Source organism: Benincasa hispida, chromosome 10 (genome assembly GCF_027475165.1).
Source record: "Benincasa hispida cultivar pf3 chromosome 10, pf3_genome.v1.1, whole genome shotgun sequence".
Taxonomy (NCBI): domain Eukaryota; kingdom Viridiplantae; phylum Streptophyta; class Magnoliopsida; order Cucurbitales; family Cucurbitaceae; genus Benincasa; species Benincasa hispida.
This window is the reverse complement of record NC_143487.1, coordinates 3930077-4002165: the sequence shown is the minus strand read 5'-3', so window position 1 is coordinate 4002165 and position 72089 is coordinate 3930077. Positions and strand designations below refer to the sequence as shown.

The 72089-nt window shown below is 37.8% G+C and overlaps 1 protein-coding gene and 1 non-coding gene across 2 annotated transcripts; one reads left to right on the top strand and one right to left on the bottom strand.

Moving 5' to 3' along the window:
- The first annotated feature begins 63699 nt into the window (after positions 1 to 63699).
- On the top strand, positions 63700 to 64113 carry LOC150033048 (uncharacterized). The gene has a single exon (XM_090305908.1). It carries the CDS (start codon positions 63700 to 63702, stop codon positions 64111 to 64113), a length of 414 nt encoding a protein of 137 aa, XP_090162034.1.
- Positions 64114 to 64140: 27 nt separating this feature from the next.
- On the bottom strand, positions 64141 to 64247 carry LOC120089627 (small nucleolar RNA R71). The gene has a single exon (XR_005485300.1). It is a non-coding gene; the product is annotated as a small nucleolar RNA R71 (small nucleolar RNA).
- Positions 64248 to 72089: the final 7842 nt, after the last annotated feature.

Sequence of the window (72089 nt, the reverse complement as noted above, 5' to 3'; positions counted from 1 at the left end):
AGGAATAGGCGATCCTTGCATTGATAGGCGACCAAAAAAAGAAAAAAACTCATCAGGGACGCATTTTTTTAAGTATCCTTTTTCTATCTTTATTTAACGAACTTACTCTACCTTTTTTCCGTACGAACACCACTAATTAAAAAAAAAGATCATTATCAACTCTGTCTTTTATATTTTTTACCCTCTCGATTTTTTAGCAACGATCGTGGTAAACGATTGCGGTGGAGCTATGCGATAACCGAAAAACGCGACCAGTTTGTTCCGCCATCACAATCGAAGAAATCAACTCGCCGCAAAGAAGGAAACGATCATAGATGATGCGAGCAACAAAGAAAATTTAGGGGTTGTATCTTTCTTTGACTTTGTTTATTCGAAATTTTGCATTACCGCATCTCATTGATGATTTTATCATCGCATCCTCTTTAGTTAGCGCAATCATTAATTGATTGATTACTTTAGTTAGTCATCACATTTTTTTCCGTACCAATTATGATTTCAATGATGAAATGCATGCCTTTATTTCTCATCGCATGTACTAGAATCAACTTAATTTCAGAGTAGTCAATTCATGAAATATTTCTAGAAGTTAGTGGTCCACCAGTTTTCTTTCAAAATGATTTTTACGAAACTTCCTAAGAACATTGCATGAATTATTTCAGTCTATCAGCAATGAAGACATTGCTGCGTTTAAATTTGAGGGTGCCAATATTTATTTCCTTAGACATTTCATCTAAATATATATATATATATATATATATATATATATCATAACGTTGAGATCAGATCCCACTCTTAGTTGGATGTCCACATGACACCCGTGGGGGCAAGCCAAAACGAAGGTAGGAATCGTGATGAACGCATAAATCAAGTGATTGCAACTCCGCTGCCAAATGGGCATGAGTCTAGACTGAGAAAGAGCGCTCTACTCAAATTGGATGCTCGCTTGACACCCGTATATATATATATATCACAACATTGAGATCGGATCCCACTCGTAGTTAGATGTCCGCATGACACCCGTGGGGGCAAGCCAAAACGAAGGTAGGAATCGTGATCAACGCATAAATCAAGTGATCGCAACTTCGCTGCCAAATGGGCATGAGTCTAGACTGAGAAAGAGCGCCCTGCTCGTAGTTGGATGCTCACATGACACCCGTGGGGGCAAGCCAAAACGAAGGCAAGACACTTGGATCAGCGCAAGGTCACAACAAGAATATCTAAACTGTGCAAGGATAAAAATCATTTGGAAACACCCTGGTTGGAAAAAAGTTTTGAAATATATCATGCAATGTCCTGGAAACAAGTAAAGTCTTTTTGAAGGTTAAACTTGCAGTCCCTAAGTTTTAGAAATATTTTAAGAAGAGACCAGGATAGAAATCAAGAAGATTTTGGTTCATAAAATTTGAATAAGGCACCTCAAGAAATCTAGGTAAGGAAAAGGCGACTGACTCTTTTAAAAAAATCTTTAGTTTATGCTTAAGGACAAGCATTGTCTTAAATTTTAGGGTGTGATAACGGGCAGAAATGCACGTTATTACAGCATAAATAAGTAAAACAATGAGGGAATGCGATGGTAAAAATATACAAAAGCATGTCCAAAAGCGTTAAACTAAGAATATTGCGATCACATGCGCCCATCGTATAAAAGCAACTAATTTACTTATTTTGTGCAAGAAAAATGCATTGGCACAAAGAAAATTGCGATCCAAATAATTCAGCGTCCGCACGCATTGAAAGATTGCGACCGTAAAGCCATGCGATCGTATGCGCTCGCGAGAATTTGTTCAAGTAGGTGGCCACATAAAGACAACACATTAAGGTGAAAGCATAATAAATCATGATGGGATAGAAAGCTGATAATGGTCGAATTCGAATTTAGTTGACAAGTCATTAACGACACACTGTAGCAAGTACATTCAACTTTTTGGTGACCATTAATCAACGCATCAGATAGAAGATTTATTGACCTCCCATCATTACAATCATTAAAGAGAAAAGCTTCTTCACCTTGAGCTCTATAAATACCGAAGGCCACCATCGGTAAAGAAGTTCGACACAATTCGCCATACACATAGAAGATAGATCCTATACAAATTAGATAGCCATTAGTTTGTAGTATTCATATACTTAGAAGGCGGAGGCGAGTGAAGAGAAGAAGATGCCGAGAGATCATTCCTGGTTAGCTCGAAAGACTACCGGGAAGCACTATAAAAGGAGAGAGGGCTGACACTTACAAAAGCAAGGATATTCTTTTGGACAGAGTAGAGTAAAAAGACTGTGTAAAAGCCTCGGGAAGCAAGACATTGCTACCAGGCTTCTTATCCCTACTTTCCATTGTTGTTTTGTATTCTGACTTTATTTATAAAGTGGAATTCTTATCTCAACACTGTTCAATCTCTTCACATTTCGCATGAGTAGCTAAATTTTCAAATGGGTTGAGAAGTACTTAGCTAGCATGACCTAAGATCTTCACTTTATGCGATCATCTTGCCTTATGTATGCGTCAGTCACCCTTTAGAGATACTTAGAGAGTATTCTAAAGAAAGAACCTAGACTTGAGAGAATCAGGTTAGAATCTAGGCTTGAGAGAATCAGATTAGCATTGCATAAGCAAGAGATAGAAACTTACATAAGTTCTGTTTGCTATTATGCATCGCATGCACCCTAGAATTAGGATATAATAGTATACGGTCACCTTGTGTATGTATGCATCATTCATCATTGCATAGACAAGAATAGAGGCTTAGACATAAGTCCTATCGACATTATCGTATACATCGCATGCGTCGTAGAAATAGGAACTATGGCATTTGCACTGAGAAATGACATGCTGTTGTGTGTGTGTAGCATGATCGCATAACGTGAATGCAATCTTAGGAAGTGTTAGCTATGTTGGGATTGATGTCCTAATTCTCCCTGAGTCTCGTTGTTTTGTAAAGATACACAATGTTCATTGAATAAAATAAGTGTTATTTAATTCTGGCATTTACTCATATCCAATAAACAAAGCTTCTTGGTTATCTTATGTGAACTTAAGCATGTATATGTGATATACAAGTGGATCATGTCTTAAGTGATAACCTAAATAGGTCTGTAGTATAAGGATTAAGGTGGGATACCTGATCCTAGCGACACTACAGATACGACCCGCTTTGTAGATACTACAGATGGTAGATCCTGACTATTCATATGGAGACGTAGAGTGGGGGTGTCCTATACAAAGAGTTTGTATAAGACCTGGACCACGAGATGACTAGATTCTATATATAACACCGTTGATACTAGAGAATTACATCTCACCTAAACGACCATAGGTGACACGACTTCAATCCTGAGTGTTTTGAGAACTCCTACCTTTGAGGGCGGTCCTTTGATTAGTATAGGTAAGAGTAGCTAGATTGCCAACTCAACATGCTTATCTTTTTGGGGATTTATCTGATCCGAGAGCTAAGAACTCAATTCACAATATGGAATTCACTCCTTTCTAGAAGCATGGATAAGTAGAGAGATTGCTCTCTTAAGGGCTGATTCCGGGGCTTAAACATAGTGGCCACAACTTCTCTTTGGAAGAGAAGAATCAATCATAGTAGAACTATGACTTATGTTCATTAGAGGGATCAGTGGTACTTAAGGAGACAGATGTAACTACAGGGGCATAATGGTTATTGACCAAGCTGTACTTACGAGTAATCTGTGAAGGGTTGTCGCACTGCTGATTGGTTAAGATGGACATATAATATATCTATAGTGAGGAGAGTTCAGCTGTCGGTCTTTAGTGAAGTGCCTGACAGTTAACGAATGGTGGATCCCGTGATTAAAGAGTTTAGTAAGTTATTCACGTACTGTTGGAGTTTCAGATCTACAGGTCCATGAGGTCCCTTGATAGCTTAGATTCTGTTGAAGATTAGTTCTTGCGTTGATTTGAAATGTTCAAATTGACAAGAGGTATTTTGATTATATATGATATAATCGGTTTGATGTATAAGATACATCTAGTGGAGGATTGATGTAAATGAGATTTACATTAAGTACCATGGAATAGGAAAAGAACTATGGTTTATATGTTTCATGAGATAAAATATTAAGACTATAGGTTATAAATATAGTATGATAAGTTGGTTATCATTTATATTTATAATAATATTAATTATTAGATAATTAATATTTTTTCTTTTAAATAACCAAAGTAGTGGGTGGTTATGGATCATGGTAACCGTGAGTTTAAAAGGAAAGTAGTTTCCTATTTTGAAAAAGAAGTTTTACAAAATGTTTAAAAAGGAATTTGAGATTTCTCTCCGCGAAAAGAAACTCATGAGGTTGTCAAGTAAATACAGATTTACTAAACGATGACTGGGCGAGCTAAACGATCGTGCAAGTGCGAGCTAAATGATCGTGCAGTGTTTACTAAATGATCGCATAGCTTTGCTAGGCGATCGCTAGTCCAAGGTAAACGATCGTGCAGAGTCTATACGTGACAGACCGAGCTAAACGATCGCATAGCTTTTGCTAGACGATCGCATAGTTTTATCTAAACGATTGGGCATCGACCTATACGATAAGTCTTCGCCTTCTCCCACTTTCCCGTCGTGTACACGATCGTTGTTTCCTCCGTTCATCTACCTCATACCAATTCCGACCAGAGCCCACCCTCTGGATTCTCACACTGAGAATACCTAGGTCACCTTGTTGGTGGTGTTAGACTCAACTCGACACCATCGAGGTTTTTTGGAGGCCGTTCGTGGTGCTGTGGAGGCCGTTCGCTGTTATGGAGGAGTTCATGTTGTGGAGGAGATCATGATCAAGGAGATCGTTGAGGACGAATGCGAAGTGTTTGTGCGGTGTTCGTTGCTGTGTTGCGGTCGTGTAGATCGGGCGTTTGAGGTCGCTGCTATTCGAGCGTTCATGCGCATCGAAGTGTGGAGACGTTTCTGCCGATGTGCGTAGAGTTTTACTCTCTGTTCCTTTGTATTTTACATGTTGTAATTTCTGTGAAGTGCATAACTGTTAGTTTGAAGTCAACTATAAATGATTTGTTGATTCATGATTGTAATTTGGAATAGTCTTGTTCTGCTACTCATAGAAATCATCGTTTCTGATTTCCTTCAAGCTAAATCTCTTCTCAACCCGTTCACCGTATACTCATTGTATTCTTGATTTCATCAACTCTTTACTCAATTCCGTCACATAGGATTTATACTTAAACAACAGACCAACCAACTTATTTGCTTTTGCCACCGCAAAGGAATCAATTTTACTGTCGCATAGTAACTCAGTAGTCCCTGTGTTCGACCTTAAACTTACGAGGAAACCTTATAAGATTTATACTTGGGTTTTACTAGGAAAACTTGCATGTGCAACGCATAAATCATCATCGCAATTTCACACCATTATTTCATCACATTCACAATGCATCATTTTACTTCCTCTCAACACCCTCTCAACTGGTGCATTTTCTCTAACTCTCCTCTTAGCTCCCTCATTACTCTCCTTTGTTGTTTCTCTCCCACGCTCACCCATCTCTTTGTATTACTTCCATTGTTATCTCTTTCATCTTTCTCTTCTTCATCCGTCTGGTTTGTCCTTTTTGTCTCCTCTGTTTCTCTTCTTGCTCGATCGTATGAGTCTTTTCTTGTTGAATCACTCTTTGCTCTTCTCGGTAAATTTTTCTAGGGTTGTTTTCATGGTTTTTTTTCTAAGATCTACTACGTATGTGTTTGGTTATTTTTTGAGACTGTCCTTTAAGTAAGAGTTTTTTTTTTCTAAGATCTACTACGTATGTGGTTAGTTATTCAAGAGTGGGAGAAAGGCTCATCTATCGTTTAGACAAAATATTTGATCGTTTAGGTGAAGTATACGATCGTATAGGAAAAGGTAAGCGATCGTCTAAACGATTGTATAGGAAAAGCTAAACGATCATACGATCATTTAGAAAAACTCGGGCGCTAAGCGATCGCTTAGTAAAAGGTAAGCAATTGTTTAGTAAATAGCGCACGCGGGTGTAAGCGTTAAGTGATCATTCAACAATATCGTATAGGCTCTGATTTTTACTAAGCGATGACATACTTTCAACACTATGTCTGCATATCCTATGCTTAACACACCTTGAGCTATTTAAGCGTCTCAAAGCGATTCTTCATCTTACTCATCCATTATAAAAATAGAAGAGACGACGACCAATTATCCTTTAATTATCCAATTAATAGACAATAAATATAATCACATTATATTCATAACCTAAGGATTAATATATATATTAACCATAGTATTTTTCCTCCACTAGATATAAATCATATTTACATTTAATTTCCTCCAAATTAATGTATCTCATACATAAAATTAATTATATCATATATAATTGAACTCCCTCTTGTCAATTTAAACATTTCAAACTGACCTAAAAACTGATTCTCAACTTTTATCCAAGCTACCAAGGGGACCTTATGGACATGTGGTTCGAAGCTCCAACGGTACATGAATAATTGACTAAACTCTTTAGCCATGATATCCACCATCCGTTAACTGTCAGGCATTCCACTAAAGACCAACAACTGAACTCTTCTTACCATAGATATATTTTCATGTCCATTGGATATAACCAATCATCAGTACAATGACCCTTCATAGATGCTCGTAAGTATAGTTGGGCCAATTTACTGTTTTGTCTCTGTAGTTACATCTTACTTCTTAAGTACCACTGATCCCTCTAATTAATAATACAACATAGTCCTAATATGTGTGAACACCTCTCGGGCCATGAGAAGGTGTGTGGCACCACATTGTTCAAGTCCGTGGATCAGCCCTTAAGGGAGCAATCTATTGACTTACCCTTGCTTCGGGGAAGGAGTGAACTCCATCTTATGTAGCTGAGTTCCTAACTCCCAAATCAAACAAATCTCCAAAGTGGTAGGTTTGAGTCAGGGCTCTGGCCACTCGCACCCGTGTAAATCAAAGGACCACCCTTAATGGCAGGAGTTCCCAACTCACTTAGGATTGAGGTCATGTTACCTATGGTCATCCTAGTGAAGTGAAGTCTCTGTCATGAGCGGAGTTATATGATGAGATGTTAACACTTCATGATCAAGTCTTATAAAAACTCTTTGTATAGGACGTCCTCGTTCCATGTCCCCTACACAAATCACGAATGATCAGGATCAGATCATTTGTGACAAGTCACAACACTTGTAACTATTCCACAAAACGGGTCGCGTCCGTAGTATTACTAGGATAAGGTTTCCCTTCTATATCCATATACTACAGACCATTTTGGTTGTCACTTAAGACATGATCCACTTGTATGTCACTACATACATGCTTAAGTTACATAAAGACAACCAGAAATTTAAGTTTATTGGTTTGTGGTAAAGCAAATAAAACATCTAAATGTGCAAAGTCAGGAAGTGAAGTAAATATCATATATTATACAACACAAGCGTTCGTACAAAATGTGTTTACAAACTACAGGACACGAGACTTTAGGGCATCAACCCTAACACTATTTGCCCACGATTTTTCTGAGGTGGGTTTATCTACATGTGCAGTGTTTGGTCCAGTTGGATATATCTACATGTTAGATTTGTAAGGTTTTCTTTCAATGATTTTTGGGTTTCAATTTTTTCGAGTATGTTAGATTTGTAGGGTTTTTCCATTGGACTTTTGGGTTTTGGTTTCTGTGAATATGTTAGATCTGTAGGTTTTTTTCATTAGATTTTTTGGGATTTGATCTCTGAGTATGTTAGCTTTGTAGGGTTTTTGTCATTGGATACTTGGGTTTCAATTTCCTGAGTATGTTAGATTTGTAGGGTTTTTTTTTTATAGGATTTTTTGGGTTTCAATTTTCTTATCGAGGTTCCTTGTTACTTTTATGTTAATTTTTTTCCTTTTTACTATGTCTTCACAACCTTCATTGGTTCGGTTCAACCCACTGCTTTTCTTCCCTTTTTACAGATCTTCTCTTGCCGCTTCAATAATAAATTTGTCCCTTCTCGTTTTTCTTTTTTTGGTCTTCCTCAAGTTTGGTCTGCAATTAAATTTCTAGTATGGACTACTGACTGTTATTGAAGCTTGGTAAGGGGGTTTAATCTTCCTTACAAAAAATTTGTCTTCTATCATTTTTTTTTTCCAAAGGCTGATGATGATTATTTTGTTTTTTCAATATGTCATTTATGTTCCAAAATTCGTATTAAAATACCTGAGTTTGATTTTGAATTCATGTCTTCTTATTTTACTTCAGTTAATTCATTCTCCATTCTTGTTTCTATTTCGTACATTGATCTGTATTATTAAAAATTATTCATCTAAATCATCTTGTTTTTGTTTTAGTTTATTGACTATTTGTATTTGTTTTGATTTAAATTATTTTCAATTAATTGATCTCTTTTTTTTTCTTTTCCATATATTGAAATTAATGTTAAATTTGTTTATTGGGGTTGAATTTTCTGTTTTGTTTTGATTAATTTCCTTTTTTTTAGTATTGAAATTGAAATCTATTTTTTTCCTATTTTCCATATGCTAATTTTGCTGGTTGGAGTTGGAGTTGGATTTCTTCAACTGAAAGAGCAAAATTATATCCTTGAAGCTTTTCTTTTTGTTGCAATTTCATGTGATATATTATATTTTAGGACAAAATACATTTTTGGTCCTTGAGATTTAAAGTGGGATATCTATTTGGTCACTAAGGTTTCAAAATGGGCAATTTTAGTCACGGGAATTTGAATAAAGATTCTAAATGGTCCTTGAACCTATTTTACCATTAGTTCATTTAACGGAATGTTGGATTGTTAAATGATGATGTGGATTTATTTACATTTTTTAAAGAAAATTGTTAGGTTAAGTTTAAAATATTCAAAAAGTAAAAAAAAAAAATATTTATATTTTTGGGAGAATCCAAACCGACAAATTATTTGTTTCGTCAATCATGGTTTGTGTTAGATTTGATGCTCTAAATCTCATAGGTTTCATAGTTTGTAAATATTGTATACGAATTATTTATTTAATAAAACAATTTTATTTTATTCGACATTTAGTTTGCATTAACTCAATCCAATAAACTAAGATCCAAGATTATGTAATGTAACTTAAACATGTATACAATTGACATACAAGTTGATCATGTTTAAGTAATAACTGAACTGGTGTGTTGTATATGGATAAGATTGAGTACTTTATCTTGGTGATACTACGAAAACGACCCACTTTGTAATTCTTACAATAGTTGTAAAGTGTTACAAATGATTTGATCCTGATCGTTCATGTGGAAACATGTGAGTGAGAGTATCCTATATAAAGAGTTTGTATAAGACCAGACCATGAAATGATTGGTCTCTCTTTATGGCGTCGTTATATGAAGAGATTAACATTTCACTAAGATGATCATAGGTAACTTGACCTTAATCCTAGGTGAGTTGTGAACTCCTGTCTTTATGAGTGATCTTTTGATCCGTATGGGTGAGAGTGACCAGATTCGTCGACTCAATAGGCTTACTATTTTGAGCATTTGTCCGAGTAGGAAGCTGGGAACATAACTACACAAGATGAAATTCACTCATTCCCATCTCGAGGGAAAGTAGATGAATTGCTCCCTTAAGAGGTGTATAGTTTATAGTTGGACTATAACTAGTTGTTCATTAGATGGATCAGTAGTACTTAAGGAGTTAGATGTAACTATAGGGTAAAATGGTAATTTGACACAGTTATAGTTATGAACAATTTGTGAAAGATCAAGTTACTGATGATTGGTTATATCCGTGGACACAGAAATATATCTACAGTGCGAAGAGTTCAACTGTTGATCTTTAGTGGAGTGAATATTAGAGCTTCTAATATGTAGATTCATAAGGTCCTATTGCTAGCTCACTAAGGATAATACAAAGAATAATTATTTTTGGAGTAATTTGAATTGTTCAAATTATTTAAGGAAATTAAAGGTCTTAGTTCTATTAATATGATTAATATAAAGTTTAATATATATTGATACATTATAGTATACGGTTAATTATAAATATGATTTGTAATTAGAACAATATAATATGTGAGAGATAAATATTTGAATAAGATTCAAATATTATTTATATGGATGAGATTTATATAAATACGATAAGTTAAAATTTAATGTGAATAAGATTCATATTAAAATTATAGGTTATGAGAAATATGTGCATTTTAATGGGATTAAAATGCATATTATATAATTGATTAATTAAGTGGTAGTTAATTAACCATATATTTATATTATATAATATTAACTCATCATTCCAAGAGAGTTATTTGGTTTTACGTGCGTGGGAGTTAAAGTAACTCTTTCCCTCATCCGCTCCACTTTAAGCTATACAATAGGGGAGTTGAAATTGAAAGGGGAAAAAAAAAAAACACAGAACCAAGAAATCTCTCTAAAAAATTTCTTCTCCAAAAAATTCTTTGCCATTGTACTCTTCCTTTTATTTTTTTTCCCAAAAAAACACTAAAGGAGCCCACACATCCTATTATTTGCCAGAGAATAGCAAGGCCACTGTGTAGTAGTGTCCTGAGTGTTTGGTTTGGGTATTTGTAAAATTGGAAGAGTTCCTGTGTTCGTGATTCTTGGAGAAGAAATTCGTGAAGAAGAGAAGTGATCTTTAAGGGTGAGTTCTTCTCTTCCCTCTTCCTCGGTAGAAATGCATGTTTATAGGATTTAAAATGTTTATCCTGCAATACGTAATTATATATGCTTTTCTTTGTTATTTTGTGTTTTTGAAATTGATTGTCAAATGCACAACTTTCACACTTTCGCAAGGAATTCGATTCCTTCAATTTACAACCTCTTTCGATCTATGGGTTTAGTTGTGGTGTGGCAAACTTTTATAAGGTGGGCTTAACTTGATGCAAACACATTCATAAAAATGCAGCAACATTTAAAAAAAAATTGTCAAAAGGGTTTTTTCTTTTCTTTCTATTAATTGCATTATCATATTACAGTAAAAACTGGTAAAAAAATTTTTTTTTTTTTTTTTTTTTTTTTTTTTGAAAATATGAAACTCAACTACATCTACAAAAAAAAATAATTTGTCGAAGGGTTTTTTTTTCTTTCTATTAATTGCATTATCATATTACATAAAAACTGGTAAAAAAGAAGTTTAAAAGAAAAATATGAAACTAACCATGGAAGATAAAATTTTAGCAAATAATTTAGAGAAAAGAAGTGGATAAAAACTTGTTATGGTGTGGGTCTAGTCATTGCCAAAATTTGTTGTTTCAAGCTTGACCATCACTAGAAGAAAGACAAAAAAAAAATTAAAATAAAATAAAAAATAAAAAAATAAAATACATATGAGCGTATGTTGAGATTTTTTCAAACTGATATGATAGAAGGAAACGAACATTCTATCGGTCTAGATTCTCAAAAATTAAAGATTTATTTTTTTATTTTTTAAATAATTTAAATTTACTCGAACAATTTTATAATTTAGGTAAAAATAGACATGAAAGTAAGTCCATCTCATCGTTTAACAATCTTATTAGCAATCTGTTAGGTCAACTAATGGTAAAATAGGTCTAGTGACTATTTAAAATCATTATTCAAACTTCAGGGATTAAAATTGACTATTTTGAAACTTCAGTAGCCAAATAGATACTTACTTCAAACCCTAGGAACCAAAAGTCTATTTTGCCCTATATTTTATTTAATGCAATACTCATTGAAAAATGTTTAATAATATGCTCAAACACCCATTTAATATTGACTTGACCTGCGTGTTTTACTTAATACTAATTTTACTCTCTCTGTTTTCTGTTTAATGCACTCGCTATTTAAACTTGATGAGGTTAGGTGCACTTAAGTGTGCCCAGCTCCCCCAATCAACCACCTCTTAGTATCTCTTCTATTTATACTTATCTTTCTCCTCCATACTCTCTTGAGAAATCCCCACTGCCTCCTTTGATACATTTTATTGTTGAGTCTTTGCGCCCATCTTCTCTTCTATTTTTTTTTCTCACTTCTGACTTAAATCATTTGGATACTTTGCCTTTTATAAGATTTTTGTTTCTCCTTTCTTACTTCAATATTTTTACATTCATACAAATGTGGTTACGAATCGAATGATTATGCTAAAAGAGGTACACTTTCCTTCCATTCTTTTATAATAAATAAGATATTTCATTAACGTGGTTTATTATTTTTGTTAGATAATATCTCCAATTTGTTTCCATGTATTCTTAGTGTTTTGACCTCTAGTCACTCCAAACCTAATCAAAAGGTAAGTTGCAGTATGTTTAATTGTTATTTCATTTGCATTTACCTTCATCCTAATCTAAATATACTTTGTTTTCTTTCATGTAGGACCCAAACTAATTATGCATTTCCACATTTCATTCCCAATTAGTTTGAGGTTCGTTAATTTACGTTTGGAGTAATTTTTTTTAGAATCCAATATGCCTATAAATTTTGGTGAACTATTTGTAAGGAATTAAGATTGTTGGTCATTGCTATTTAAATATATTTATTTTCACATGTACTTTGACATTATTATTTGCTTGTAGATAGTTGTTATTTTATATATTATTCCATGCGAGCGTAATATATTTTTAATATGAAATTACAAGTTTTATTTTTTTTACTACAAGTTGAGAATCTTATATTTATATTTTTCTATGAAGTTATTTTTTATAGCTTGAAATGTACAAAAATGTAAACTAATTGAAATGTATGATTAACTCATAAAAAAAGTTTGACATTTCACCTTCGAGTGTCTTTAAAGTACAAAAGTTTTAAACACTTTCATTTGAAATGTAAAATATTTTTTCGTTAAATTTAATATGAAAAATGTAAAAACTTATTATTTTGTTAAAATTTTATACAAAATGTAAATTTTAACCTTGGGAAAAAATCAATTTAAAAAAAAAGGCTAATCCATATTCTACAAATTGGCCAAAAAAGTCCATATAATAGTTAGTTTTCTGGTTTTCATAAGATTTTGGTTTTTTTAAGATTAATATTTAAGTTGGATTTTGAATGAAATAATCGTGATCATGGTTGAATGACATGTGTGTGTGTGTGTCATGGTTACATTTTCGAGACACCAATTTCTGATCTCTCTTTAGATCTAAGTCCATGAGCTATTTGTCAACCTAATCATATATTAACTGAAATGATAAGCCTAATGAACCATTAATTATCAAAAAATATTTAAGTGTCACATAGCTACACTTATAATTTGGCGACTAGAATATCTAATCGTCCAATTATTATTTTTTTACTATGTAATAAAGGGTTGCATGAGGATTGGTATAGCTTTAATCGTTGCTCTTTGTTAACCATGAGAATCCCTAAACCTAACCCCACCAAAACCCTAAACTATAACCATTAGAACCTTTAAAAAACCCTTAATCCTACATCATAACACTTATCATTGGTATTGACTACCCATATTATGAAATTATAGGTAGATGAAAAAACCCAAATTCTATGTGGTATTCATTGGTCGTAAGCTAATGATCTATCTATCCTGGCACGAATGTCTTAGACAAGTTAGTAAGTACAAGGGAGCAGTACACAAGTCATATGAAACATTTGATGAAGCAGAGCATGTGTATAGGTCTTATGTACAATGCACGTTGGACTAGTTATGGTTATGCCTAATGGACCACTTAATAATCAGCTTGTAGGACCATGTAGTAGAACTATTCCAATTACGAGAGGCTTCAATTTTTGGATGATTATAATGCATATATGGCTCGAGATAGTAGGACATGAGTGATGTACTCAATTATCGAGATTTGTCATTTTGTAAATAAAGCATAATTTATTAGCATTGCTTAATGCTAAGTACAATTCATCCTTTAAGGTCTACTTACTTCTTCCTTTACCTTAGTAAGAGGAGACTGTTGAGAAGTTGTTTATGATCATAAAAATTATTACAGAGCCCCAAAGATAATTATTCACAACATTGACCATGTTGCTTAACAATGATCGAAGGATAGAACAACAACCAACATACATTAGACACTACATTCGACAGTTGACTTTCTCGTTCCTCATTTATGAGAGTGACTTGACATGTCGTAAAAGTATTCGAATGGATAGAAGAATGTTTATGATTTTTTGTAATATGCTCATGTCATACCCCCTCCCGAGTTTACTTCTTTCACCTAGAAAAAGGTATGAAGATAACAAATACCACCTTTTTGTGATATTTATAGTTCATCTTGACTTGTTTTGCTCACAACTTATAAATTAAGTAAACGGTTGAATTCAAATCAAGATTATTTTATTAATAACAACTCAATGTTTATGCAACTTATGTTTATACAAATCTTGGATACAACTTAAACAACTTCTACTCATAGTTTATAGAAACTCATAAATAGTAAACTTAAATCTTAAAGTATGGCAGACCTTGACCTCAAGCGGCACTCTGGAACTCTTTCTTTTTCGCTACCTAGTGGAGGGGAGGAGGAGAGGAACAAAACATTTGGAAAGCATGAGCTGTAAAGTCCAGTGATGGCGATTTTAATAGGAACATAGGTTTTCGAAATAAATCATTTTAGGTGTAAATCAATACCAGAATATCGAAATATTCAATTAAATTCCCAAAACACGAGCATCAACCAATAAAACATATGGTACGACATGATAAAAAATAAATCCCAAGTAAGATCCACGTAAAACATAACTAGGTTTTGAAAATCAGACTAAACCCTGTACCCAATACATCCTAACTATGTGCACACATCGACATAGAATTTCACCATAGGCTCAAACATTGGGTCGCAGTCCCTTTGACCATCCTATACGAGACTTCCTTCTGCCGGCTCAGATACTAGATCTAGAGATCTTCTGATTATCCAATGGGATATTCCATCATAGACTCAGAATCTAGACCCATAAATCTTCTGATCATTCCATGCGGTCTATTAGGGTACAACAATTGGCCTTTAGTGGTTTGAAACCCGATCCCTCAAATCACAATAAAGTATGATTTCCTAAAATCAAACAAAAGGTTTAAACATTTCTGCTTTCCACGTAAAATATGTTGAAATAGTGTTTACAATCTGATAGAAAACATGCTTTTGTACAAGCCACAGATAAATTATACTTATCTAAATTCAGGGCCTACAACTAGAATAAAACATGTAAAAAAAAATCATGCTAAGCATTCAAAATCATACATATAATTCCATATATGTCTTAACCAAAATATTTGAAAATAAACCACTCATAGTTCACTGACAGGGATTCATCTTTCTCTAAGCCTCCTTAGCTTCCTAGTTTTCTCTTATATCCTGAACTTGAAATTGTCCTATTTTAGCTTAGAATCCTATGTTTAGAGCTAAAATAACCTTAGAATACCTTTTTGACCCTAAATTTAGCTTACCAACTCCAATAGATGTAAAATTAGGTCTTTGGCTAACCTAATACAACAGTGGATGTAGAGATGAACCTTTGCAGGCCTATTGGGCGTATAATTTGTATCTTGTATTGCACTCCAACTCGCTTTAGGACAAGTGGAAGATTGTTGAATTTAATATCCTGAATCTTGTTCATCTTGTAATTTGTAATTTAGTAAATACAAAATATTTATTTAATAAAATAAGCAGTATTTTATTTGACCTTTAGATAGCATTAACTCAATTGAATAAACTAAGATCCAAGGTCGTTTAATGAAACTTGAACAGTATGTGGTAGACATACGAGTGAACCGTGTTCAAGCAATGGTCTAAAAGGTCTGCAATATATGGTTAAGGTTAGGTGCCTTATCCTGTTGATACTGCGGGTACGACATGCTTTGTAATTATTACATGAGTTGTAAGTATTACAGACAATATGATCCATATTGTTCATGTGAATATACATGAGTAAGATCGGACCACGAAATGATTAGTTTCTCGGTATAACACTGTTGCTCGAAGAAATTAACTTCTCGCTAGGATGACCATAGGTAACTTGACCTTAATTCTGAGTGAGTTGTGAACTCCTGTCAATGAGGGCAAGCCTTTGATTTGTATAGGTGAGAGTGACCTTTATCGCCGACTCAATATGCCTAACATTTTAGGGTTTTGTTTGAGTAGGGAGCTGGGAACACAATTACACAAAATGGAATTCACTCACTCCCGTAAAAAGAAAAAGTAAATAAATTGCTCCCTTAATAGCTGATTCCAGGTCTTGAACAATGAGGCTCACCTTCTCGTTGGCTCAAGAGGGTTAGGTTATAGTTGGACTATAAGTTGTTTGTTCATTAGAGGAATCAGTAACATTTAATAAGTTATATGTAACTATAGGGGTAAAATGGTAATTTTGACCTAACAATATTTACGCGTAATTTGTGAAAAGACAACTTACTGTTTATTGGTTATATTCAATAGACACATAAATATATCTACTGTGCGAAGAGTACAATTGTTGGTCTTTAGTGGAGTGACTAGAAGTTAATGAATGTTGATTAATCCAATGAAAGAGTTTAGTTATTGGTTAATCTCGAATCATTGAAGCTTCTAATCTGTAGGTTCAATAGGTCCCTTTTTTAGCTCACTAAGGATAGAAACAAGGATTAATTATTTTTTAGAATAATATGAATTATTCAAATTATTTATGAAAACTTGAGTAATTAATTATATTAATATGATTAATATAATGTATATTGTATATTGATGTATTATGATATGTAGTTAATTGTAAATATGATTTATAATTAAAATTATATAATATTTGAGAGAGAAATAATTGAATGTGATTCAAATATTTTAAATAGATTTCATACTATAGATTAATATTTAATATGAATCTGATCCATATTAAAAACTATAGGTTAAAAGAGGAGGTTGTATTATAATGTGATTATAAATGCATATAATATGGTTAATAATGATTATTTAACCATATTATAAACATTATGTTAATATTAATTAAAATAAAATAACTCCTCATCAAAGGAGTTATTTCAGAAGCCATGGGAATGAGGAAGTTATTGTAACTCCCTCCTCTTTCCCCTCATATTCCTCTTATTCTCTATGTGGAAAGATAGCAAACGAATGCAAGAAGAAAAATAAATCTCTCTACAATTTGGCTCTCTCTCTCACTCTCTCTCACAAACTTCCCTTTGGCAAAATTCACTAAAGCCCACACTTCAATCCTTATGTCCTGAGAATAACAAGGACTCCAATTGATGGTGTTTGTATTGGAAGAAGATCTCTTGGGATTTTCATAGTGAATTTGTAAGTGACCTTAGAGGGAAAAACTTGGAGCTTCTTGGTTCTACAAAGGCATTATTTCCTTCATCTCTGATTTTTCTAGCATGAAATATCTTAATGCTTAGCCTAATTTAGGTATCTGTAAAATCAATTTTGATTTTTTCCAATCCCAATTCAAAGACAGAACGATTATTCACTTCCACATTGGGATTCAATACCTTCAATTGCTATCGATGCCAATGGTATTGTCTTTGTTTTAGTTTTAGGAAATCAATTTTGATTATGGCGGGTGAATTTTTGTATTGCCTTCATGTGATGAATAATGTAATTCGTATGGGTTTTGGCTTAATGGATGTTTATGATATTTTGGATTTAGATTCTTTTGCTTGATTGATTCAATAAATTGTAAGGACCCATATGTTTTTGGACATTTTTTTAAAGCAATCGAGTCTATAATACAAGTCCGTGTCATTCATGGTTGATGTCGCTGTGAAGAACACCGGAGCACGGGGGTTTTTTGCTGCAGATTTTGTGTTTCTAGACTGTAGCATCGCGATATTGCCATGCGAGGTGGAGGTGTGAAATCCCCACAGCATCGCAGTGTTGTGCCCTAGCATCGCAACTCTAGATGTGAAGCAAAAGACACAAGTTTTCCACAGTGTCGTGACACTGCACCCTAGCTCACGACCTACATCCGTTCGAAGTTAGGTGCACGCATGTGCAGTTCCCTAGCTCGATGCTAGCAGCTGTTGTTTCCTCTTCTTTACATTGTATTTTTTATAATTAAATTAATATAATTTGATTATATTAGTGCCAAATATCGGTCTATTAATGTCTTTTAAATAGTTTAATGTGCATGTGATGTATAGTTAAATTATATGATTTACATGTTGCATATTGTATGACATATAGATTTAAAATCCCACCATAGGTTAAACATAATCATGTACCATAATTAAATATAAATGTGATATGTAAAAGTTTAGGTTATACCTAAAGTATGCACATGCATGATTTATATCTTATGGTATGCATGTTTATAAGATATAATTGTTATATAATTACTTTTAGTGTATGATTAAAAACATGCTTACTATATAGTTCATTAATAGTTTAATATAAATGTTATATTATGATTGTTAATGTAAAAGGAAATGCACACAACATGACATTACTTAAGTAATATAATTGTTATATTCTTTTAATGTCATTAGTATGTATGTTATAGGTCTTAAAATTCATTAATTTATAAGATTTATATGATTAATGAATTAGATATTAAAATTTATAATCCATAGTTTCATGCAAACATAGGTTACATTAATTTTAAATGGTTTAAAATTAATTTCACATGGACCTATGTTAGAATTTCTAATGAGATTAGAAATAGGTTGAATTTCTAATGAGATTAGAAATAGGTTAATATTTTATTTTTCTTTCTAGTAAGATTAATTCGACTAATAAAAGGTTAATTTTATAAAATAATTGTCTATAAAAGACCTTTGTCTAAGGACAGTTTTGTCTAGGCTGGGGCTTTTAAGCTGACGAAAACGGAACACCCCTATCTAGGAACTGATATGGAAGGTGAATTAGGCAAATATTTTATAAACATGCAATAAATAATTTAATTTATTAAAATATTTGATAAATAAAGTCATATATTGTCCCACTATTCAATATAAATGTTATATTGAGCAAATTAAATAAGATTTAGTTAAACTAATTAGCTGAATTTATCTAAGTTAATAAATCCTAGGTTCTAAAATACTTAATAGGAGGAAAAAGAGAGATATATGATATGTCAATTTTTTTCACCCACATTCTCCCTAAAATTTCACACTGTGAGATCCATGCTTGGCCTCATAGTGTCCTGGACGTACCCTCCCTAAAGAAGGTATTTGCATGGATCAATATCAAGGTGAATGGAAATAGTGTTTATAGTAAGTGGGAGAAGGACGTGTGTCAATACATCCTATGGTCTCCTTCATTAGTTTGTAATGTTTTTGCATGCTCGCCGTGGCACCCTGGGAAGGTCCTCCTTAGGAAAGTGTTTGCATGGAAAGGGATAGAGAAAAATCTAGAAATGGATAAGATCGCTGTAGTCAGTTGCATCAATTATGTTTCTTCCCTAAGGCAGACTAATTGGGGCGGGGCTATAGGATTGAAAATGAAGGGTTACACTTACAAGAAAACATTAAGGAGTTAATGATTTCTTGACAAATCAATGGGTAATTAGATGTTATAGGAATAAGAGTTATTTTAGTTTAATATTTGATTGAAAATGTCTTGATTCAATGAAGGAATAAATGTACATTATGAGGTGGCTTTTAATCTAAATCACTAGAGTATCGTTGCAAAATTAAATTGTTTCAGGGTACATTTAGAATTTTGCTAAATTGATTGAATTAAATGATTTTTTTGCTTGCATATTGATGACGGGTAAAAATGTACATTATTATAAACCTTTTATTTAGAATTATGAGGGCTGATAAGTAGAATATGCGATGATTATACTAAGAATTCATGAGAAAAGTGAACTTGTGTCGGTCAACATTGAAAATCTTGGCTAACCCACTATTATGCGTTATTTTGCGTCTGAATGTCTATTTTTGTAGCTAACGCAGGAATCAAATACATGCGGTGAATCTTGCCATTGTAGACGCGATCGCATATGTTCGACGCATGGATGTTGCAGTCATTAACTGTATGCATCCATCACATAGAGGTTGCGACTACAGAGTAATAACCATAATAGAGGGATGAACATAAGGGTGGTGGAATGCGATGATACTTCGGAAACCAAGCATGAACGCATACCTTGGGAGCATCAAAAGGTGATGTTGACATTTCACCTACCACGCAGTTAGTAGCAGAGATTCAGAGCAGGTCCATCACGCCGTTAGTAGCAGAAATTCAGAGAAGAACCATTAATGCTATCCGCGATCAAGCTCTATAAATAGAAGCCTTAGACCCAACTTCAATTGATCCGAGCTTCTGCCTTAGGACAGATCCTTGTGATCCAGACGAAAGCATGAGAAGATATTCTTGAGAGTTCTTCATTCCTCCTACCATTCCGAGTGACGACCGGAGCTTCACTGGCGATAGATCTCGAGAGAGACTACTCCACCGCCCATCCACGGTACCACCGACAGCCTTGACACACATCTGATGGAAGTAAGACATTGCCCATCTGGCCCTCCATATCTCTTCTATCTCTGTGTTGTTTTACACTGTGGCTTAAGAGATTAATACATATTGTGATCAATGCATTTCTCTATTTCCTTCGATTTCATTTTCATTTACTTCTTCTTATCATCCTTTACTTTCGCTGCAACGACTAAGTAAGATTGCTAGAGTATCGCATACTTAATCATGCGGCATAGACATATAAAGCATGTAGCAAACCACCGAGAGGTGTGCATTGCGTGGGTATTATGAGAAAATCCTATTTCTTAGTGTGAGGCTGTAGCAACGCTTGTCTATGAGCTGATCAGCGGTGACGAACTGCTTAAGAGGGTAAGTAGTGGAACACATTAAGCAAAATAAGCAGTGTTCCTAGAGATAGGAATAATTTTATATCAACCATGCTTTATGCGATTACCTTGTCTTATGAGCGCATCATTCATTATTTGGGCATACTTGGGAGAGTAGTCTAAAAACCAAATCTAGGCTTGAGAGAGTGTTGGAGGAAAATTAGGATGGGGTTTGTGCACGCAATCATGTGTTAGACATGGCTTAAGCTATGCATTTATGCCCATGCGTCTGAGGTCAAGCGTCAGAATGAAAATGCATTAATCTAGCATACAATGACTGCACGTTCCTATCACAAGTTTTCTTACGCTTGTGCCAAGTATAACGCGAACACAAGTTTCTTGGGTAATTTGAGGTCGAACACAGGGACTTTTCACTCAATAATGCTTGTGAAGCAATGCGTTTGAGGCGATGAATAAAAATAAAAAGAAGTTTAATGGATTTACACTATACTCCCATTATGGCTGCAATCTCCAAGTGATCATCTTATGGCTATTACTCCGTGGTTGCAATCTCCAAGTGATCATCGCATTCGCTTGATCACTGCAACTTCCTTGTGATGGATGCATGCGATCACTGCATGCATTTGTCTATGTGATAGCTCGATTTTCAGCGCATGCGTTTGTCTTTGTGGTCGCCTGGCTTCAGTGCATGCGTTTGTCTGCGATTTCTTATTTCCAACGCATGCATTTGATTCATACGATAGCTATAAAAATAGACACTTTGGCGTGGAGTAACACATAATATTAAGGTCAGTGAGGATTTAGGTGCTAATCGACGCAAAACTCAATTTTTCGCCAATTTTAAGTATTATCACCGCATTTTCTACTTGTTAGCCCTCATAATTCTAAATAAAAGGCTTATAATAACTGGCATTTCTGCTAGTTATCACACCCCAAACTTAGAATCATGTTTGTCCTCAAGCATGCGTTATATTCAAGAAATTCTTAACTCACCTTCCGGTGTTTCTTTGCGATGACTAGCTTCTCCGAATTTTACTCGTACCTCTAACCATGGCCGCAATGCTCTCCTCCACTTCAGCTGCTTCTTCAGAAAGATCTTTTCTAAGTTAAATTCGGCAAGCATTTGCTAAAAATATTTTTATTCATTCTCTGTAACCTTGCGTTCGACTCTTGAAAATGCCTTCGTTCAAAACAATTCAAGATTATGCAATTACTTATTCGAATGCGGCGTTGAACCTGGTTATGCTCTTCGTTTTGGCTTACCCCTACGTGTGTCATGCGGGCATCCAACTTCAGTTGCATTCCATATTCAACTCAACTCATGTCTTGCTTAATTTTGCTTGCGCCTGACAGAGGAGTTGCGCTTATGCATTGATCCTAGTGACTTAACTTCGTTTTGGCTTGCCCCCACGGGTGTCATGCAGACATCCAACTATGGGTAAGTGCCTTTCACAACTTAACTCTTATCAACATGGGTTTCCCCATTGTGTTGATAGTGGAGTTGTTATTTTTAGTTTTGTTTTTTAAAGATAGAAATGATCACAATGTAATGAACGCAATTCTCTGAGACTGCTACCACCCCCAAACTTAGAGGTTGGCAGCGTTCTCATCGCAAGCTAAAAACAAACTCAACAGGAATGTGATAACAAATGTTTGAGCAAGGGTTTGCACACAACAAAACTTAGACTTTCAAAATTTGAAGAAGTTATTAAAAGTAAGGAGCGCCTTGCGATGCCTAGTTAGAAGATGCGGTGAACTATATGTACCATCATAGAAACATCACAAAACAACACAATCAAAAAAGAAGAATTTCAAAAGAATAATGCATAAAAGATAACAAGAAAAGAACCTTAAGTAGAATAACGCATGCGACAATGCATTGGAATTCATGCGATTAATGCCATACGTTGAAGGGTGTGGAGGATTCTTCCGTTGTAACTGCGCACCGAGGAGAGTTATTATCACACCTACAAGGAGCAAATGCACCATAACCAAGGAAGTAGCCGCATATCCAAAATAATAAAAAATAATAAACTAAATTAAGAAAGCAACATAAAGATAGAATAGAAGACGTCCTTGGAGGAATTGGAGTGTTGTCACCACAAGAAGTCTCCCATATAGGAGATGGCTCTCAACTGCTTGGGTCAAGGGTGCCCTGACCATTGGAGCTTCCAGCAATTGTTGGACGCATGATGGTTGACATGTGCCTAAAACTGCTTCCAGCTCATGCGACAGATAGCCTTTCTATCTTGGGATCAATATTTGACTTTCGACACATCGCTTATACTTCAAATATTGTTTGTAGCTTGGTCTCACGATCTACAATATGCCTAAAATTGAAAGGGTGCCTGCGAAAACACAAAACTTAACAAAGCATTAGCTGTCAAGTCCCCGGCAACGACGCCAAAAACTTGTTGGAGGAAAATTAGGATGGGGTTTGTGCACGCAATCATACGTTAGACATGGCTTAAGCTATGCGTTTACGCCCATGCGTCTGAGGTCATGCATCAGAATGAAAATTCATTAATCTAGTATGTAATGACCGCGCGTTCCTATCACAATTTTTCTTACGCTTGTGCCAAGTATAACGCGAACGCAAGTTTCTCGGGTAATCCGAGGTCGAACACAGGGACTTGTCACTCAATAATGCTTGTGAAGCAATGCGTTTGAGGCGATGAATAAAAATAAAAAGAAGTTTAATGGATTTACACTATACTCCTACTCCTAACTAAACAGATTGAGGAATAGAAGATTTGCGATGAGAATAGGTAGATACACATCAACCATTAATGCATAGTAATGTTCATTATCTTAAATCGCTCGAGTAATCCCAGCTCGTCACACTAACACATCGCACACCTCTCAGTGGTCAGCCGCATGACTATATCTCTATAGTGCATGGTTGCGTCGAACATAAGATTGTGCCTATCTCTATAAACAATGTATACTTTGCTTTAGTGCGTTCCATCTCTTATCTTCTCAAGCAGTTAGACGCGGCTATTTAACTTATAGACAAGCATTACAACAACCCATAAACAAGCATTGCTACAGCTTTTCACCAAGCAAAGAGGATTAACTCACTATACTCGCACAAAGCACACCTCTCGGTGGGTTGCTATATGCGTCCTATCTCTAGGCTACACGATTAAGTATGCGATCGCCTTTGTTGAAGATAAACAATGATAGAGATAAAGATGATGAAGAAGACGGCAATGAAGGAATCAAGATATGCATTGATTACAAAATGTCTTAATATCTTAAGCTAAAATGTAATACAATACAGAGGTTAGAGGAGAAATGAAGAACTCTGCGTCAAGGTTTCTGGTGGTGCCATGGATGAGTGGTGGAGGTGTCTCTCTCGAGCTCTATCTCCAGCGAAAGCTTCAGTCGTCACTCAGTCTGGTTTGTGGAGATGAAGAATTCTCACTGAAAATCTTGCTCATGCTCTCATCTGTGATCGCAAACCTCTACTTTGAGGCAGAAGTTCAGATGTCTTGAAATGAAGGTCCAAAGGGCTATTTATAGAGTTTAAACGCCGACAGCTATCATGATTGCATTATGGCTCATTGCTGCTTTTGTCATGGTATGGGCATTGTCACATCGTCTTATCTTGTTGATACTCCCAAGGTATGCATCCAAGCTTGATTCAGCTGAAGTATCAACGCATTCTACCCATCTTGCGATTGCTCTTCTATTATGGCTATTACTCTATGGCCGCAATCTCTAAGTGATCACCGCATTCGCTTGATCATCGCAACTTCCATGCAATGGGCGTATTCGATCACCGTAACTTCCATGCGATGGACGCATGCGATCACCATATGCATTCATCTATGCGGTAGCTCGGTTTTCAGCACATGCGTTTGTCTTTGTAGTCACCTGGCTTCAGCGCATGTGTTTGTCTGTAATTTCTTATTTCCAACGCATGCGTTTGATTGCTGCGATAGCTACAAAAATAGACACTTTGTCACGGAGTAACGCATAATATTGGGGTTAGTGAGTGCTAATCGACGAAAAACTCAATTTTTTGCAAAATCTAAGTATTATCACCGCATTTTCTACTTGTTAGCCTTCATAATTCTAAATAAAATACTTATAATAACTGGCATTTCTACCAGTTATCAGAGAGTCAGATTGGAACGCATAAGCAAGAATAGAAGCTTAGGAGTAAGTTATGTTTGCTATTACACAACGTATGCACCCTATAGATAGGATATGAAAGTATGCAGTCACGTCACATGCGTCCAAAATTAGGATACGGTGGTATGCGGTCACCTTGTTTATGTGTGGGAGCACGTGAGCAAGTAGAGACTTAGACATAAGTCCTATCGACACTATCGCATATGCATCGCATGCGTCTTAGTCAATTGTGTATAGCATAATCGCATAACTTGTGTTGGCTAGGGTTACCCTTGCGATTAAACTTATTGATGTGGTGAAGTCATCCCCTCCACCATTTCATCTATTTTTTCATACACCTTATTACACGTTAACGGTTTTCGTGTCTCTAACTCTCATAGTCATACTTACATTGCTTAATCTGTTTAGTTAGGAGTAGGAGTAGTGCATAGCCCTTAAACTTCAAATTCTTTTATTCTTCGCCGCAACACATTACTTCATAACATTTAGCTACAAGTTCCTAAGTTCGACCTCGGATCACCCCGAGAAACATGCGATCTCGTTATAATTGGCGAGAGAGCAAGAAAACTTGTGGCAAGTACGCATAGTCTTCGCATAGATTCTTAGACGCATATTGCATATCCCTTAGTCTAACATATGACTGATGGCGGGAAATTAGAAGTCAATTTTACTCGACAACCACAATCCCGTGGACGTGGTATGCGATGCATGTTCCTAAGATATGCATTGATAGTCATGCTTCGATGGTCATGTGTTGGAATGATAATGCGTTAACGAATGTATGCGATGACCATGCGTCCTGCCACAAGTTTTCTTGCGCTCACGCCAAGTATAACGTGAACGCAAGTTTCTCGGGTAATCCGAGGTCGAACACAGGGACTTGTAGCTATATGTATGCGGTGATGTGTATGTGGCGGTATAAATAAAACAATGGAGGAGATGTAATTTTGTGGAATGTAGGTAGCGGTTATGATCGATTCGATAGAAAAGAAGAAAGTTAATCCTACTCCTACTCCTATCTAACGGACAACGCAATGAGAATAGGCATGAAAGATAGAGATGTGACAAACCTTGACATAAAATAAATGTGTGGGAAAATAGATAAAATGCGGAGATGATTTCATTACAACCCTTAAGAGTGACCGCAAGGGCAACTCTAGTCAATGCAAGCCAATACGAACATGCAACACCATACAATAGTAAACCACCTCTCGGTGTGAATGCTACGGCTTCTAATGCTAGAACGCATGCGACGTACATGCAAAGGTGTCTATAGGGCCTACACATAAGCCTCTAATTCTTGTCTATGCGATGATAGACAAACAAGGCGACCACATATTATCATACCTATTCCTAGGGTGCATGCGATGCAGTGTTGACAAATAGAGCTTATCTCTAAGTCCCTATCTCTTGCTTATGCCAATCTAATCTCGCTCTCTCAAGTCTAGATTCTAACCTAGCTCTCTTGAGTCATTAGGTTCTTTCTTTAGACTTTCTCTCGAGTAGCTCTAAAAGGGTGTTGGGCATAACATAAAACAAGACAAACGCATGAACTTGGTTGATGTAAGATTACTCCTATCTCTAGTAAACAATGCATGCCTTGCTTAATGCGTCCAACCACTTACCTTCTCGGGTAGTTGATTGTTGCTGACTTTACTCATAGAAAAGCAATGCGTTAGCCTATAGACAGGCGTTGCAGCAGCTTCACACTAAGCAAATAAGATTACTCATACACTCGTGCAACGCACACCTCGCGGTGGGTTGCTACATGCTTCATATTCCTAATCCACATGACTAAGTATGCAATACCTAAGCACTCTCACTAAGTGATGCAATGAAAGTAAAGATGCTAAGTAAAGAAGATGGAGATGGAGTCGAAGGAACAGAGAAATGCATTGAAAACAGTTTGTACTAATTCTTTAATTCCAAAATGTCATACAATACAATATGAGAAAAGAAAGAAAAAGAAAATGACCGGATGGAAGTAAAACTTTGCTTCCAGCGGATGTGCATCAAGGCTACCGGTGGTGCCATGGATGGGCGGAGGAGCTGAATCTTTCGATATCTAGCTCCGGCCGAAGGCTCTGGTCGTCACTCGGAATGGATGAAGGAGGTGAAGAACTCTTAGTCATCTTCTCACGCAATTGTCTAAATTGCAAGGATTCGCCCTAGGCGAACCTCAGGCGAGGATAACTTGAATTTCTGCTCATCGGCTTCTATTTATAGAGCTTGGGTCACCAACAACATTAATGGGACTGCTCTGAGTCTAACGTTCGGCGCGTTAGTCCTTTCTGAACCTCTGCCACCAACGGCGTGGTAGGTGAAATTTCAACATCATCTTTTGGTTTTTCTCGAGGTAGATGCATTGATGCGTTCATTCCACCAACCTTGCGTATCCCATTAGAATGCGTTGTCGCGTAGCCTCAATCATTCAATGGCCACATTCGCTTAATACTGCAACTCTACATGATGACCGCAATCGCTTGACGAGCACAACTCCCATACGATGGATGCATACGGCTGATTATCGTAACATCCATGCGTTGATCGATGCATTTGCCTTTGTGATGGAGTGTTTCTCTACATGCGGTCGTCTATGCGGTGGTTCAATTTTCGTGTTTGCGTTCATTTCCTGTATTATCTACAAAAATAGAACATTAAATGCATAATTAACGCAAAATAACGGGTTAGCTGAGATTCATCATACTGATCAACGTAAGCTCACTTTCTTGTGAATTTCTATTGTGATTGCCGCATATTCTGCCTAAGAACCTTCATAATTCTAAGTAAAAGGCCTAAGATGACATGCATTTCTGCATGTCATCACAACCCCAAACTTAAAATCATGCTTGTCCTCAAACATGCATTATACTCAAGAAATTCTAACTCACCTTCATGCTTTCCTTTACGATGACCAGCTTCTTAGAATATAATTTACACACACCTCTGACCATCACCGCAATGCTCTCCTTCACTTTGGCTGCTTCTTCAAAAAGATCTTGTCTAAATTAAATCCGACAAGCCTTTGCTAAAACACTTTTGTTCATTCATCGCAATTTTGTGTTTAGCTTTTGAGAATGCGTTCATTAAAAAAATACTTCCAAACTTTGTGATGGCTTATTCAAATGCGGCGTTAAACCTGGTTACACCCTTCGTTTTGGCTTACCCCCACGTGTGTCATGCGGGCATCCAACTTTGGTTGCATTCCATATTCAACTCAACTCTTGTCTTGTTTGTTTTGGCTTGCGCCGAACAAAGGATTTGCGCTTATGCACTGATCTTGGCTACTTGCCTTCGTTTTGGCTTGCCCTCACGTGTGTCATGCGGACATCTAACTTCGAGCAAGTGCCTTTCACAGCTTAAATCTTATCAACTGAGTTTCTCCATTGTGTTGACAGTGGAGTTATTATTCTCAAAATCTCACTTCAACCATTTTTTTTTCAAATGATCGCAATTCTCCGAGACTGTTGCCACCCCTAAACTTAAAGGTTGGCAACGTTCTCACCGCAAAGCTAAAAACAGAATTACAAGAATGCGATAATAAATGTTTGATCAAAGGTTTGCACAAAATAAAACTTAAGACTTTCAAAATTTGAAGAAGCTCATGAAAGTAAAGAATTCCTTGCGTTGATTAGTTAGAAAATGCGATGAACTATACGTACCATCATAGAAAAATCGCAAAACAAAGTGATCAGGAAAAAGAGAATTCAAAAGGATAAGGCATACAAGATAACAAGAAAAGACCTTAGGCGGAACAATGCATGCACTCATGTATTGAAATCCATGTGATTGAAGCCATGCATTGAAGGGTGAAAGGAATTCTTCCATTGAACTATGAACCGAGGAGACTTATTGTTGCACCTACAAGAGCAAACGTACCACAACCAAGGAATCCAAAATAAGAATGAAAATAAAAATAACCTATACTAAGAAAGAAAAGTAAAGATAGAGTAGAAGACGTCCCTGGAAAGATTGGAGTATTGTCACCACAAGGAGTCTTCCATGCAGGAGATGGCTCTCAACTGCTCGGGTCATGCTGCCTTGACCATTGGAACTTCCGACAGTTGTTGGGCACATGCGATCATCATGTGCTTAGAATCACCTTCAGCTCTTTTGCGACTGATTGCCCTTCTACCTTGGGGTCAACAATGGCTTTCAGTGCATCACCTACACTTCAACATTGTTTACAACCTGGTCACACAAGCTACAATACTCCCAAGATAAAAAGTTTGCTCGCAGAGACACAAAACTTAACAAACATTTAGCTGCCAAGTTCCTGGTAACGGCACCAAAAACTTGATGGCGGGAAATTAGAAGTCAATTTTACTTGACAACCAAAATCCTGTGGACGCAGTATGCGATGCATGTTCCTAAGATATGCGTTGATAGTCATACGTCGATGGTCATGCGTTGGAATGATAATGCGTTAACGAATGTATGCGATGACCATGCGTCTTGCCACAAGTTTTCTTGTGCTCACTCCAAGTATAACGCGAACGCAAGTTTCTCGGGTAATCCAAGGTCGAACACAGGGACTTGTAGCTATATGTATGCAGTGATGTGCATGCGGTGGTATAAATAAAAGAATGGAAGGGATGTTGCTAAGTTAATCCTACTCCTACTCCTACTCCTATCTAACAGACAACGCAATGAGAATAGGCATGAAAAGTAGAGATGCGACAAACCTTGACATGAAATAAATGTGTGGGAAAATAGATAAAATGCGGAGATGATTTCATTACAACCCTTAAGAGTGATCGTAAGGGCAACCCTAGTCAACGCAAGCCAATGCGATCATGAAACACACATACAATAGTAAACCACCTCTCGTTGCGAATGCTACGGCTTCTAATGCTAGAACACATGCGATGTACGTGCAAAGGTGTCTATAGAGCCTACACATAAGCCTCTAATTCTTGTCTATGCGATGATACACAAATAAGGCGACCACATATCATCATACCTATTCCTAGGGTGCATACGATGCAGTGTTGACAAATAGAGCTTATCTCTAAGTCCCTATCTCTTGCTTATGCCGATCTAATCTCGCTCTCTTGAGTTTAGATTCTAACCTAGCTTTCTTGAGTCATTAGGTTCTTTTTTTAGACTCTCTCTTGAGTAGCTCTAAAGGGGTGTTGGGCACAACATAAAACAAGACAAACGCATGAACTTGGTTGATGCAAGATTACTTCTATCTGTAGTGAACAATGCATGCCTTACTTAATGCATCCAACCACTTACCCTCCCAGGCAATTGATTGTTGCTGACTTTACTCATAGACAAGCAATGTGTTAGCCTATAGACAGACGTTGCAGCAGCTTCATACTAAGCAAATAAGATTACTTACACACTCGCGCAATGCATACCTCTCGGTGGGTTGCTACATGCTTCATATTCCTAATCCACATGACTAAGTATGCAATACCCAAGCACTCCCACTAAGTGTTGCAATGAAAGTAAAGATGCTAAGAAAAGAAGATGGAGATGGAGTCGAAGGAATAGAGAAATGCATTGAAAACAGATTGTACTAATTCCTTAATTCCAAAATGTCATACAATACAATATGAGAAAAGAAAGGAAAAGGAAATGACCGGCTGGAAGCAAAACTTTGCTTCCAGTAGATGTGCATCAAGGCTACCGGTGGTGCCATGGATGGGCGGAGAAGCTGACTCTCTCGAGATTTAGCTCCAGTCGAAGGCTCCGATCGTCACTCGGAATGGATGAAGAAGGTGAAGAACTCTCAGCCATCTTCTCACGCAATTGTCTAAATCGCAAGGATCCGCCCTAGGCAAATCTCAAGCGAAAACCTTGGATAACTTAAATTTCTGCTCATTGGCTTCTATTTATAGAGCTTGGGTCGTCGACAACATTAATTGGACTGCTTTGAGTCTGATGTTCGGCTCGTTAGTCCATTTTGAACCTCTGCCACCAACGGCGTGGTAGGTGAAATGTCAACATCATCTTTTGGTTTTTCTCGAGGTAGATGCGTTGATGTGTTCATTGCACCAACCTTACGTTGATCCCATTAGAATGCATTGTCGCGTAGCGGCAATCATTCAGTAGCCGCATTCACGTAATACTGCAACTTTACATGATGACCACAATCACTTGATGAGCGCAACTCCCATGCAATGGATGCATACGGTTGATTACCATAACATCCATGCATTGATTGATGCGTTTGCCTTTGCGATGGAGTGTTTCTCCACATGCGGTCGTCTATGAGGTGGTCTAGTTTCTGCATTTGCATTAGCTACAAAAATAGAATATTTAACGCATAATTAACGCAAAATAACAGGTTAGTTAAGATTCATCATACTGATCGACACAAGCTCACTTTCTCGTGAATTCCTATCATGATTGCCACATATTCTGCCTAATAACCTTTGTAATTCTAAGTAAAAGGCCTAAGATGACATACATTTCTGCATGTCATCAATGACCAGCGACACATGGAGATTGAATAATGAACGCATATTTATTTATTCCATTTTCCACGCATCACATATCTAATATAGATAATTTGTTTTGAATCAACATCGTCTAAATCATGACTAACGTTGTTATTTCTTTGCTTGGCATTGATAAATTAATAGGAAAAAACTCTACAACCTAAAAAAATACGATTAACGTCGTCTTGGTCATCGACAACCTCAAATTCATCTTAATAGAGGAATGCCCTCCAATTCTTGGACCCGCTACTTCACAAAACGTTCGTGAAGCCTATGACATATGGACAAAAGCCAACGATAAGGCTAGTGTCTATATTGTGGCGAGTTTGATTGAAGTCTTGGCCAAAAAGCATGAGCCTATGATCACTGTGTGTGAGATCATGGAGTTATTGCATGGGATGTTCGGCCAACCGACCACACATCTCAAGCATGATGCTCTAAAGTACATCTTCAAATCCTAAATGAACAATGGATCATCTGTTAGGGAGCATGCCCTTAATATAATAGTCCACTTCAATATGGCCAAGATGGATGGGGCTATCATAAACGAGTCCAGCTGGGTAAGCTTTATTCTGGAAACTTTTCCAAGGAGTTACCTTCAGTTCCGCAGCAATGCTTTCACGAAAAAAAATTGAATACAATCTTACCACCCTTCTCAATAAGCTGCAGACTTACGAGTCCTCGATGAAAGTCAAAGGACAACACGGGAAGGCAAATGTTGCCAATTCCTTAAAAAATTTCCACAGGGTTCTACCTTTGGGACTAAGTTTGCACATTCTTTCTCTGGCTCTAATAAGTGGAGGAAGAAGAAAGGTGGTAAGGGGAAGAATAAAGCTACCCCACCTGTTGTTGCCCAAAAGGGCAAAAAGATCAAGATTGTAAAGGGAACCTATTTTCATTGCAACCAAGATGGGCACTAAAAATGTAACTACCTAAAGTACTTGGCTGAAAAGAAGAAGGAAAAAGAAGGTAAATATGATTTACTTGTTTAATGGAACATGACGACTTCACCTGGATACTTGATTTACGAGCCACTAACCACTTTTGCACTTCTTTATATGAAATGAGTTCCTAGCAGCAGCTGGAGGGTGGAGATATGACTCTGCAGGTTATATGAAATGAGTTCCTAGCAGCAGCTGGAGGGTGGAGATATGACTCTGCAGGTTGGAATGGGGCAGGTCGTCTCGACAGTTGCAATTTGGAGCCTAAAGTTGTTTTTTTAATCAAAATTTTTATTGTTAAACAATATCTACTATGTTCCTCATTTTAAAAGGAATTTAATTACAGTACCTTGTTTTTTGGAACACATTTATAATATATCATTTGTTTGTGATAAAGTGTTTGTCTCAAATAATGGTATTAACATTTGTTCAGCAATAAACGAAAACAATTTATATGTGCTAAGATGCTTAGCATCTAAAATGCTCCATACGTTGAAATGTTCAACACTACAACCATAAAAAACAAAAGACTTAAAGTTTCTCCAAAAGAAAATGTCTATCTTTAGCATCTGAGATTGGGTCACATAAATCTCAATAGGATTGAGAGATTAATCAAGAATTGACTTTTAAAAGAGTTAAAAGAATTTTTTTTTGCTTATATATGAATCTTATCTAAAGGGTAAAATGACAAAACGATCTTTTATTGGAAAAGATCACAGAGCCATAGAACCTTTGGAACTCGTACATTCAGACGTGGTCCGATGAATGTTAAGGCAAAAAGAGGGTTTGAATACTTCATCACATTTACATATGATTATTTAAGATATGGGTATGTTTGCCTAATACAACATAAAAGCACTTTGATCTGATCGAGGTGGAAAATATATGGATATAAGATTTCGAAACTATTTGATAGAACATGGAATCACATAACAACTCTAAGCACTAGGTATACCTCAATAGAATGGTTTATCTAAAAGGAGAAACAGAACCTTATTAGACATGGTTCGGCTAATGATGAGTTATGCCTTTCTACCTAACTCGTTTTGGGGTTATGCAGTGGAGACTGCAGCCTATAAGGGATCACCGATTCCTCTAATGAACAATAAGTCATAGTCCAACTATGACCAAGTCTCTCTCCAGCCAGGTGAAGGTGTGACCACTATGTTCAAGACCCGAAATTAGCCTTTAGGAGCAATTTATCTACTTGCCCCTGCATCAGGGAATGAATGAATTCCGTCTTATGTAGCTGTGTTTCTAGCTCCCCAACCAGACGAATCTCCAAAATGGTAGGCTTTTTGAGTTGGCAATCTAGCCACTCTCACACATACAAATAAAAGGACCCCTCTCATGAGCAGAAGTTCACAACTCACTCAGGATTCAGGTTATGTCACCTATGGTCATCCTAGTGAAATGTAAGTCTCTATTATTAACGGTGTTATATAAAGAGACTAACCATTTCGTGTTCCGGTCTTATACAAATTCTTTGTATAGGATTAACCCCCCCCCTCACATGTCTCCACATGAATGATCAGGATCAAATAATTTATAGCACTTTACAACACTTATAACACCTACAAAGTGGGTTGTATTCGTAGTATCACCAGGATAAGGTACCCAACCTTATTCATCTACTACAGACCGTTTAGGTTATTATTTAGACAAAATCCACTTGTATGTCTCTATATACTTGTTTAAATTACATGAAATAACCCCAAATCTTAGTTTATTAGATTAAGTATAGGCTGATAAAATAACACTTATTTTATTAACAACAATATGTTTATACAAAGTTTACAAATTACGAGATTACAAAGAGATTTAGGACACCAATCCCAACAATCTCCCACTTGTCCTAAAGCTTAGGGAGACTAATGTACAATACAAATAACATACAAAGTCACAATAAACTAGGGCATGAACTATACCCCAGTAACATCTCCCACTTGCCCTAGACAATATGCTGCATATCCCATAGACTAGACTTTCTAGATGACTCTCAAACATTTTAGCCGTGAGAGTCTTTGTAAATGGATCAACAACATTGTGTTCTGAAGCAATCTTCGTGATAATGACATTGAAGGAAATCGGACATGAGGATTTTCATGAGTAGCGGAAGGATCGTTCCAAATTTCATTTGTATATGAACATTAACAATTACAATCAAGAAACGGAAACATACGGTCATGCACAACATGAAATTACAACATGCTTTTCTATAAGATCAAAGGAAGAATTCTACATACCTTTGAAGACCCATCTTCAACACCCTTGATCACGAACGCTCGTTCACATAAAGATGACAATCACGAATGCTCAAACACTTTGACCGCACCACAACACGATCACAACAACCACAAATAGAATGATCCACAAGATCATGAACACCACAAATGACCTCTAAAAACCTCGACTAAGTCGAGTTGAGTATGACACCACCACAATGACTAAATTGATATTCTCGGTGTGAGAATCCAGAAGTGGGGGCTCTATATGGACTTGGTTAGAGAACGAGACCAAAGGAACAATCGTGTAAACGATTGAGTAAGTGGGAGATGACAGTGTCTTATCGTATAGACGATGCCCAATCGTTTAACAAAGGTTATGCGATCGTTTAGCAGAAGCTGCACGATCGTTTAGCTATTCGGTCAGCTGAGTGTCTATCGTATAGAAACACTCCACGATTATCTAGTCTCTCTTCAGCTGTCGTTTAGCAAATCTTATTTACTTGACAACCACCCATGAGTAATTTTCGAGAATGGAAATCTCAATCAACTACTAAAACTAGGAAAACATTTTTCCTTTTATCTCACGGTTACCATAAAACCACCAATAACCTCCCACTCACTTGGTTATTAGAGAAAAAGAGATAATTATCCAATAATTAATAATATTATAAATATACATGATAACCAATTTACCATAGTATAGTTATAACCTATAGTTTTAATATTTCATCTCATGAAACATATAAGCCATAGATCTTTTCCTATTCCATGGTCCTTAATGTAAATCTCATTTACATTAATCCTCCACTAGATGTATCTCATACACCACACCGACCATATCATATATAATTGAATTACCTCTTGTCAATATGAAAATTTCAAATCAACACCAAGAACTGATCCTCAACTTAAATCCATTGAGTTACCAAGGGGACCTTATGGACCTGTAGCTCGAAGCTCCAACGGTACGTGAATAATTGACTAAACTCTTTAGTCATGGGATATACTATCCATTAACTGTCAAGCACTCCACTAAAGACCGACAGTGAACTCTCCTTACTACAGATATATAATGTGTCCATGTCAACCAATCAACAGTGCGATAACCCTTCACAGATTACTTGAAAGTATAGCTGGGCCAATAACCGTTATGCCCCTGTAGTTACATCTAACTTCTTAAGTACCATTGATCCCTCTAATGAACATAATTCATAGTCCTACTATGACTGAATCCTCTCTTCCAAAGAGAAGTTGTGGCCACTATGTTCAAGCCCTAGCATCAACCCTCAAGGGAGCAATCTATCTACTTACCCTTGCTTCAGGGGAATGAGTGAATTCCATCTCGTGTAACTGAGTTCCCAGCTCCCAAATTAGACAAGTCCCTAAAAAGGTAGGCATGTTGATTTGGCAATTTGGCCACTCTCACACATACTAATCAAAGAACCACCCTCAAAAGCAGGAGTTCCCAAAACACTCAGGATTGAGGTCATGTCACCTATGGTCATTTAGGTGAGATGTAAGTCTCCAGTATCAATGACGTTATGTACAGAGTCTAGTCATCTCGTGGTTCGATCTTATACAAACTCTTTGTATAGGAAAACCTTGCTCGCATGTCTCCACATGAACGGTCAGGATCTACCATATGTAGTAGTTCACAACACTTGCAAACCTCTACAAAGCGAGTTGTATCCATAGTGTCACCAGGATCAGGTATCCCTCCTTAATCCTTAGACTACAGACCTATTTAAGTTATCACTTTAGGCATGATCCACTTGTATATCTCATGTACATGTTTAAGTTTACCTATAATAACCATGGAGCTTTGTTTATTGGATATGAGTAAACGCCAGATAAAATAAATCTTATTTTATCCATAACATGTGTATATATTACAAACTACGAGACCCTGGGAGAATTAGGACACCAATCCTAATAATCTCCCACTTATCTTAATGCCTCGGGAGACTAATGTACAATACAAGATAAATACATGTACAATATACAAGAAACAATAAACTAGGGCATACCCCAATATCATCTCCCACTTGCCCTAGACAAGATGTCGCATGTCCCGCATACCCAGACTCTCCAGATTACAAAGAGATTTAGGACACTAATCCCAACAATCTCCCATTTTCCCTAGACAAGACGCTGAACACTTTAGCCGTGAGAGCCTTTGTAAAGGTATCAATAACATTGTGCTTCGACGGGATATTCGTGACTATCATATCACCGCGATGCACAATCTCCCTGATCAAATGGTATTTTCGCTCTATATGCTTGCCCTGGCGATGACTCTGACGTTCCTTCGAATTTTCCACAACCCTACTTTTATCACAATAAAGAGTGATAGGCAAATCCATATTTGGAACAACTTCCAAATCTGTAAGGAATTTCCTCAGCCAAACTGCCTACTTAGCAGCTTCACAAGTGTCTACATATTCGTTTTCCATAGTGGAGTCCGTGATACATCCTTGCTTGATGCTTGGCCATACTACAACCCCTCCATTCAGAGTGAACACTGACCCTGATGTCGAATGCGAGAATCTCTATCGGTCTGAAAGTCAAAGTCTGTGTATCTTGTAATGATCAGATTCTTATCTCCATACACGAGAATGTAGTCCCTCGTTCTCCGAAGATACTTGAGGATCGTCTTGATCACCGTCCAGTGATCAAATCTTGGATTGGATTGATACCAATTGACAATCCCTACTATATAGCAAATGTCGGGTCTGGTACACAACATTGCATACATCAAGCTTCCAACAGCTGAAGCATAAGGAATACATCTCATCTCCTCAACCTCTTGAGGTGTCTTAGAATATTGATCCTTAGAAAAAACGATTCCATGCTTGAAGGGTAACAAACCCCACTTGGAATTCTGCATCCTATATCTGATCAACATTTGATCGATGTACGATGCCTGAGACAAGGCTAACCTCTTATTCTTACGATCCCAAATGAAGAAGTTGAACTTAAACTTGGAAGTCGCGAGCGAACAACGCAAGCTTCAGCTCAAAGAGCTTGATGAATGGCGATTGAATGCATATGAAAACATCAAATTCTACAAGGAAAAGACTAAATGTTGGCATGACCAACGCATCAGTAAGAAAGAATTTGTTGTTGGGCAAAAAGTCTTATTATTCAACTCACGGTTGCTTTTGTTTCCAGGAAAATTAAAATCTAGATGGTCAGGACCATTTATCATCAAAACAATCTTTCCACATGGAGTTATGGAGTTAACACGAGAAGATGACACAAATACATTCAAAGTAAATGGGCAAAGGGTGAAGCCCTACTTTGAAGAAAGTTTAGAACAACAAAAGTCATCCCTCGCGTTGCGCGAAGCCAACTGAGGCTCGCGTTGAAGCTTCCCTGCATTCAACTAGACACATATTCCAGGGACACTTTTTCTACACCAACTTTTTTTGCATTATGTATTTTATGTTTGCGTTTGTTTGAAATTTACTTTGTGTTATTTGTTAGCCTTTGCTTTGAGTTATGGTTATTTGCTGATTTTTTTTATTGCTTTTCTAATAAAAAAATTGTTAAATCAACTTGAAGAAGTTTAGAAAGAGGGTAGGATTCTAATGCATTGGACTTAAGCACATAGACTGAACAGAAAGGACGTCCCTCGAAGACGCAAAACACTCGATTGCTTAAAAACCCTAGGCACGTCCTTTCATTTGCAAAATTAATGGTGATGTCAGGCGCCGCCTGACGTCGGTTCATATTCCCCTAACAGCCTATAAAAGGCAACCCCCTCGACCTTTTCTCTTCTTTCATTACTTTCATTCCTTCCTTTCGAAGTCCTTTGCTCCCGAACCCTCGCCATCCATTCAAAACAAGAATTTCAATCGACATTTCGGTCATCTCCTTCAGCAATGATGTCATCTGTTTTCGATAGCTAGAACCAATCGCTAAGCTATGAAGGAGATTCACTGGTAAGCTCTTTCTCTTCTGCTTCCGTTTTAATGTCGCCTCCTTCATCCCCTCGCCCAGCCTCGAAAAGACCTTTTTTGGCCAAACCCTTATACGAGGGGCCTTCTTCCATCTCAGTCGAAACCCTCTAAAACCATCACAAAACCTCAACCTTCTAAACCCTCTCAAACACCCAAAACCTCCCCAAAACCTAAACCCAAAACCCTTACCAAGTCGAAGCGACAAGCTATAGCGAGGCGCCCTTCGACCTCTGCATCTTCTGCCAAACCTTACAAACAGCCTGCTCCACCACCATTTATTTCGAACATCAACCCGGTGGGTGCGACACATGACCCTATCTCAGACCACCTTCGCACCGCTCCATCACCTGCCGTGCGTCCCCTTGCCCCTTTCTCCATCCAACTCTTGGCCACAATCTTCCTCATTGAAGAGGAAACATCCATCCAATCCATTCAATCACCCTCACCCATCATCATATCATCCCCTAGGTCACCGCATACCCTGTTTGGCACCCCACTAACCACCCCTCCCAAACCAAGCTCTGACATTCCTGCGTCAAAGTGTTGACCTTGCGGAGTTGGCTCGAAGGGACAAGCAAGAAGTCTTTGAAGTGATTTTAGCAAGCTTAAACCAAGGAAAACTTGATGTGGATCAAGTGATGCGTCTTGACCTAGTCAACGCACCACTTGAAGTTAATGAGGCGGAGCGATACGCGATGGTGCTTGAAGCTGAATCAGAAGAAGAGAATGAAGAAAGAGAAAGGGAGGTTGGCCCGGATACATCACAGCCTCGACAAACTGATGCGGATGAAGGGCTGTCAAAAAGAAGAACATTGAGAAAAAGAAAGTTGATTTTGGAGGATGACGAAGAAAAGCGACCTGCAGCTAGACCTAAAGGTGCAATGTATGAAAGCAGCTCTGACTCGAGAGCTTTGAAAAGGGAATTGAAGATGTATAAGCATGTGAAGGAAATTGAAACTGAGATTTCGCTGAGCAGCGGAAGAACGATAATTCCAAATTACAATCATGAATGAACAAATCATTTACAATCGACTTCAAACAAGCAGTTATGAAAATAATACAAAAATTACAGCATGAAAATCTCAAATGTACAAAGGAAAACTGAATGAACATGTACAGATGCGTCTCTATGCTCCGTTGCGCACGAACGCTCAAACAACAGCAGCCTAGAACGCCCGATCTACACGACCGTAACATTGCATGAACACAGCATGAACACTTTGCACTCGTCCTCAACGATCTCATCGGTCACGATCTTCTTCGCAATAGCGAACGGCCTCCACAGCACAACGAACAGCCTCCAGAAAACCTCGACGGTGTCGAGTTGAGTCTGACACCACCAACAAGACGACCTTGGTATTCTCGATGTGAGAATCCAGAGGGTGGGCTCTATTCGACTTGGTATGAGGCAGACGAACAGAGGAAACACCGATCGCATACACGACTGGGTAAGTGGGAGATGGCGGAGACCTATCATCTATGTCGATGCCCAATCGTTTAGATAAAGCTATGCAATCGTCTAGCAAAAGCTATTCGATCGTTTAGCTCGGTCTGTCCCCTACAGACACTGCATGATCATTTACCTTAGGCCAGCGATCATCTAGCAAAACTATGCAATCGTTTAGTAAACACTGTATGATCATTTAGCTCGCACGTACACGATCGTTTAGCTCGCCCAACCATCGTTTAGTAAATTCGAATTTACTTAATGACTACGTGAGTTTCTTTTGCACGGAGAGAAAACTAAAAAACTTTTTTCAATCTTTTGTAAAACTCCTTTTTCAAAATAGGAAATCACTTTCTTTTTAAACTCACGGTTACCATGATCCAATAACCACCCATTACTTTGGTTATTTAAAAGAAAAAGAATTAATTATCCAATAATTAATATTATTATAAACATAAATGATAACCAACTTATCATACTATATTTATAACCTATAGTTTTAATATTTCATCTCATGAAACATATAAGCTATTGTTCTTTTTCTATTCCATGGTACTTAATGTAAATCTTATTTACATCAATCTTCCACTAGATGTATCTTATACATCATAACGATTATATCATATATATCAAAATACCTCTTGTCAATTTGAACATTTCAAATCAACACCAAAAACTGATCCTCAACTGAATCCATTGAGCTACCAAGGGGATCTCTCATGGACCTGTAGCTCGAAGCTCCAACGGTACGTGAATAACTGACTAAACTCTTTAGCCACGGGATCCACCATCTGTTAACTGCCAGGCATTCCACTAAAGACCGACAGCTGAACTCTTCTTACCAAAGATATATTATGTGTCCATCTTAACCAATCAGATGTGCGACAACCCTTCACATATTGCTTGTAAGTACAGTTGGGCCAATAACCGTTATGCCCATTTAGTTACATCTGTCTCCTTAAGTACCATTGATCCCTCAAATGAACATAAGTCATAGTTCTACTATGACTCTTCCAAAGAGAAGTTGTGGCCACTATGTTCAAGCCCCAGAATCAGCCCTTAAGGGAGCAATCTCTCTACTTATCCATGCTTCGGGAAATGAGTGAATTCCATCTTGTGAATTGAGTTCCCAACTCCCAGGTCAGACAAGTCTCCAAAAAGGTAGGCATGTTGAGTTGGCAATCTGGTCACTCTCACCCATACTAATCAAAGGACCGCTCTCAAAGGTAGGAGTTCCCAAAACACTCAGGATTGAGGTCATGTCACCTATGGTCGTTTAGATGAGATGTAAGTGTAGGATTGTATCAATAGCAGTGGAGGCACAAGGATCATCTAAGCATTCAAATTCACTAATTTTGGCATAATATAAAGCATGCTTCTGTAGAAATGGGTTTCAAAACATACCTATTGTAGAACTTCTTCAAAACTTCTTCTCCAACTGCAATCTTCTCCATATCTTGTTGTAGACCACCTCAAGATCTTCCCCACTATTCTCTTGGTGCTCTAGATTGAGTTGTGGGACTCAAAACAAGCTTGAATCAAGGGATGAAGGAGAAAAGCTCACTGCAGCAACCTTGTTGAAGAACCATTCTTCAAACTGAATTTTCTCAAAATTATGTAGATTGCATGCTCGATTTTCGCTCCAATCTTCTCATTATATTGCAGATGAACATGCAAAGAGTATTGCAGATCAACATGCAAAGAGAAGCGCTGCATGAGTTGCAGCTCATGCTTGGAGAAGACAAGGCAAATATTTGCTTCATGTGTGAGCTACTTCAAAGATGGATAATGGAAAAAACCCTTTTTTCCATTTTTGTTTTAGTTTTATTTTCCTTTTTCAATTTTATCTAAAAATCAAATTTTGATTTAAAAAACCTATTTGATTTTAAAAATGAAAAATTAATTAATTTCATAAATTAATTATTAAATAAAACTAAATTAATTTAATATCAAATATTAAATTAATTTTAACACATATCCATCTTTATATATTTAAATCATATTTAAATATATAAATTCTCCGATCACGTTTAATTCTAAAATTAAACATAATTATATCTTATATAATTATTAATGCCCTTAATTCTAATTTGAACGTTTCAAATTAACTTATCATGCTATTCTAGAGCTAGTCCGTTACGAGCTAGTAGGTGGACCTCGTGGACCTACAGATCATGGGCTCCAACAATCCGAGATTAATTGGCTAAACTCATTAGACCAAATTAATCTCCATTCGTTAACTAATAGGTCATTCCACTAAAGCCCATAGTTGCACTCCCCTCACTGTAGATATATTATGTCTATATGATTTAACCATAATTAGCAAGTCGACCCTTCACAGGTTGTTCGTAATAACGACTGGGTCAAATATCTGTTTTACCCCGAGATTACGTCTTATTTCTCAAGTCCCTACTGACCCTCTAATGAACAATTGGTTTGTGATCCAATCACCAAACCAAACTCTCTCAGCCCAGTGAGAGGGTGGGGCCCCTTGTTCAAGACCTGGATTCAGTACTTGAGAGAACAACCTTTCTCTTATCCCTAAATTGGGTAGGCGTGAACTCCGTCTTGCACCCTATATCCCTAGCTATCTATCCGGTCTTACCCCTGAAATGGGAGTCTTATTGAGCTGGCGTTGTTGAGCCAACCCTCAACTATGCAAATCTAAGGGCAATCCCGAATAAACAGGAGTTCATAGTTAGCTTAGGATTAAGATCGAGTTACCTAGGTCATCTAGGTGAAATATTCAGTCTTAAACAGTAAATAGCGTTATAAAGTAAGAGTGAATTATTTCTTGGTCCTGATCTTATGCAAACTCGTTGCATAGGACGCCCTTACTTCTCATGTGATAACATGTACGAATTAGGATCACATAGTATGTAGCACTTTACAACTCTTTGTAAGAACTACAGAGTAGGCTGCATCCAATGGTGTTACCATAATAAGGTACCCAACCTCATTCATATATCATAGATCATTTTGGCTATTTACTCGAACCCGATCCACTCTTATGTCTCCACATAAAGTTCAAGTACTCATACAATAGTCATGGGTCTTAGTTTATTGGATTTAAACTTTCATATAACTTATGAGATCAATAACAAGTATATTGATTATAGAAAATGTTTGTCATTTTACAAACTGCGAGTTTTTAGGATATAAAACCCAACAGTAAGTCTCTAGTATCAACGGTATTATATACAGAGTCTAATCATCTTGTGGTCCAGGTCTTATACAAACTCTTTGTATAGGACACCCCTACTCCACGTCTCCACATGAATGGTCAGGATCTACCATCTGTAGTAGTTTATAACACTTGCAAACCTCTACAAAGTGGGCCGTATCCGTAGTTTCACCAGGATCAGGTATCCTACCTTAATCCTTATACTACAAACTTAGGTTATCACTTAAGGCATGATCCACTTTTATATCACATATACATGCTTAAGTTCACATAAAGATAACTAAGGAGCTTTGTTTATTGGATATGAGTAAATGCCAGAATTAAATAACACTTATTTTATTCATTGAACAATGTGTATCTTTACAAAACAACGAGACTCCAGGAGAATTAGGACACCAATCCCAACAATCTCCACTTGTCCTAATGATTCGGGAGACTAATGTACAATATAATATAAAAATGTACAATATACAATAAACTAGGGCATACCCCAGTATCATCTCCCACTTGCCCTAGACAAGATGCTGCATGTCCTGCAGACCCAAACTTTCTAGGTGACCCTCGAACACTTTAGCTGTGAGAGCCTTTGTAAAGGGATCAGCAACGTTGTATCTTATAAGGATCAGATCCTTATCTCCATACACAAGCATGTAGTCCCTCGTTCTTCGAAGATACTTGAGGATCGTCTTGACCGCCGTCCAGTGATCAAATCTTGGATTGGACTGATACCACCTGACAATCCCTACTACATAGTAAATGTCGGGTCTAGTACACAACATTGCATGCATTAAGCTTCCTACGGTTGAAACATAGGGAATCCATCTCAATTCCTCAACCAATGCGTTGTTCTCATCTTGATTTTGAACGGCCCAGACCAACGAGATTTCAACTTTCCTGGGACAACTGCAAACGAGCGTTAAATAGTAATACCTGTTGACCTTCGATGAATGTCCGATAATTTATGTGGTCATCATGCCACTTCTTGGTTTTCTCTTTATAGATCTTGGCATTTTTATAGGCGTCCCTTCGCCATTCGACCAACTGATTCAATTGTAGCTTCCGGACTTTCCCCGCACTTGCTAAATCAAACTTCAACTTCTTGCATGCCCACATCGCCTTATGTTTCAACTCGAGCGGCAGATGACAAGCCTTTCCAAAGACCAGGGCATACGGGGACATGCCAATTGGTGTTTTATAGGCAGTCCTGTATGCCCACAGTGCTTCATCAAGCTTGGGTGACCAATCCTTCCTGGAAGTATTAACTACCTTCTCCAAGATAGTTTTGATCTCTCGGTTAGAAATCTCTACCTGCTCATTAGTCTATGGGTGATAAACAGTCGCAACTCGATGGCTGACGTTAAATTTAGTCAACAGGTTGGCAATTATGCGGTTGATAAAGTGAGAGCCCTCATCGCTGATTAAGGCCTGTGGCGTCCCATATCGAGCAAAAATATTCTTCTTAAGAAACTTCGCCACTGTGGTCGCATCATTCTTGGCACATGCGATAGCCTCCACCCATTTTGATGCGTAATCAATTGCAACCAAGATATAGTGATGACCTTCTGATGGTGGAAACGGGCCTATGAAGTCAATTCCCCAAACATCAAATAATTCCACTTCTAAGATTGATGTCAATGGTATTTCATTTCTCTTTGACATATTCCCCGTTCTCTGACATCTGTCGCATTGCACAACGTGGGCTTGGGCATCCTTGAACAGTGTTGGCCAGAAATAGCCACACTATAAGACCTTTGTGGCAGTACGCTGCCCCCCAAAGTGTCCTCCATACAGGGTCCCATGACACATCTCTTGAATGTGCTTGACTTCGTGCTCAGGAATGCATCGACGTAATATGTGATCAGCACCAAGTCATTATAGGAATGGGTTGTCCTAAAAATAAAATTTGACATCATGTCTTAGCTTCTTCTTGTGCTGCTAAGTATAGTCATTTGGTATTTGACCGCAAACAATGAAATTCACGATGTCCGCATACCAGGGAACATTAATGCCTATTACCATCAGCAGCTCATCGGGGAATTTTTCTTCAATATCTTTTTCTTTACCTTGAACCTCGCAATTCTCCAATCTTGACAAATGATTCGCGACTTAGTTCTCGGTGCCCTTCCAGTCTTTGATCTCTAGGTCAAACTCTTGCAGTAGCAACACCTACTGTATACGCCTTGGTTTTTGCATCCTTCTCTGTATACACCACAATGTTTGTTCCGATTAAGTATTGTCGAAATTTCTGTGGTTGTATATTCTCCTACGCATCATTCAATGTTTTACTCACATAATAAATAGGATACAATACCTTGTCCTTTCACTGACTTAATACTGTGCCCACAGCATATCCGCTAGCATCACACATCAACGCAAACGGTTGCATCCAGTTTGGCGTAACCAAAATGGGTGTGGTGATGAGCGCATCTTTCAATGTGTTGAATTCTTTGGTGCACGCATCATCAAAATTATATTCTCGGTCAGCTTCAAGGAGCACACTTAGGGGCCTTGCGATCTGAGAGAAGTTGCGAATAAATCTTTTGTAAAACCCAGCATGTCCCAGAAAGCTCCTAAGTGTTTTTACGTTCACTTATAAGGATAATTTGGAAATTGCGTCAATTTTTGCCTGATCAAATTCCAACCCTCCTATAGAGATTTTATGACCCAAAACTATTCCTTCTTCCACCATAAAGTGGCATTTTTCCCAGTTCAAAACAAGATTTGTTGCCACGCATCTCCTCAAGACCTTTTCCAGGTTAGATAAACAGGAGTCGTAATCATTGCCAAAGACCGAAAAATCATCCATGAATACCTCAACTGACTCCTCCAAGTAATCTGAGAATATTGCCATCATGCATCATTGGAAAGTGCCTGGTGCATTGCAGAGTTCAAATGGCATGCGTCGAAATGCAAACGTACCAAATGGGCACGTGTTATCCTATCCTGATCTTCCGGCGCAATTGCTATTTAATTGTACCCTGAATAGCCATCAAGAAAACAGAAAAATTCATTCCCCGTAAGTCTATCTAGCATCTGATCAATGAACGAAAGTGGAAAATGGTCCTTTTTAGTGGCCAAGTTTAACTTGCGATAATCCATGCAAATTCTCCACCCCGTAGTCGTTCTTGTGGGAATTAATTCATTCTTGTCATTAGTGATTATTGTTGTAAATGCAATTTGATGAATGTTTCTATCTTAGGCATATGCATAGCGATATATGAGGTATGAGACAAGTCCATGTCCCCATAACCAGTTCCCCGGCAACGGCGCCATAAACTTGTAAACCTATAATTTTTTAAGTCATACAATGATGCACAAAAAAATAGAATGATGACTTCATTGTCTATATGCGATACTACTTCTAGATATGTGTTATTTATGAAAATCTAGTAGTATACTATTCGTTGTCACAAGTTTTCTTGTGTTGGAACCAAGTATAATTCCACCGCAAATTTCTCGGTGTCATCCGAGGTCGAACACAGGGACTGTTTGAGGTTATTGCGTTATGTTTGTGATATACGTGACCAAGGGTTTTTCAATTTATAAAAGTTGTTGTGTACAAGAATATAAACATGCGATAAAGTAAAGTAAAGCAGTAAAGTTGTGATAATAAAATAAATTGTGTTAAAGTAAATCTAATCTAAGATGATACAAGATACAGGCTTCATGATATAGGACATAGAGGTCAAGGCTGGCTGTGAAGATTATGCAAAGATCGTGTAATGCGGTGGCAAGTCTTATGTACGAAGCAGAAAGAGAAAAGATAATTAATACAAACATCGCAAGTTTCTTAATTGCGTTAAAGATATAAGTATTGTTCCGCTTTTCCCTTGGCATACACTTCTCGGTGATCGGCCACGTTCCCACATCTCTGTGGTGAAACAGGGATGAACGTAATGAACACAAGGTTGCTTCCATCTCTGGAAGTACTACTCGCTTTAGTTAACGCATTCTTCTAACCTTCTCTCGACAGATTAGAATGATATCTTCACTTCTGCTCTCACAGGTGAAGATGTCGTCTAGCATTCCTTAGCTAAACGCATTTATCTCTTTAGCACAAATTAAGTTACTTGTTTAATCCATATTACTTACAAGGTATTAAGAAAACTTTATGAAGAAAACGATAAATGGAGGAACGAAAATAGACAGAGAAGGGGATATGAAAATGATCGAGACATTCAATATTTCTATTCAGCATCTGATACATGATTTGTGAATAAAGAGATTAAGAAGATGAAATATAGTTGATGAAATAGAGTTAGAAACAAATACAAATAAGCGCCAACGTCTTAACACTGATCTGGATGGATATTTGTTTGCCTATGTGGATGGATCGTGCGGAAGGATGAGCTTCCCTCTCAGGTTTGCTCAACCGGTAGCAGGGATCTAAGCACAGAGCTTCATGGGGGGGATCTGGTAGATTCGCACTGAGACTCACCTCTCGGCCTTGTCTCTTCTCTTCCCGGATTTCTTCCGATCAGTACTCAGCTTAGCCTCTCTCTCAATAATCCAGCAGCAATTAGCCCTCATATCAATTATTCCCGTATCAAGTATATATTCTCTTAATTCAATTGGGGTATTTATAGGTGAAAATCTTTTACTCTTGGCTTGTGGATCCCACTTCTTATTATAGCAATTCCGAAGATGGAGGACTAAATATTCCTTTTGTTATGCAATCAGACCATTAAATCTATACAACGGTTAGTTGTATACGTGTTGCAATCCTTCGTGTTTGCGTTGCTCAACTGCATCTTTTGATCGGTTGCTCGCATGCGATGTTGTTTTTATTACCGTATGCTGTTGAAAGTTAGCTCGGAATCGACTGTCGCATTGCACCATCATTGTGTTAATCGTCTCTTCATTGTTGATTGACGGGCGCAATGTGACAAGATGTGTTATTCAGTTTCTCGTTGAGCCTTGATCACAAGCGGTGACTTGGTTTCCTACAAAACAAAGTAAAAATACCCCCTTCTACCATCTTGATGATGTTAGTGGGTGTAGTTGTGATAATTTATATTTATTGTATTTCTAAGCTAATTTTCATACAATCAACGCATATTTACTCTCTTTTGGCCGCAATATCTGAATAAGGCAGCATAAATAACTTGTATTTTTACAAGTTATCAACTGTCATCCCCCCCTTCTTTGGAACACACTGCACTGGGCTCACCCAGCTGCTATTAGATATCGGGTAGATGACTTCTGCATCCAGCCACTTCACAATTTCCTTCTTTACGACCTCCCTCATAGCTGGGTTCAAGCGACCTTTCCTTTCTACCGATCCTGTCTTTCTTTCTTCCAGATGAATCTTGTGCATACAATACGAGGGACTAATTCCTCGAATGTCCGCCAAGGTCCACCCTAAGGCCCTTGCGTTATTTCTTAGGATCTGTATGAGCGCATCTTCTTTCTCCTTACTTAGTGATACAAAAATGATAATCGGTAACGTGTTGTTACTTCCTAAGTAAGCATACTTAAGGTGCACGGGCAACGGCTTCAACTCTAGCACAGGTGGTTCTTCTAAAGATGGCTTAATGCATTGTGATGTCCATTCAGATAACTTGAGCGGTTCAAAATCAGTCCTCCTCCAATATTGTGCTGATTTCAAAATCTTCTTCCTCCAGCTCCTTCAGGGGTTTGTGCCAATGTTCTTCCCGCAGTTCCTCAATATATTGGCAGTTTTCCATGTCACGTGGGTACTTCAACGCATTGAACACGTTGAATTTTACTTCCTGATCGTCGACCCTGATGGTCCCCTTTCTGCACATCGATCAGTGCTCGCCCTATTGCGAGAAATGGCCGACCCAGGATGATAGAAACTTCTCTGTCAGCTTCGTAATCCAATATGATAAAATTTGTCGAAAATATAAACTTGTCCACTTGCACGAGTACATCGTCTATCTTACCCTCATGATGCTTTATTGATCTATCTACCAACTGTAATGTGATCGTGGTTGGTCTTGCATTGCCGATATTCAGCTTCTTAAAAATCGACAAGGGCATTAGATTTATGCTTGCTGAGGTCCTGTTCTTGTTGTGTTTAAAAATCGATAAAGTAAATCTAAGCTAAGATGATACAAGATACAGATTTCATGATACAAGATACTGAGGTCAATGCTGGCTGTGAAAATTATGCAAAGATCGTGTAATGTGGTGACAAGTCTTATGTACGAAGCAGAAACAGAAAAGATAACTAATATAAAAAGCGCACGTTCCTTAATTGCATTAAAGATATAAGTACGGTTCCGCTTTTCACTTGGCGTACACCTCTCGGTGATCGACCACGTTCCCACATCTCTGTGGTGAAATAGGGATGAATGTAATGAATGCAAGGTTGCTTCCATCTCTAGAAGTACTACTCGCTTTAGTTAACACATTCTTCTAACCTTCTCTTAACAGATCAGAATGACATCTTCACTTCTACTCTCGCAGGTGAAGAGGCCGTCTAGCATGCCTTAGCTAAATGTATTTATCTCTTTAGCACAACTTAAGTTACTCGTTTAATCCATATTAATTACCGAGGTATTAAGAAAACTTCATGGAGAAATTGATTAATGGAGGAACAGAAATAGATAGAGAAGTGGTAATGAAAGTGATCGAGACATTCAATAAAACTATTTAGCGTCTGATACATGATTTGTGAATGAAGAGATTAAGAAGATGAAATATAGTTGATGAAATAGAGTTAGAAACAAATACAAATAAGCGACAACGTCTTAGCATCGATCTGGATGGAGATTTGCTTGTCGGTGTTAATGGATCGTGCGGAAGGATGAGCTTCCCTCTTAGGCTTGCTCAACCGGTAGCGGGGATCTAAGCACGGAGCTTCACGGGGGGGATCTAGCAGATTCGCACAGAGACTCACCTCTCGACCTTGTCTCTTCTCTTCTCGGATTTCTTCCGATCAGTACTCAGCTCAGCCTTTCTCTCAATAATCTAGCAGCAATTAGCCCTCGTATCAATTATTCCCGTATCAAGTATATCCGTATCCAGTATTCTATCGGGGTATTTATAGGTGAAAAGCTTTGACTCTTGGCTTGTGGACCCCACTTCTTGTTATGCTGAATATGGAGGAATAAATATTCCTTCTGTTATGCAATCAAGCTGTCAAATCTACACAACGGTTAGTTGTACACGTGTCACAATCCTCTGCATTTGTGTTGCTCAGCTGAATCTCTCGATCGGTTACTCGCATGCGGTGTTGTTTTTATTACCGCATGCGGTTGAAATTCAGCTCTGAATCGACTGTTGCATTGCGCCGTCATTGCGTTAATCGTCTCTTCATTATGGTTTGACGGGCGCAATGTGACAGAGATGCGTTGTTTAGTTCCTTGTTGAGCCTTTATCGCAAGCGGTGACTTAGTTTCCTACAAAATAGAGTAAAAATATCCTCTTCTACCATCTTGATGATGTTAGTAGGTGTAATTGCGATAATTCATAGTTATTGTATTTCTAAGCTAATTTTCATACAATCAACGCATATTCCTTCTCTTTTGGCTGCAAGATCTATATAAGGCAGCATAAATAACTTGTATTTCTACAAGTTATCAACCTCCCAAGACTACGGCAGCAAAATCTCAATCCTCCTAATGTGCCCCCAAAAGAAGACGCGTCTGAATTATTGAACACAACGATGATGCTTTGGAAGATGAGCAAGGATATGAAGCGGAGCATATGTTGACCGAAGAAGAAGCGCGGCCAGACTTGAATCTGCCTCTCCCAAACTCACCTTTGGCCTCACAAGAAGAGATTATTGATCTAACATATCACGATAACACTAACTTAGATCAAGAAACACTTAGTCCTTTCCCTTCCCCCTTACCATTTTCAATTTCAGCCTTTATCCCTCCAACTATCTTTGAACCAACTGGGTTAGGGACAAGCAACACAAGAAACTCAGAAGACCCAGTTGGAAGAGCTGAGGAACCAGCACCACTGGAAGCAAGCATCAATCTTGATTAGTTGAAAGCGTTCATTAGCGATTAACTCAGACCACTAGTTGTGTACATTGAAACACTTCAGCAACAGAATAGGGTCCTAAGGGACTATATGCAGCAGCAAACAAGAAGAATGCAAGATCAATTTGTCTTTATAGTGCAATATATCAACCAAGTCCTGATAGGGATGTTTGCCCTGCCACCTCTACCTACCCATTTAATGAACCCTTTGCGCTTCATGGATGAAGACCTTGCGGATGAACGCAAGGATGATGCACCAGCACAATAAATTTGGGGATGTTGGTTATTTCGTTTTGTTTATTGACCTTTTGTATTAGTTTGTTGTGCTTTTGTTATTCCATAGCTGACTTATCAACGAAATGAATGAAATTGCTATCATTTTTCATTCTTGCGTTTGTCTTTAGCATACCTTTTTTGTTCTTTGGATATTTTTCTTGTCTTATGCTCTGTTTTACCTCAATGATATTACTAATATACAAAATTTATGTATAGAGTAGGCGTTAAGAAAATCAACCAAGTCTGAACTTTTCTAAAAACCAAGTACATGCTTTCTTTCTGACGCATGCAAACCCTAAATCAAAACTCCTTTTGAAATTCTCAAAGCCTTTTCGAAATTTTGTTTCTCTTTTAGCAATAAGGATTTAGTTGATGTCCAAAAATTTGGGGGTGAGGGAAATCCGAGTTAAGACGCATTTATCAAATAAATTCAATAAAATATTAAAGAGAAGAAACAAAATAGAAAGATGTAATACGCAAACTCCTCTGCCAATACTTTATAAAAGAAAACCTCAATTTGGCAAGAGTTAAATTGGAACAGACACTTAGCCATAGTTGGATGCTCGAATGTGGGGGAAAGCCAAAATGAAGTTAAGTCTCCTAGACCAATGCACCCCAAAACTCCACTATCTAGCTTAAAGAAACTGTATCCTAAAATGCATACATGCTTAGATATGAGTTTTGTTGTGAAATGTTGTCACCCGTAGTTGGATGCTAGCATGACACCCATGGAGGCAAGTCACAACGAAAGTGGGATACCTGGAACAAGCATGGGTGGTCCATAATTCATATTTTCTTACCTGCAACCTGTTTTAAAAAGAAAGCATATAACGCATTGTTGGTTTAGAAAAAATGAAAATGTTTTGAGAAGCGAAATGAGTTGTTGACAAAAGGCATGCTGCATTGGAAATAAAAAAATTCTTCCTCTTAGAAAAGAATCAAACCTACGTTACATTTTCAAGACACCAATCTCAAGCTTATAAGTGAATATGATGAGAGGTGAAACATGCACACTTAAGACAATGGAGATAACAAGGAATTATTTTTGGAATGCTCAAGGACAAGCATTGTTCAAATTTGGGGTGTGATAACTTGTAAAAATATAAGTTATTGTCTCTCAAAAGTTGGAACAATTAATGTTTTTAATGATAAAATCTCATCATTCCTGGAGAAAACACATGGAATTACTACAACACTACCAAACTTATACAAAAGAGTGTTTATTATTGAAAAGTTGCATCACTAACGCATAATATTGTAGGATTTCAATAAAGATTCTTGTTGGGATTGGTGTCCTAATTCTCCTGGAGTCTCGTTGTTTTGTAAAGATACACATTGTTTGATGAATAAAATAATTGTTATTTAACTCTAGTATTTACTCTATCCAATAAACAAATCTCCTTGGTTATCTTATGTGAACTTAAGCATGTATATGTGATATACAAGTGGATCATGACTTAAGTGATAACCTAAATAGGTCTGTAGTATAAGGATTAAGGTGGGATACTTAATCCTGGTGACACTATGGATACGTCTCGCTTTGTAGAGGTTTGCAAGTGGTGTAAACTACTACAGATGGTAGATCCTGACCATTCATGTGGAGACATGTGAGCGAGGGTATCCTATACAAAGAGTTTGTATAAGACCTGAACCACAAGATGACTAGACTCTATATATAACGCTGTTGATACTAGAGACTTACATTTCACCTAAACGACCATAGGTGACACGACCTCAATCCTGGGTGTTTTGGAAACTCTTGCCTTTGAGGGTGGTCCTTTGATTAGTATGGGTGAGAGTGGTCAGATTGCCAACTCAACATGCCTAACTTTTTGGGGACTTTTCTGATCTCGGAGCTAGGAACTCAATCCACAAGATGGAATTCACTTCTTTCCCAAAGTAGGGATAAGTAGAGAGATTGCTCTCTTAAGGTCTAATTTCGGGGCTTGAACATAGTGGCCACAACTTCTCTTTGGAAGAGAGGACTCAGTCATAGTAGGACTATGACTTATGTTCATTAGAGAGATCAGTGGTACTTAAGGATTTAGATGTAACTATAGGGGCAGTGGTACTTAAGGATTTAGATGTAACTATAGGGGCATAATGGTTATTGGCCCAGCTGTACTTACGAGCGATATGTGAAGGGTTGTCGCACTTATGATTGGTTAAGATGGACACATAATATATATGTGATAAGGAGAGTTTAACTGTCGGTCTTTAGTGGAGTGTCTAGCAATTAACAGATGGTGGATCCCGTGAATAAAGAGTTTAGTTAGACCATTGGAGCTTCGAGCGGGTCCATAACTTCCCCTTGGTAGCTCAATGGATTAAGTAGAGGATCAGTTCTTGGTGTTGATTTGAAATGTTCAAATTGACAAGAGGTAATTTGATTATATATGATATGATTGGTATGATGTATGAGATACATCTAGTGGAGGATTAATGTAAATGAGATTTACATTAAGTACCATGGAATAGAAAAAAGACTATGGTTTATATGTTTCATGAGATGAAATATTAAAACTATAAGTTATAAATATAGTATGATAAGTTGGTTATCATTTATATTTATAATAATATTAATTATTAGATAATTAAATCTTTTTCTCTAATAACCAATTGAGTGAGAGGTTATTGGTGGTTCATGGTAACTGTGAAATTTAGGAAAAAATTGTTTTCCTAATTTTAGTAAGTTTTTTGTCAAAATTGATTTTGAGTTTTCTCTCTCAGAAAAAGAAACTCACTGAAGTTTTCAAGTAAATACAGATTTACTAAGCAACTGATTGTTTTAATAAACGATCGTGTAGTGTTTTGTAAGTGATGGACATGAAACTAAGTGATGAGCTAAATGATCGCTTAGCTTTTGCTAAAGGATTGGGCATCGACCTATACGATAGGTTTGTAGTATATGGATTAAGGTGAGATACCTGATCCTGGTGACACTACAAATACGGCCCGCTTTGTAGAGGTTTGCAAGTGTTGTAAACTACAACAGATGGTAGATCCTGACCATTCATGTGGAGACGTGCTAACAGGGTGTCCTATACAAAGAGTTTGTATAAGACTTGGACCACGAGATGACTAGACTCTGTATATAACGCTGTTGATACTAGAGACTTACATCTCATCTAAACGACCATAGGTGACACGACCTCAATCTTGAGTGTTTTGGGAATTCCTGCCTTTAAGAGTAGTCCTTTGATTAGTATGGGTGAGAGTGGCCAGATTGCCAACTCAACATGCCTACCTTTTTGGGGACTTGTCTGATCTGGGAGTTGGGAACTCAATCCACAAAATGGAATTCACTTCTTTCCCAAAGTAGGGATAAGTAGAGAGATTGCTCCCTTAAGGCTGATTCTGGGGCTTGAACATAGTGGCCACAGTTTCTCTTTGGAAGAGAGGACTCAGTCATAGTAGGACTATGACTTATGTTTATTAGAGGGATCAGTGGTACTTAAAGAGTTAGATGTAACTACAGGGGCATAACGGTTATTGGCCTAGCTGTACTTATGAGCGATCTGTGAAGGATTTTCTCACTTCTGATTTGTTAAGATGGACACATAATATATCTATGGTAAGGAGAGTGCAGCTGTCGGTCTTTAGTGGAGTGTCTGGCAGTTAAGGGATCGTGGATCCCGTGACTAAAGAGTTTAGTCAGTTATTCACGTACCGTTGGAGCTTTGAGCTACAGGTTCATAAGGTCCTCTTGGTAACTCAATTGATTTAGTTGATGATTAGTTCTTGGTGTTGATTTGGAATGTTCAAATTAACAAGAGGTAATTTGATTATATATGATATGATCGATATGATGTATAAGATATATCTAGTGGAGGATTAATGTAAATGAGATTTACATTAAGTACCATAGAATAGAAAAAGAGCTATGGCTTATATGTTTCATGAAATGAAATATTAAAACTATAGGTTATAAATATAGTATGATAAGTTGGTTATCATTTATATTTATAATAATATTAATTATTGGATAATTCAATCTTTTTCTCTAATAAACAATTGAGTGGGAGGTTATTGGTGGTTCATGGTATCTGTGAGAGAAAAGGAAAACTGTTTTCCTAATTTTAGTAAGTTTTTTGTGAAAATTGATTTTGAGTTTTCTCTCTCGGAAAAAGAAACTCACGGAAGTTGTCAAGTAAATAAAGATTTACTATGCGACAACTTGTTTTAGTAAACGATCGTGTAGTGTTTTGTAAGTGACAGACACAGAACTAAGCGATGAGCTAAACGAACGCTTAGCTTTTACTAGACGATCGCTTATCTTTTGCTAAACGATTGGGCATCGACCTATACGATAGGTTTCAACCACCTCAAACCAAGTCCACACAGAGCCCACCCTCTGGATTCTCACACCGAGAATACCAAGTTAGCCTTCTTGGTGGTGTCATACTCAACTCGACACCGTCGAGGTACTGCGGAGGTTGTTCGTGTTGCTGGGATGTTCATAACCAAGGTGATCATTGAGGATGAGTACGCGGTGTTCGTGCTGCGAAGCGGTTGTGTTGTTCGAGCATTCGAGGTTGCTGAGTTCGAGCATTATGATCAAGAAGCATGGAGACGAGTCAACAAACGTTCGTACTTTTTTCCTTGTTTCTTGTTGTATCTTGCTGTAATTTCTATATTTAATTCATAACCATTTGTTTTGTTTACGACTGTAGTTTGTAATGTTCATACATAATTGTAATTTAGAATGATCTATTCCACTACTCATGAAAATCCTCGTGTTCAGTTTCCTTCAATTCTAAGTGTCGCAGGCAACATCAACAAGCTGATGAAGAACAACGCCTATAAATAGAAGAATGCCACCAGATGAAGAGATTAGCTCATTTTGTATAATTCTGTTTATTTCTTGTTTTACATTAGATGCATCTATAACTTCATGCAAAGTCCATTTCTAAACGCCTAAGGCAACTGAATCACTTGGTAAAAGCTACTTTAGCTTGAATTATTCAAGAGAATAAGCAAGCAACCATTAAATTAGAAACGCTTAGTACATCTAGAGGTAGAAGCACTAGTGTTTTATTGCATTCTGTGACTAACGCATACATCCTAGAGATAGGAAATTGTATGGCATTCGCATTGAGAAGTGCTAAATAGAAAGTAAGATGAATTCTAATGCATTTACAGAGATAAATAAGTAAAGTCATTTCCATCCGCATCGCATTCTTGTACATGTACATTTCACTTAGATCGACGCATATCCCTTGCACTAAACACCATTTTCACACGACCCCCTATTTTTTACTTACCTTTTTGTACCTTCTTGCTCGCACACAACAAACTTAGTGTAGATAACTCATTTCGCATTCACTTAGGATACTTCTACATCAGCTACAACGCAAGCTCTGCGTTAGCTGTAATATAAATCCCTAAGTTCGACCCTGGACATACCAGGAACCTGAATTGGATTTATACTTGGATCTGATTCCGGAAAACGTGAACGCATAAAGAGGAGTGTCGCGCGTCTCTTCATGCATCATCAACGCATCACTCACATTTGCACTCTTTTTCCAATTTCCTCATACAATACATTCCTAAGCTCGCATCACGAATTGAATGAACAAGAACCCTCTGTATTCTCTTGGGATAAAAGATTCAAGCAAGAGTTGTGGGCTTTGCTTGAATCCTTGGAAGAGGAAAAAATATGGAGAGGAGGAGAGAGAAGAGAAGAACTTTTCTTCTCTGTTTTTTTTTTTTTTCTAGAGAGAACTCTTCTCTCAACATATTTTCAGGAAAAAGATGAAAATCTCATCCACTCTTTTTTCACACAACCCACGTATATTAACTGAGAGAAAATAGGGGGAGAAAGTTTTAACTCTTTCCCTTTAATTAATTTCAATTAAATTAATATATGTATAATAACTATTTTATTTTATTTATATATATGTACACACACACTATATGTTATATCAAATGTAACATATAGCCTATAGTTTTATATTACATCAAATACAATATAACCTAAGATTTATTTTCTCTCAACAATACATGGCATTTAATATAAATCACATTTATATTAAATTCACTTATATGAATATCATCCATATAATTAATATTTGGATCATATCCAAATATTTAATTCCTCTTAATATAAATCATATTTATATTAAATTTAATTACATGAATTTCATTCATATAATTAGTATTTAAATCATATTCAAACTCCTCTCATATTACCTTAAATTATAATGTATCAAAAACATTATATCACATATATAATCAATTATATCATATATAATTAATTCCCTCAATTAATTTGAACACTTCAAATTAATCCAAAATTAATTCTCAATTAAATCCCTGTTAAGCTACAAAGGGGACCTTATGGACCTAAAGATTGAAGCTCCAATGGTACTCAGATAATTAATTAAACTCTTTAACTAAATTACCCAACATCCAAAAACTATCAATCACTCTACTAAAGACCGACAGCTGCACTCTTCGCACTATAGATAAATTTCTGTGTCCATTAGATATAACCAATCAACAGTATGATGACCCTTCACAAATTGTTTGTAAGTACAACTAGGCCAAAAATACCGTTTTGCCCCTGTAGTTACATCTAACTCCTTAAGTATCACTGATTTCTCTAATGAACAATAAGTCATAGTCCAACTATGAACAAGTCCCTCTCAGGCTAGAAGAGGGTGTGACCACTATGTTCAAGACCCGGAATCAGCCTTTACGGAAGTAATTTATCTACTTTCCTCTACATCGGGGAATGGGTGAATTCCATCTCGTGTAGTTATGTTCCCAACTCCCTAGTCAAACGAATCCCCAAAATGGTAGGCTTGTTGAGCTGGCAATCTGACCACTCTCACCCATACAAATCAAAGGACCACTTTCATGAGCAGGAGTTCACAACTCACTCAGGATTTAGGTCATGTCACCTATGGTCATCCTAGTGAAATATAAGTCTCTATTATTAACGGCGTTATATAAAGAGACTAACCATTTCGTGGTCCGATCTTATACAATCTCTTTGTATAGGATACCCACGCTCATATATCTCCACATGAATGATCAGGATCAGATCATTTGTAGCACTTTACAACACTTATAACACCTACAAAACAGGTCGTATCTATAGTGTCACCAGGATAAGGTACCCAGTCTTATCCATCTACTACAGATCGTTTAGGTTATTATTTAAAAAGATCCACTTGTATGTCTCTACATACTTGTTTAATTTATATGACATAACCTGAATCTTAGTTTATTGGATTGAGTATATTCTGATAAAATAACACTTATTTTATTAATGACAAAATGTTTCTATAAAGTCTACAAACTACAAGATTACAAAGAGATTTAGAACACCAATCCCAACATCTAGGTCTACGGGATATGCTTCATCTTGTCTAGGAAAAATGGGAGATTTTGGGGTATAGCCCTGTTAATTTTATTGTACTTTATATCTTGTACTATACTCCCCACTCGCTTTAGGACAAGTAGGAGATTGTTGGATTTAGTATCCTAAATCTCGTTCATCTTGTAGTTTTTAATTAGTAAATATAAATTATTTATTTAATAAAATAAAAATATTTTATTTGACCTTTAGATAGCATTAACTCAATTCAATAATTAAGATCCAAGGTCATTTAATAAGACATGAACAGTATATGGTAAACATACGAGTGGATCGTGTGCAATTAATGACCTAAAAAGTCTACAGTATATGGTTAAGGTTGGGTGCCTTATCCTCGTGACACTACGGATACGAGCCTTAAATAGAGCCCAAATTCAAGGCATCCGAGCTTCTGCCTTAAGATCCTTGTGATCACAGATGAGAGCGTGAGCAAGACATTCTTTGAGAGTTCTTCATTCCTTCAACCCATTCTGAGTGACGACCGAAGCTTTGCCGAAGATAGAGCTCGAGAGAGACTATTCCACCACCCATCCATGGCACCATCGGCAGCCTTGACATACATCTGATGGAAGTAAGAGATTGCCTACATCTAGCCCTCCATTTCTCTTCTTATCTCTATATTATATTACATTTTGGCTTAAGACATTAATACATTTTGTAATCAACGCATCTTTTTATTACCTTCGACACCATCTTCATTATCTTCTTCTTTATCATCCCTTACTTTCATTGCAACGAACTACGTAAAGATTACAAGCATTATCACATACTCAATCATGCGACATAGAGATATGAAACATGTAGCAAACCACCGATAGGTGTGCGTTGTGCAAGTATAGTGAGTTAATCTTCTTTGCTTAGTGTGAGGCTGTAGCAACACTTGTCTATGAGCTGTCACAATGCTTGTCTAAGAGCTGATTAACCACAACTAACTGTCCGAGAAGGTAAGTAGTGGAACTCACTAAGAAAAATAAGCAATGTTTCTAGAGATAAAAATATTCTTATACTCAACACAACCATGCGTTATAGAGATATAAGCATATGGCTGACCATCGAGAGGTGTGCGACGCAGTAGTATGGCAAGCTGGGATTACCCTTGCGACTAAGCTTAATGATACGGTGAATTTATTCCCTCCACCATTCTATTTATTTTTCCATGCATCTTATTACACGTTAACAGTTGTCGCGTTTCTACCAATTCTCATAATCATACTTCCATTGCTCAATCTGTTTAATTAGGAGTAGGAGTAGCGCATAGTCTTTTAACTTCTTTTTTTTCTTTTATTCATCGCCTCAAATGCATTGCTTCGCAACATTTAGTTACAAGTCCCTGAGTTCGACCTTGGATCATCCCGAGAAACTTGCGTTCTCGTTATACTTAGCGAGAAAGCAAGAAAACTTGTGGCAGGAACGCATGGTCATCGCATATATTCTTAAACGCATATTGCATATTTCTTAGTCCAACGCATGACCATCGACGCATGGAGATCAACGCATATTTACTTTCCCTACATGCATCAATGAGTTTTAAGTGTTACAAACAACATGATCCATATTGTTCATGTGAATGCATGTGAGTGGGGGTATCCTATATGAAGAGTTTATATAACCGTTGCTTGAAGAAACTAACTTTTCACTAGGATAACTATAGGTAACTTGACCTTAATCCTGAATGAGTTGTGAACTCTTGTCAATGAGGGCAAGCCTTTGATTTGTATGGGTGAGAGTGGCCTTTATCGCCGACTCAATATGCTTAACATTTTGGGGTTTTATCCGAGTAGGTAGCTGAGAACACAACTATATAAGATGAAATTCACTCTTTCCCATAAAAAGGAAAAATAGATTAATGAGGCCTCACCCTCTCATTGGCTCAAAAGGGGTTTGTTTATAGTTCAACTATAAATTGTTTATTCATTAGAGGAATCAATGAAATTTAAGAAGTTAGATGTAACTCTAGAAGTAAACTGGTAATTTTGATCCAACTGTAGTTACAAGCAATTTGTAAAAGTTCAACTTACTGTTGATTGGTTATATCCAATAGACACAGAAATCTATCTATAGTGTGAAGAGTGCGACTATCGGTCTTTAGTAGAGTGACTGATAGTTAATGAATGTTAATTAATCCAATTAAATAGTTTAGTTATTGGTTAATCTCAAATCATTGGAGCTTCTAATCTGTAGGTCCAATAGGTCTCATTGTTAGCTCAGTAAGGATAGAAACAAGGATCAATTGTTTTTTGGAATAATATGAATTTTTAAATTATTTACGAAAATTTGAGTAATTAATTATATTAATATGATTAATATAATGTATGTTGTATATCGATGTATTATGATATATAGTTAAGTATAAATATAAATTGTAATTAAAACTATAGAATATGTGAGAGAGAAATATTTGAATGTGATTCAAATATTTTAAATGAATTTTACACTATAGATCAATATTTAATATGAACTTGATACATATTAAAAACTATAGGTTAAAAGAGGAGGTTGCATTCTAATGTGATTGTAAATGCATATAATTTGGTTACTAATGGTTAATTATCCATATTATAACTATTATATTAATATTATGTTAATATTATTTATTTGATATTAAACTAATATTAATTAAAATTAAATACCTCCCCATTAGGGGAGTTATTTAAGAAAACATGGGGATATGGGAGTTATTATAACTCCTCCCTCCTCCCCCTCATATTCTTCTTCTTCTCTATGTGGAAAGATAGTGAACGTACAAAAGAAAGAAAACAAAAATCTCTATGCAATTTGGCTCTCTCTCTCACAAACTTCCCTCTGCCAAAATTCACAGAAGCCATACTTCAATCCTTGTGTTTTGAGAATAACAAGGACTCTAATTGGTAGTGTCCGTATTGGAAAAAGATCTCTTAGGATTTTCACAGTGAATTTGTACGTAACCTTGGAGGGAAAAGCTTGAAGATTCTTGGTTCTACGAAGATATTACTTCCTTCATCTCTAATTTTTCTAGCATGAAAAATCTCTATGCTTAGCATAAAATAAATTTTGATTTTTCCCAATCCCAATTCAAAGACAACACGATTACTCGCTTTCGCAGTGGGATTCAACCTTTTCAGGTTGGACGCATAACCTTTCAAGTTCGGTGCTTAGATGAACTCCTCAGCTCATGCTCAGCATTTTGGATGCATCTCAGGCTCTATTTGGACATATAGCTTGTCGACAACGATGTCGATGACGTTCGACCTCCTTATTTTCAGTTCAACCTCCTAAGTTCTTTCTCCCACACCTCCCTCTTGAGTTTCTATGAGAGCTTCATGAAATTATGAGGTGAAATTAACTCCTTTCATGGTATTTGTAGCCTCTTCACCTCATCTCTTTGTTTGACACTGATAACTTGTAGAAATACAAGTTATTTTTGCTCTTAAGTTGGAACTACTAAGGTTTTTAATGATAAATTCTCCTCATTTTTAGAAGAAACGCATAGATTTATTCAAACATTAGCAAACTCATGCAAAAAAAGTTTTATTACTAAATATTGTGGCGCTAACGCACTGTATTGGAGGATTTCAACACAAGGATTAACACTAATGCATTAGACAAGTGCCGCGGGGAAAGCTCTAATGCATGGGCCATGCGTCGGAGGGAGTTCAACACATAGAAGATTCATTGATCCAGGCTGATTGTGTCACATCACCACTTGCAAGCATGGGCACCTGCAGCAAGCAGCGTCTGAAAAGTTTTCGAGAGTCTGAGAAGTTGAGAAATTATCAAGATCCTTACTCTCTGTATAGCGTAATTGTAATTTTAGTCTTTTAGAAGCTGTGCTGTGGTGCCAAGACGATCAAACGGGTTGAGAACCACCACCACCGCCGGCCAGGGAGCGGAGGAAGCCAATCTTGAGAAAGACACTTCGTCCAATTCCTATACAAGTGATTGTACACAACAAGATTGAGCCAAAGAATTACAAGAGATTGTATTCTTTGGCTGACTCAGTTTTCTTCTTCTCATTTATCGCTTTCATTCCATTTGATTAAATATTGCTTTTGTAAAGACTCTCTGTTTCTTTATAAAATTCATATATTTGATCCACTTTGCCCTTGTTTGTCTCTTGTTTATGTTGAAAGCATTAATACTTTATGCAAACTTCATTTCAACGCTTAAGCCAACTTGACAAATTGGTAAAAAGCGTCTTTAACTTAGATTGTTCGAAAGAATAACTGCATCAAGTAGGACGCCTAGTATAGCTAGAGATAGACTTACTGGTGTTTGTTGCATTCTGTGTTAGATGCATGCATCCTAGAGATAGGTTTTGTATGTTATTCGCATTGAGAAATGTTGAATGAAGTCTAACGTATAAACAAAAGATAAGCAAATCACTCCATCTCATCCACATCACATCCTGGTTTGTGTACATTCATCTTAGAGCGACACATCCACTTACATTAAACTCCATTCTCACATGATCCATCACTAACTACTCAACTCTTTTGCATCTTTTGCACAGGCACAACAATTTAGTGTAAATAACACATTTCTCACATTTATTTAGGAAAACTTCTACCGAGATACAATGCAAGGTCTGCGTTTGGTTAACTGAATCCCTGAGTTCGACCCTAGATTTACCAAGAACCTAAATTAGATTTATACCCTGGTTTAGGAAAACATGAACGTCATTAGAAGGAGTTGTGTGCATTCTGCTGCATATATCTAACGTCTCAATGCGTTACAATTACTTAAACGCATCAAAAGCATAAATGTATCACTTATACTTAGAACTTATTCTTCCAATTTATTTTATACAAAACACTCTTAGAGTGAATCACGATAGCAACGAACAAGTTTTTGGCGCCGATGCCGGGGATTCAGAAACAAAACTAACCAGAAATTTCGTTTGTATCTGTTGTAGGAACACTTTGGTCGAGGGAGTATTACAAGCTAAGCCTAAGCTTGTGAACATTTATGAGTAGGGAGAGCACTTCTGAACTCAGATATGACCCTGAGATTGAAAGGACCTTCTGGCGTAGGAACCGATCTAACCATCGTCGAAGGTTGAGGTAGCAATTTCTTAGACAACAAAACAGGCAACGAGCAATGGCAGAAGAACAAGCAAATCAACAACTAGCTCATGCTGCACAGAATCCGATCCTAATGGCGAATAGCAGCACGCGTCCCATGAGGGAATACGCGTCCACTGTACTGTATGATTTCTCTCCAAGAATTATATACCCAACGCCAGATGGAACCAAGTTCGAGATGAAATCTATTATGCTCCAAATGCTCCAGTCTGCTGGACAATTTGGGGGTGGTCGTGGTGAAGATCCTCACGCCCACATGAAGCATTTCCTGGAAACGTGTAATTCATTTGTGATTCCTGGAATCACCCCAGAGGCGATCAGGCTATCCTTGTTTCCCTATTCTTTGCGTGATGCCGCAAAACAATGGGTGAGTTCACTGGAGCCTGGTAAAATCACCACCTGGGAGAAGTTGGTGGAAAAATTTATGTAAAAATACTTCCCACCTACCACCAACGCGAGGAGGAGTTGAGAGATTATGAACTTTAAACAAGAAGATGTTGAGACCTTAAGCACCGCATGGGAGCGTTTTAAAGGCTTGGTCAAGAATTGCCCGAACCATAGACTACCTCTAACTATCCAAATGGAGACGTTTTATGGAGGACTAATAAGAGCATCGCAAATGGCAGAAAACGCAGCAGCAGCTGGTGGACTTATGGACAAATCTTACACTGAGGCTAAAGAGATACTAGACCATATTGTTAAACACAATATGGAATGGGTGGATGATGTGTATGATGGAAGAGCTGACAAGAAGAAAAGATCTCAGAACGTTAATTCTATCGATTCCAACGCAATAGCCACACTTTCTGCTCAAGTGGCTACGATGACCAGCCTTTTGTAGAACATAACGCTAGGAAATGCATCAAATCAGTAGAAGGTGAATCAGGTAGAGGCGTTTGGGCAGCCTATGGTTAGCTGTATGGGTTATGGAGATCCTCACTCCTATGCGGATTGCCCACAGAATCCTCAGTCAGTATGTTTCATTAAAAACAACCCGTTTTCCAATACATATAATCCTAGATGGAGAAACCATCCAAATTTTTCTTGGATAGGAGGAAATCATCAGGAGCACCACCCAGGGGCGAACCAACAGCAAAAGAATGGACCGCCACCTGCATTTCAACAAACGCATCAGCCACATCAATAGCCTTTTAATAGAGGAGGACAGGCGTCGAGCTCAGGATATCCGCTTGAAAACCTATTGAAGGAATACATAGCCCAGAATGATGCGTTACTAAAAAGCCAGGCTTCATCTATCAGAAACCTAGAAATTCAAGTAGGGCAGATAGCGAACGAGTTGAAAAATAGGTAGCCTGGAGTTCTACCTAGCAATACTGAAACACTTGGGAGCAATAATGGAAAGGAGCAATGTCACGCGATGACATTGTGAAATGGAAGAGCTCTTGGAGAAAGAAGAATGAAGCCAAGAGACACCAGCCCTTTGAAAGAACGCATCACATGTTCAATGGATCAGGAAGAAAGAACGCCTGAGACTACAAGCCATTCAGAACCCAGTACGTCTAACATGGGAAAGCCTGATGTGCCTCTGAACGCACCATTCCCTAGGCGTCTGATGAAAAAGAATGATGAACAATAATTCAAGTGCTTTCTTGAGCTCCTAAAGTAGTTGCATATCAACATTCCACTTATAGAGGCTTTGGAGCAGATGCCAACATATGTCAAATTTTTTAAGGACATTTTAACGAAGAAAAGAAGAGTCAGTGCGACAGAAGTAATCACACTAATGTAGGAGTGTAATGCATTAGTAAGCAACAGTTTACCAAAGAAGCAGAAGAACCCTGGGAGCTTTAAAGTTCCTTGCTCGATAAGAGGATTGGATGTGGGTCATGTGTTGTGCGATTTGGGAGCCAGCATCAATCTCATGCCACTTTCAATTTTTAAGAAATTGGGGATTGGTGAAGCACAACCTACTTCTGTTACTCTTCAGCTCACTAATAGAACAATTAAGTACCCAGAAAGAAAGATTGAAAACGTTTTGGTGAAGGTTGACAACTTCATATTCCTAGCAGACTTTATTATCTTGGACTATGAAGCAGATAGGGAGGTACCAATTATCCTTGGACGCCCCTTCTTAGCTACTGGGAAAGTTTTAATTGACGTGCATAAAGGCGAATTGACTATGCGCTTAGATAATGAAGAGGTGAAGTTTAATGTGCTCAACGCATTAAAATTCCCAGATAGTGAAGATTTTCGACTAAACAGTATTGAGTTTCCTGAAGAAGAGACCTATATATGTGAGGTCCTCGCGTTGGAGGAGAACCTGAAAGAATCAGAGTCGCCAAGTCTGAGTGAGTGGCGGACAAAACCAACGAATCCATCACTTGAAGAGCCACTAGAACTCGAGTTGAAACAGTTACCTGGACACTGAAATATACATTCCTTGGAACCAACAACACTTTACTTGTGATAATTTCCGCAAATCTTACAGAGCCTAATGAGCAATCTCTCTTGCAGATGCAGAAAAAGCACAAGCGTGCAATAGGCTGGATGCTTGCGAATATCCGTGGCATTAGTCCATCTTATTGGATGCATAAGATTAGGTTGGAAGAAGGGAAGTCGGGGTCAATCGAGCCTCAAAGAAGGCAGAACCTCATAATGAAAGAAGTGGTCAAGAAAGAAATTTTAAAATGGTTGGACGCGGGAGTTATTTATCCTATATCCGACAGTAGCTGGGTAAGTCCAGTCCAATGTGTTCCCAAGAAAGGGGGAACGACCGTGATAGTCAACAGCAATAATGAACTCATACCCTCGAGGACTGTCACGGGCTGGTGCATCTGTATGGATTACAGGAAGCTTAACGCAGCAACTAAGAAAGACCACTTCCCCCTTCCTTTCATCGATCAAATGCTTGATAGACTTGCGGGGAAAGAATTTTATTGCTTTCTTGATGGATACTCTAGTTACAACTAGATTCTGATAGATCCAAAAGATCAGGAGAAGACTACATTTACTTGTCCCTTTGGAACATTTACATTTAGACGCATGCCTTTTAGGCTGTGTAACCCACCTGGGACATTTCAAAGATGTATGATGGCTATCTTCTCTAACTTCCTAGAAAAGACCACTGAAGTCTTCATGGACGATTTTTTAGTCTTTGAAGACTCATTCCAGTCATGCCTAGATAATTTAGAGGTCGTCCTCGCTCGATGCGAGGAAACAAACTTGGTGCTGAATTGGGAGAAATGTCACTTCATGGTGGCTGAAGGGTCTTAGGTCACAAAGTATCTAAGGCTAGCTTGGAAGTAGATGAAGCCAAAATAGATGTCATAGCAAAACTTCCACCACCATCAAATGTTAAAACTTTACGAAGTTTTCTAGGGCATGCTGGCTTCTATAGACAGTTCATTAGAGGATTCTCTCAGATTACGCAACCTCTAAGCTCATTACTAGAGGCGAAACGGCCTTATGACTTTAATGAAGACTGCACTGACGCGTTTAAAACCTTGAAGTATGCGTATGCGTTGATGACAACTCCAGTACTGATAGCACCGAACTGAATGCAAAGCTTTATTCTCATATGCGACGCGAGTAATGTGGCAGTAGGAACAATGTTAGGGCAGAAGAAAGGTAATGTGATACATCCCATCTCCTATGCATCCAAAACACTAAATGACTCTCCGGAACACTACACCACTACTAAAAAAGAAATATTGGTAGTAGTGTTTGGCATTGAAAAGTTTCGATCTTACTTAGTTGGTGTGTCAGCCACCATATACACCGACCACTCAACCATAAAATTCCTGATGAGTAAAAAGGACGCGAAGCCAAGGTTGATAAGATGGGTTCTACTGCTACAGGAGTTTGAGATTCATATCCAGGACAGAAAGGGAACAGAAAATCAGGTGGCTGACCACCTATCCAGGCTAGAGAATCAAAAAATGCAAGCCCAAGAAAGTGAAATCAAGGACGCATTTCCTGATGAAAGCCTGTTTAGAGTTGAAGGCAGGGAACCTTGGTATTCGGACATAGTCAATTATTTAACCACCAAGCAATTTCCTGGGAACTTCAACTCTCAGCAAAAAAAATGGTTAGTTCATGACTGCAAGTTTTATTTTTGGGATGAACCATTTCTATATAAACAAGGCCCTGACTCCATAATCCGTCGATGCATTCCGGAGGAGGAGACATAACGCATCTTAGCTGAGTGTCATGACTCTCCTTACGGAGGGCATTTAGGTGGGCAAAGAATTACAGCAAAGGTCCTTCAAAGCGGATACTTTTGGCCCACCCTTTTTAAAGACGCGAGGGAGTTTGTTCAAAAATGTGACCCTTGCCAACGCATCGGGAATATTTCTTCAAGGGATGCAATGCCCTTGAACAATATTCTCAAAGTTGAGCTATTCGATGTTTGGGGCATAGATTTTATGGGACTTTTTCCCCTGTCCTATGGCAACCAATACATCCTGCTTGCAGTAGATTATGTATCTAAGTGGGTAGAAGCAGTAGCCTGTGCTAGGAATGATGCGCCCACTGTATCTAAGTTTCTTACCAGGAACATCTTTACATGCTATGGAATGCCAAGAGCCCTAATAAACGTCTAAGGTACGCACTTTATTAATCACATCATTTCCAAATTACTTGCAAAATATAATGCCAGGCACAAGATCGCTATTACCTACCACCCACAAACAAACGGTCAAGCGGAAGTATCAAATCGAGAAATCAAGTCTATACTGGAGAAAGTCATCAATGCAATGCGGAAGGATTGGGTACAGAGGTTGGATGAAGCGCTCTGGGCCTACAGGACTGCTTACAAAACTCCTATAGGTATGTCCCCATACTCTCTTGTGTTTGGAAAAGCTTGTCACTTACCTTTAGAGTTGGAGCACAAGGCGTTTTGGGCAGTTAAGAAGCTAAACATGAACTTGGACGCCGCGGGCGTTCAACACAAACTTCAGCTCAATGAGCTCGAGGAGTGGCGATTCAACACGTACGAGAACAACAAGCTATACAAAGAGAAGATAAAGCATTGGCACGACCAACGCATCAGTAAGAAAGAACTTGTTGTTGGCCAAAAAGTTCTATTGTTCAATTCATGTTTGCGTTTGTTTCCAGGGAAACTAAAAACCAGGTGGTTATGACCCTTTATCATTAAGACAATCTTTCCATATGGAACTGTGAAAATAACACAAGAAGATGGCACCAACGCATTCAAAGTAAACGGCCAAAGAGTGAAGCCTTGCTTTGAAGATGGACTGGAATGCCAAAAGTCATCTCTCGCACTACGCAAAGCCAGTTGAGGCCCGCGTCGAAGTATCTCTGCGTTTGCATCGCCATATATTCCAGGGACGCTTCCTCTATCCTTGTCTTTTTGCATTCCGTATTTGACAATGCGTTTGAGTTTGTTGATTTATTTGTTTCTGTTTTAAGATTGATTGTACCTTGTTTTTGCCTTCAAAGTTGGAAACTTGTTTGTTTTTCTTTAAAAGTTATGTACAATCGAGTTGGGAATAACGGACGTGTTAGACGCAAGTATAACACATGTCCCAGTTGAAGGGACACGTCTCGAGAATACAAAAGCACTCGAGTGCTTAGAAACCCGAGACGTCCCTTCAGCTTTACATTTTATTAGCGCCTGACGTCAGCCACTAATTCTCTCTCAGCCTATAAAAAGAACCAACGATTCGAGTGCCTTCTTCTTCTTTTTTCACTCTCGAGTTCTCTAAAACGAAAAAGAAAACCTAGCCTCTCCGTCTCCCTCGCTTCTGATTTGCTCAAGCTTCTCCGGCCACAATATCGTCCGCCTCAGCCAGCCAGAACCAGACCATGAGCTTTCGGGAACGATTCACCAGTAAGTTCCTATTTCTCATCCTCTATTTCGATTTCACCTCTCCCGAGCCCTAGAAAAACCACCAAAACCCTTGCCCAAACCAAACCTATGCACGGCAGAGCCACCTCTTCTTCCCAGCGGCCGTCTAGGTCGAAACCTTCCACTACATCCACAAAACTCCCCTCCAAAACTTCCAAAGCCATCATTACCCCTCCGGCCAAGACCCCTCAACCAAAACCCAAAACTACCCCTAAGCCAAGGGCCAAAACACCTGCAAAACCAAGGACGTGTCCGTCATCTACTGCCGCCTCTAAACCCTACACCAAGCCTGCCTCACCACCAGTCATTCCTAACATCACTATGGTGGGTGCAATGCAAGACCCACTCCCAGCCTACCTCCACAACGCACTGTCACTAGTTGTGCGTCTACGACCTCCACTTTTGATCCAGCCCTTATCCACCATTTATCCAGTGGAAACAGACGCGTCGAGCCAACCACCTCATTCGCCCATCGTCATATTCTCCCCTAGGACACCTCATACCCCAGTGGGCACCCTTCCATTTACTCCACCCATACCCCCCTCTGACAGTCTTGCATCAGAGTGCAATCTTGAAGAGTTGGCAGAATTGGCTCGACTGGACGAGCAGAAAGTTTTTGGTGCGATTTTGGCGTCTCTTAATCAAAGCCAAGAGGAAGAGCAGGTGATGTGTTCAGACCCACCTAATGCATCATTTGAATTAGACGAAGCGGAGTGATATGCTATGATGCTTGAAGAGGAATTAGAAGAAGAATTAAAAGAAGAAAAGGAAGAAGAAGATAGACAAGAAGAGAGAATTGGCCCTGACGCGTCTCAATCATGCCCATCCGACGCGAATGAAGGGCTCTTAAAATCAAAAAGAGTAACAAGGAAAAAAGGTTAATATTGGAGGAAGAAGAAGATGAGCAATCTGCATCTGGCCCTGAGGATGCAACGCATGGAAATAGCTCAAGGCACAACGCACTAGAGCAGGAATTGGAAGACTGTCAGCCCGCAAGGCAAGGGCAAAGGAAGACGGCTCTCCAAAGGGAATTGGAGAATGAACTGAGAGAACTGGCAAGGGAAGCCAAAGAGCACGCGGCAGGAAAACGCAAGGTAACCGATGCGTTCCTAAGAAGACCTCGGGAAGAAAGCGTCAATTTAGTGATATACTCGTAGAAAATGGCTTTTTTCCCGAGTGCCACCCTCTGCCAATATATATAACAGAAACAATAAACGCATTGGGGTGGAATCAGTTCTGCGTTGGGCACACACGTATTTGGCCCAACCTCGTCTGCATGTTCTACAATAGTGAGTTTGATATGGAGAAGAACACAGCTTTCATTAATGGGGTGTTAGTGTATTTCTCAGCTGACAAGATCAATGAAGTGTTCAACATTGATAGTAATCCGGACGCGGAAGGAAATCGCATCTTGGAGCAGCCAAAGCCAAGCCAATTAGAAGATGCATTAAGGACGGTAGCCAAACCTAGAAGCAAATGGCAAACATCGAGAAACGGGGCAAAAATGTTAACAAGAATAGAAGCCTTTCTTTTTTGCATATTTCTGCAATAGGATGAGAAAGGGAGGGTCGAGAGAGGCTTATTGCACGATCCACCCAACTCAGTTAAGCTTCCAGGAATTTAACTCCAGACGCGAATTTATGGTATTACTTGATCAAACGGAGCATCATGCCTACAACGCATGATGAAACATTATCAAAGGAACGCATCCTGACTACTTATTGTGTCATGCAGTGTATTCCTTTGGACGTTGGAAGAATTATAAGGGATCAGATCAAGGCCATCAAGACTAAGCCACGAAGGCAACTATACTTTCCATGGCTAATCTGTGCACTATGCGAAAACGGGGGAATCCCTTTGGGGGATGATCATGAAGATATCGATCGCTTGATAGATATAAAGTTAGTAAGGCGTCTACTTCACAGTTTGCCACATCAACCTACCTTACCTACCAAGGAAGTGGCAACAAGCCTCGATCATCAAAACGCGCCTCCAAAAGAAGACGCATCCAGATTGTTGAATACAGCGATGAAGCTTTAAAGTATGAAGAATATGAAGCTGAGCTTGAACTTCCGGATGAAGAAACGCAACCAAACCTCAATCTTACTCTCCATGACTCACCATTGGCCCCGCTAGAAGGGAATCCTGATCAAACGCATCAAGAGCCTACTCAAATAGATCAAGACATCCCTTATTCCCTTCCTTCGCCCCCACCAAGTCCAATTCCCAACTTTGTGCCTCCTCTAATAATCTTTAAACCAATAGGGCTAGGGTCAAGCAACACAGCAAATTTTGAAGACCCAGTTGGAAGAAATGAATAACCAACACCACCTCAACGCAGCGCAGACTTAGAAGAGTTGAAAACTTTTATCAGTGATCAACTCAAACCACTAGCCGCGTCTACCAAAGGTCTTCAGCAATATAATCGGGTTCTAAGAGATTATCTATGGCAGCAAACAAGATAGATGGAAGACCAATTTGTTTACACAATGCAATACATCAATCAGGTCTTGGTTGGAATGTTTGCTCTACCTCCATTGCCTGCCCATCTTAGAAACCCCTTGCGTTTTATGGAT

Bases quoted from the DNA above. Each gene is read 5' to 3' on its own strand.
- LOC150033048 (XM_090305908.1), top strand. From the start codon at position 63,700: ATGGCAGAAGAACAAGCAAATCAACAACTAGCTCATGCTGCACAGAAT.